A 72,089-nucleotide genomic window follows, 5' to 3' on the forward strand; every position below is an offset into this window, starting at 1 on the left:
TAAGCTACATTACAAAGCCACAGTTCTCAAAACTGCCTGGTACTGGCACAAGAACAGACATATAGACCAATGGAACAGAACAGAGAACCCAGAAATAGACCCAAGCCATTATGCTCAATTAATATTTGTCAAAGGAGGCAAGAGCATACAATGGAGTCCAGACAGTCTCTTCAATAAATGGTGTTGGGAAAATTGGATAGATACATGCAAAAAGATGAAACTAGGCCACCAACTTACACCATACACAAAAATAAGTTCAAAATGGATAAAGGACTTAAATGTAAGATGGGAAACCATAAAAATATTAGAGGACTCCAAAGGCAGCAAAATATCAGACATATGTCATAGCAATATCTCTACTGATACAGCTCTTAGGGCAATGGAAACTAATGAAAAAATAAACAAATGGGACTAAATCAAAATAAAAAGCCTCTGCACAGCAAAAGAAACCATCAACAAAACAACAAGAAAGCCCACTGCACGGGAAAACATATTTGCCAATGCTATTTCAGATAAGGTTGTAATCTCCAAAATTTATAGGGAACTCATAGCTTAACAAATGGAAGATAAACAATCCAATCAAAAAAATTGGCAAAGGACCTAAATAGACTTTTTGAAGTGGACATACAGAAGGCCAAGAGACATATGAAAACATGCCCAAAGTCGCTAATCATCTGAGAGATGCAAATCAAAATAACAATGAGGTACCATCTCACACCTGTCAGAAAGGCTATCATCAACAAATCAACAAATGACAAGTGCTAGCGAAGATGTGGAGAAAAAGGAACCCTTCTTCACTGCTGGTGGGAATGCAGACTGGTGCAGCCATTGTGGAAAACAGTATGGCATTTCCTCAAAAAGTTAAAAATGGAACTCCCATTTGACCCAGTAATCCTACTTCTAGGAATATATCCCAAGAAACCAGAAACACCATTGGAGGGATCACAATACCAGATATCAAGCTATGTTACATCCCTATGTTCATAGCAGCATAATTTACAACATCTAAGATTTTGAAGCATCCTAAGTGCCCATCAGTGGATGAGTGGATTAAAAAACAGCGGTACATCTACACAATGGAATATTACACTACTGTAAAAAGGAAGGAATTCTTACCATTTGCAATAACATGGATGGACCTGGAGAACATTTTGCTAAGAGAAATCAGCCAGGTGGAGAAAGATAAATATCATATGATTTCATTCATTTGTGAACTATAATGAACAATATAAACTGATGAACAAAAATAGATCCAGAAACATGGAAGCATGGAACAGACCATTAAACCTCAGAGGGAGAAGAAGGAGAAGGGCAGAAGAGATCAACCAAAGAATTTATATGCATGCATATACTAGTAATCATAACCAGTGGACACAGACAGTAGGGGGGTGAGGACATGTACTGGGGGGTGAGATCGCCTGGAGAGAGGTCAATGGGGAAAAAGGAGACATATGTAATAATTTCAACAATAAAAAATTTAAATTTGAAAAAAAAAGAGTGGCAAATGGTAGTGGTGACTCTGCCCTGCCAGCCTCACAGCTCAGTGGTGGGATCAGTGAGGCTGTGAAAGAGGAAGGACTCTGTGAACCCTACCCAGGGCTTTGTAATCATGCAGCCAGGCAGCACTTAATGAAGCCCAGTAATGTGCTGGGTCATATTGAGGGTCCCAAGCAGATCATTTCACCACAACTGCAGGGAGACCTGGAAGGTGCTGTTTTCTACATATTCCTGTGTAAAATGCTAAATAGGTCTTGTTTGGATTTCCCCCCTCCAATCTATTGCTATGAAAATTTTCAATCATATTTAAAACATAAAAGAAATTTACAGTGAGTACACATATATCCACCACCTAGATTCTACAATTAACACCTTACTATATTTGCTTTATCACACATCTCTTCATTTTTTTTTCAGAACTGGGTTGGTCTTGCATGCCACTTATTAAGATAATTTATCTAGCAATCAACATGTACAAAACAGAAAGCCAAAGTAGGCTTTTTTGTCATCCCACTTTGACCTATAATGTCTAAAGAACCTCAACTGCCAACCCCCCTCACCCCTTTTTTAAAAAACCATACAGAAGAGATATATATTTAGTAAATCCAGTAATATCTTAGCGGTCCATGTTGCACAATATTTAGATTTTTATATTTGGAACGAACACAAGGGAAGGAAACATGAGAAGTTTGTTTGTTTTTGTTTTAAACATCATTGACAAGAACAAAGAGGGAAGAAGATGTATTTTTATAATCAAATGAAAAGAAAAGACTTGGCTATTATTATAAGTCTTGAAATAACCCCCCCCCCCCAAAAAAAAAAAAAAACTACAAAAAGATTCCAACAACCCCTGATATTGGAATAAAAATATCCCTGTGTGCGCTGCAGCTGAGATACTGAATGAGGAAAAAGATTCAACCTTACAACCAAGTAAAGGTTTGTCTCCCTGAGGGGCCAATGGTTTTTGTATCAGAGAAAGAGAGGGTTATGAACACCATAATCCTAAACAGAAACTTTTGGGGAGATGTCAATAAACACCTCGCAGAAATATTGAGCTGTGTCCCAAACTTAGTTTTCCACTATCCTTTCACTGTGCTTGCCACAGCTGTTTACCTCTGTACTCTTATTTACTAAAAAAAAAATCTGTTTTAAACTGACTTGATTTTTACCTAAATATATATTTTTAGAAGAAACCTTATATCATTCCCATAAGTGGAAAACCAATATTATTTTTCATAAATGAAAAGTAACTTGAAAAATAAGTGACATGAAAACCAAATAATGTTATTAACTTCCAGCTCAATCCTGATGTTTAACAATAACTCTGCGTTATTAGAGTGTTATTACAACTTTCAGGTAAAAACTTTCTTCCTATTTAGTCAGAGGGATTGAAGGATAATTCAAAAGAGAACAAATTTCTCACCATGTGATTCAGTGTTCTTGTACCATTTTGTGTACCACTGTGGTACACATCCCCTTCTGGGATAGAGTTTAATAGTACAATACACTGTCTTGGCAATATCTTCTGTGACCCTCCAGATCCTATTTTTCTTTGGAGTGGAGTGAGGGCCATCAGACTCCTGGTCTCCCCAATGATCAGAGTGCCTTTTCTTACAACTGTCCATTATACAATAAGCCTAACAATTCAGGGCAGAGTTATCTTATAGTTTCACCCTCATTCTTTACTCCCTGAACATCCTTTATGCTTCCCCCCATTGTTTCTCCCATCTCCTCAATCTCCACTTTTCTTTGACCCATTCTCTGTCCTGGGGATTACCACCTGAAGACTGACATGGATTCAGCTAAAAAGAAGCAAAAGAAGAAAATGCAAGCACAGGAGAGTGGACTGAATGTTTCTCACCTCACTTCCTTCTTGCTTGGTGAAGTGATTCCGGCTATATCCTTGCTTCCCCATAACTGTGGCACCTGCCCAGGGCCCTATCCCCATGTTTCTAGCTTTTACTAGCTTCTAGCAACACTATTCCCTTATTTTGCTCCTTCAGGCCTAGAGGTGATAATAATGTTCTCTGGATAATAAATTAACAACAATTTAATATTTTTTTTATTGATTCCCTAGTCCTATTGACACTCCCATAATAACTTCTTATTAAAATATCTTCACTTAAACCACCTAAGTTGAGGAAATTTTTGTTTTCTGCCATATTCTAAGTCAGTGGTTCTCAACCTTCTGGCCCTTTAAATACAGTTCCTCATGTGACCCAACCATAAAATTATTTTTGTTGCTACTTCATAACTGTAATGTTGCTACTGTTATGAATTGTAATGTAAATATCTGATATGCATGATGGTCTTAGGCGACCCCTGTGAAAGGGTCATTCGACTGCCAAAAGGGTCGCGATCCACAGGTTGAGAACCGCTGTTCTAAGTGAAACAGATGGAAACTTACTTTTCACTGTGTATACTTGTACATGTGTGTCCATGTGCTTGTGCTACCTATTTAAAAATATAAAAATAAACGTATTAATTAAAGAAATAACTATGACACATCAAAAAATGTGGAATTCAGCCAAAGCAGTGCCTGAAGGGGAATTTTTAACTTTAAAAGAAGAAAGTTTGAAAATTAACCATCTAAGCTTCCATCCCAAAAAGCTAGAAAAAAGAAAAGCAAATGAAAGGGGGAAAAAAAAGAAATACAGACAAGAGCAAAATTGTTGCAATAGATGTAGCAATAAAACAGAAATAATATCAGAAATTGATTTGTTGAAAATATCAATAAAATCTTTCTCCAAGCATAGGATTAAGAAGAGAAAAATACAAATTACCAATGTCAGGAAGAAAAAAAAAAGAGAGACATAACTGCAGATATTAAATATTTAAAATTTTTTAAAGAGGGTAATATAACAACTTTATGCTAGAAAAATTTACAAAATAGTTAAAATGAGCAAATTCATTGAGAAACACATTATTTAAACTGGCACAAAGGAAATAGAAAAAATTAAATAGTCTTATATTGATTATTGATTGAAGAAGTAGAATCTGTAATTAATAACCTCCTTCTCCCCAATTTCCCCTCACCATAAGTAAAATCCTTCAGGCCCAGATGGCTTTGTTGGTAAATTTTCTCTGAACATTCAAGGAAGAATGAATATACTTCTAGAGAGGAAAGGTGAAACCATTCTAAACTAGTTTTATAAGGCCAGCACAACCCTGATACCAAAAACTGCCAAGAGTATTATAAGAAAGAAATGGTACAGGCCATTATATCTGAGAGTATAGATATTAAAATCACAAACAAAAAAATATTTAGCAAACTAGATCCAGTGACAAATGATAAATAATATATATTATGATCAAATGAAGTTTTATAAAGTTATAAAAGTGGTTTAATTCCCAATAATCAATGTAATTCATCAATTTATAAAGTACAAGAATCATCAGATCAACTTAGTACCTGCAAAAAAAAGCATTTGACAAAATTCCACAATCATTCCTGAAAAAATCTGTTAGCACACTACGGTTAGAAAGGAGCTTTCTTATTCTTGTAAAATACCTACAGCTAACCTTAAATAAATGGTAAAATACTGAACTCCTTACCCCTTAGGCCAGAAATAGGACAAGGATGTTCACTATCACCACTTCTATTAAACATTATGTTGGAGGAGCTAGCAAGTACATTAGGCAAGAAAATAATTAAAAGAGATAAAAACTGGAAATGAAGATGTGACATTTGTTATTCACAGATTATATTATTCTACATAGAATTATTTAGCAATCTTGCTCTTAGATTAGGCCATTAAAATATTGTTAAATCATCAGTTCTCCCCAAATTGATCTACAGATTCAGTGCAATCCAATCAAAATTCCAGTTAAGTTTTTGTGTAGAAGTTTATAATATTTTTATGGAAATACAGATGGCCTAGTTCAGCCAAGACAATCTTGAAGAAAAAGCACAAAAGTTGAAGGGCTTGCACTAGCAAATTTCAAGATTTACTGTAAAGCTGTAGGGATTCAGAAAGTATAATATTGGCTTGAGGATAGACTAATAAGTCAACAAAATAAACTATATAATCCAGAAATATACCCACATATAGACAGTTATTTGATGTACAATAAAACACAATGGCAAAAGGACAATCTTTTAAAAAATGGTGTTATAGAAATTGTATATCCATATGGAAAAAAATGAAGATTGCCTTTTACTTCACATCAAACATAAATTATTAATTTGATAGTAGATCTATATGTGAAGGTGAAATAATAAAGCTTCTAGCAGAAACATTGGAGAATATTTTCATGAGCTTGGATTAAGGAAAGATTTACTAAACAAGACAAAAATTATAAACCATATGTAATTAGTAAATTGGGCATAGATAACATTAAGAATTTCTGTTCATCAAAAGCAAGCCATAACCTAGGAGAAAATATCTGCTATGCACATACCCAACAAAAGACTTGTCTCCAAATATATAAAGAACTCTTATACATCAATATGAAAAATACAAACACCTAAATAAAAATGGGCAAAATAATTGAACAAACACCTCACAAAGAAGTCTATCCTAATAGCTAATAATGAATCATATGAAAAGGTGATCAACAGTATTATTCCTCGGGCAAATGCAAATTAGACCACAATGAGATAACCAGTTAGAATGGGTGGCTAAATTCAATTTCTGATGATAAAAATTATTACTGATTAGGATGTGAAGTAACTGGAATTCTCATATATTGCTGGTGAGAGTACAAATTTCTATAACTCCTAGAAAGCTATTTCACACTTTATACTAAAGTTAAAAATATAATGATTGAATATTAGGAATATGCCCACTCTAGGTATATATCCAAGAAGAATGAAGCCTGAGTCTGCAAGAAGACATGCACAAGAATGTTCATAGGAGCTTTTTTTTTTTTTCCATAATAACCCCAAATTGGGAACAACACAAATATTCATTAACAAAATAATAGGAAAATAAATTCTGGCCTATTCATACAATAGAATACTAAATAGTAATTTTAAAGACACAGAGCAACATAACTGAATCTCACAAATATTAGCTGAGCAAAAGAATACAGACACACAAAATGTATACACTGTATATGATTCCATTTATGTGAAATTCAAGAAGAGGAAATGGTGTACTTCATTTTATAGCCATTAATCTCAAATGGACACAAAAGTTGCACTTGTATGGTACATAAAGATAAAAATAATCCTATATAATAAAGATGTAATATGCAAATGGTCGTTACGCTGTGAAGCATAAGGACGGACTGCATAACAACTGATCATGGATCAGCAGGAGGGTGGGGCAGGGGAGAGCTACAGGAGAGGGCAGGGCAGCAAGCTGCGGGGCGGGGGGAGGGCAGGGTGGGGCAGCAGGCGGAGAGCTACTGGAGGGAAGCAGCAAGCTACTGGTGCACAGATTTGTGGGCAGGGCTACTAGTCTTTAAATCAGTGGTTCTCAACCTTCCTAATGCCGCAATCCTTTAATACAGTTCCTCATGTTGTGGTGACCCCCCAGCAATAAAACCATTTTTGTTGCTACTTCATAACTGTAATGTTGCTACTGTTATGAATCGTAATGTAAATATCTGATATGCAGGATGTATTTAGGTGACCCCTGTGAAAGGGTCGCAAAGCACAAGTTGAGAACCGCCACTTAAATAAATGGACATGATCAAAGGAATCAGTTATACCAACCACCTGAACTATAAAGCCTTATAATCTAATCACTATCTAACGGGGGAGGCTGAGTAGGCGCGTGATGTTCTTAGAAATTCATAAAAAGCCCTCAGCACTCAGCAAACATTACATATCAGATCTCTGTGGTGTAATAATATTGTAAGGTAGTAACCACTGGGTCCCGAGCCGGCCCCAGGATTTTCCCATGGTCCTTCCTCCCACTCAAGCTCAGTGTACTTTGCCTCCGGCAGGAGTTACACAGCCAGAGCGAAAGGAGCCTTTATAGTTCTGAAAGCCTCACCCACAAGGAGACCAGAAAGAGCACAGGGCACAGGACAAAGGATTCCAAAGAATACGTACTGACTCCGAGCCAGTTTTTCCCACCCTCAAAACCAGCTTTACACAATTCCTGGGAGTAACAGGAGCAGAGGACTGGGGGGCGGAAAGTGGGTGGTATAAAGCTGGGCCTGAAGAGGCATCCTGCACCTGCCTTACTGGGCTGCATCCTGGGAGTAGAGGTCGGGAGTTGATAGAGACTACCGATAGGTTTGAGGGGTCCAAGGGCAAAGGTGTCTATTCTTACTTTCCAGGTGGAAAGTAATGAGCTTCCCCGATGTATCCTGCACTGAGCGGGAAGCAGAGCAATGACTGAAAATGGTTAAGTGGGCTGTCTGGGCTGATGGGCCACAGCAGCCCCATAGAATTCCCATACACTTCCAAGCAGAGAAGGGAAATGCACCAAAAAGAGACCCAAGAGTGGCCAGAGGGAAGCAAAAGAGTGCACTTGGGAAGGCCCCACACTCAGCGTGGGACCAAGAACCAGCACACCTGAGCCCCACGGAGGAGAAAAAGTGCCGTGGGTCTAAGCAGCCTACTGCATTGCTACCAAGAACCAGCTGTCCCTTCCCAAAGCCTCCTGGAACTGAGACTCAACCTCGGAGAGAAGGGCGACCCTGAATTAACTGAAGTTTCTGCCACCAAACAGGATGGACACTAACATATGAATACAGTTAAAGAAATACAAAGAAAGTTGCGTTTCTTGCATAAGTGGGTATGTCCTGAAGTCTGTATACCTCATGCTTCGCTAGAGGCAAGCTTTTGATTTTGGTGTATTCTAACTCTCTGCCTATCTGACTCTCATAAGCAGCACAACAAAATTAGCTGGAAACTCTGGGTTTCTCTGTGCAAAATCCTACTCTAAGACACTGTAAAGCAGAGAAGAATGGATGAGGGGGTCTTGCTCATGTTTAGGATATGTGGAGACAAAAATGCACCAACAAAAGAATTCCCAGATTTCCTCGCCTAAGCTCATTAAAGGGGATCTGCTTTCCCTGGTCAGCATTAATCATGGAGTGCCCATCTTGAGAGATCTGCCTTTGCCAGAGAGGGTCTTCAGAGGCTTTCTGCAGCAGAATTGACAGGCAAAGGTAAGGGAGAGGAAGACAGGATCTCATTGGAGTCCTGGGGAAGGACTTTGGTGTGTAGGGGAGCAGGTGGGGGCATTAGCAGGTTTGCAAGATATGAAGCAAGTGGATGGAGAGAAAAAGGCAGCTTTACAAATTATTGTTACAGTCTAGTTATAGCCTTTACTATGTTTAAATAGTAAAAACTGCAGATATTTTTAAAACTTTGAGATTGGGATTGTACCACTGTTGGATCACAATGATATAGCAGCCAGAGTTCTTAATAGTAAGCAATAGCAAGCCATCACTCTGGTGACTTAAGCTGAAATGACATTCATTAAAAGGGTTTTGGGGAGACAGAGGAAGATGGCTGCCAACGGGAAGGCAGACTGCAAGATAGTGTGTGAGTGAGAGAACGAAAGGAGAGTGTGTGGACGTACGGAGAGTGTATATTTGTGAGTGAGGGACAGCTATACTCCAAGGGACTGTTGGGGACTGCCGGACCGGGATCCCCTGACCGGGCAGCCTCCATTGCTGCTGAAATCTCTCCCGGAGCAGCTGGCTCTGCTGTGAAGACTGCGCCATCTTGAAGGGGAGAGTGGCTGTTATCAGAAACCTATACAGCCCGGGTCTTTACAACCACAACACCCAGGGACCAGCTGCAAACCCAGAAACACCGGATCTCAAGCAGTGGGAATATGCAGACTCTGATGAGCTCTGCACCTTCTCAGGGAAAGGTCAGATTTCGCCGAGGGAAAGGTGAGGTCTGCGATCCAGGCAAGAGAGAGAAATGTGTGAACAGGGATCTAGAGGTTTGGGAGAAGTCTGCGCCCCACAAAATCCACAGCCGTTGGGGCTAGCGTGATCCGCGAATGTGGAAGGGGATCTGCAGGGCTGCTGGCAGAAGGGAACTCTAAAAATCAGCCCATAGCTGGACTGGGCGCAAAAAGGCACCCTGAAATTTTACCAATGGGCAGGCTGCTTAGTGCCAGGGGGAAAAAAGACTGAACAGAGACGTTCACAGAGTTGCGCGCAGTGCCAGAGGATAAAAGTCACGAGTTCATGCACTTACTCTGGTTTTTGTTTTCTCTTTAAATCCTTGCTTTTGGTTACTAAACCTAATACATAGGATCACCCAGTTGGGGACACTCATAGAGACTGCAGGGGAAAGTTGTTTTTATGGAACCTGGGGATCAGAGCAGGAAGTAACGATCAGGGAACCAGCTCTGGGGCAATTGATTCTCCCAAACCAGTATTAAGTGCAACAGGGAAAAAAAACCTAAATACTGGCTAGAGTGGACTCATAGCCCCGGAGGTCAATCCAGAAACACTGCCACCCAGGGACTGAATCACAAATTGACTCGTCTGTAAACACAAATAAAGGAGTGTAAGAAAAAAAGAAATACTGCCTGCTTGAAAATCAGGACTGTGGCTTACAACACAGAGGAGCAGTGGAACGAAGGGAACTTCAATACTGTCCTGAGCACCTACAGGAAACAGGTGTGCCAAACAGAACAGTAGAGGAAATGAATGACCTTCACTACTGCACATTTTTATTTTTACATCTTTTACTTGAGAAACTAATTTTTTTCTCTTTCCTCACTTGATTTTAACTTTTTAATCAGTATTATTACTACTACTATTTTACCTTTGTTTTAAAGTGTCATTTTATTCTCTTTCTTGTATTTTGGGATTAGTGTTCTACATTCTATTTTCATTTTTCCTTTAGCATCATTTTACTCTATCTCAACTTTACCTTTATACCAACACTCTCTTCCTCACTTTTCCCATTTTGTTGACCTGTTTCTCTTACCCTATTCCTGCTTTAGATTTTCCCTATTCCTTCTTTTTACCCCCTGTTAAAAATTTATCCTACTTATATATCTAATTTCTGATCCCCTGCTCTAAGTCCATACACACCTCTCTCTTCACTATCCAAATTTATTTTCTCTCTTCCCTTTTTTTTTGTTGTTGTTGTTTTGTTTTCTTGTTTTGTTTTGTTTTTTTGTTCTAAGTTTTTTTAAAAATATATATTTTTATTGATTTCAGAGAGGAAGTGAGAGGGAGAGAGTCATTGATTGGCTGCCTCCTGCACACCCCCCACTGGGGGATCAAGCCCACAACCTGGGCATGTGCCCTGACTGGGAATCGAACTCATGACCTCTTGGTTCATAGATTGATGCTCAACCACTGAGGCATGCCAGCCAGGCTGTTCTAGGTTTTTTTCTTTTATTTTGTTTTGTTTTGCCTAGAGAGGATGTGGAGAAAAAGGAACCCTCCTTCACTGCTGGTGGGAATGCAGATTGGTGCAGCCATTGTGGAAAACAGTATGGCATTTCCTCAAAAAGTTAAAAACGGAACTCCCATTTGACCCAGTAATACCACTTCTAGGAATATATCCCAAGGAAACAGAAACACCAGTCAGAAAAGATATAAACACTCCTATGTTCATAGCAGCACAATTTACAATAGCTAACATTTGGAAACAGCCTAAATGCCCATTAGCAGATGAGTGGATTAGAAAACTGTGGTATATCTACACAATGGAATACTATGCTGCTATAAAAAAGAAGGGATTCTTACCACTTGCAGCAGCATGGATGGAACTGGAGAGCACTATGCTAAGTGTTTTAAGCCAGGAAGTGAAAGAAAAACACCACTTGATCTCACTCATTTATGGATAATAAAGAACATTATAACCTGATGAACAAAAAAATAGATACAGAGGCACAGATGCATCGAACAGACTGTCAAATTACAGTTGGAAGGCTGGGGAGTATTGGGGGGTGGGTAATAGATCAACCGAAGGACTTGTATGCATGCATATAAGCAAAACCAATGGACACAAGACACTTGGGGGATTGGGTTAGGGCATGTGCCGGGGAAAAGGGAAGGCTGGGGGAAAGTCAATGGGGGGAAAAAAAGGAGACATATGTACTACTATTTGTAATACTTTAAGCAATAAAATTAAATTTAAAAATAAATAAATAAATAAATAAATAAATAAATAAATAAATAAAAGGGTTTTGGGGAGCTCACAGAAATTTCAAGAAGCAGGAGAGCTGCACTTGGGGTTATATATTTAAAACTATACTAAAACCTCACCACATGTCTCACAAACTTTATCATGTGGTTCTTCTCAATCCACCTTCTTCACAAACTTTGGTTTCTAGTCTAGAGTAGGTGTATCTGAGAGGTTGAGTCCAGGTCATACACGGAGATCTAGGAAAATAGTGATTGTCATTTGAAGCCTCTATGGTAGGTGATGGGCTCTCTCTGACACATTGACCCAAAAGGAAGAGGAATTTCTCCAGGGATTAGATGGAGCCATAGGCTGGGGGTCCAGAAAGATGGCACTTACCTACCACTGAGAGCAACCACCTGCTGCTCATAAGCCCCAACTGTGGTGCTGCCTTTATTCATTGGTGCTTGTTAGAAATGAGGTTGTATTTCACTTCTTCTGAGCCACTAAATCAGAATCTATGAGAATGAGGTCCTGGAAGTGGACTTTTAAAACCAGCATTCCAAGTGATGTTTTTGTTCCTCAAGCTTTACTATATACCCCAATCAGTTCAGAGGTATAGCTCTAAAAATCAGCATGTGTTGGAAGCATTTTTGCATTTTCACCCAGGTAGCCAAAGAAAAAGGTTTAACTCCCTATAAGGAGATTGTCCAGCCTGTGAATTTAGAGTATAAGAAGCATTGGTTTGAACCCCAGTTATGCCTTGTATAGGTTTGTGATTTAAAAAGTTACTTCATAAAAAAAACGGACATCATCCAAAACCACAGGAAGGCTGGCTGAGTGGAAATTCTACAACTGGAAGGAAAGAGAAAAGCACACTGAGACTCAGAGGAGGTGCAGAAGTAAAGAGCAGAGGCACAGAGGCGCACGTGGAAAGGGCTGGCAACTGAGGACACCGTTGTCTTTTTCAATTGGGAGGGAGTTTCAAGCTCCCGACTGCTCTGAACTCCAGTTCCGGGCAAGTCTCTGGGGACCCAGACTCATACGGGGAGAAACTGGACTGTCTGACAGCAGGTGGAACTCGAGGGTGGCTTTCTCTCAGAGGTGCTTGGAGTGATTACCAGGACACTGAGACACGGGGCCTCTTAGGGTAGGACTGAGGAGCAGCCATAGCTGCTTGCTCCACCCTGTTGATCCCCTGAGACCCCGCCCCACCCAAGCTGTGTGCAGAGACTTTTTCATATGAAAGGCCTGGCCCTTTGCAATCTGAAAATTGCCTAACACACTGCAGCTGGGTCAGAGAGACCCAGAACTTCCAAAAGAAGGCCCAAGGCCCCACAGCAGCTTGCATTGCTTCACAGCTGGGCCTCATCTGGGCACCTCCAAACCCCAAACAAAGAAGAGGAATCTGCACATCTCTCCATAGCTCTTGCTGGGTAGCCTCAGGAAGAGGATAAATTAGCACCTCCTTAGAGATCCAAGAGCAAGTGTACCCAGTGGTCAGAGTGGGACCATCCAGATAACAACTCCTCAGATCCATAAGGGACACACTCAGGGGGCAGAAACAGTGGGCACCAAAGCACCAATGAAGCAAGTCTTTCCCCAGAAGGGTGTCTCTAGCACAGAAGTTCTCCCACTGCAGACACAGCTGATTCTCACAGCCAACTTGCCTGGAGGTCAATTCCTCCCAGTGATACCTACAACAATCAAGGCTGAACTACAACAAGACTGTGCACAAAGCCCACAAAGGGGTGCACCAAGAGTGTCCACCTCAGGTAATTGGGGAGGCTGAGCCACTGGGCCCTATAGGACACCTAGCACAGAAAGCATAAAAAAGCATATCAGCACAGGGAAGCATAAAAAATGCGGAGACAAAGAAACAGGTCACAAATGACAGAAATGGAGGAAAGCAAACTGCTGGATATAGAGTTCAAAACCACACTTATAAAGTTTTTCAAGAATTTTCTAGAAACCGCTGATAAATTTAGTGAGACCCTCAAGAAATTTGGTGAGACCCTTGAGGTTATGAAAAAGGACCAACTAGAAATTAAGCATACACTGATTGAAATAAAGAATATTATACAGAGTTCCAGTAACAGACTAGAGGATCACAAGAATCAAGTCAAGGTTTGAAATATGAAGAAGCAAAAAACACCCAACCAGAAAAACAAAAAGAAAAAAGAATCCAAAAATATGAAGATGGTGTAAGGAGTCTCTGGGACAACTTCAATCATACCAACATCCGAATTATGGGGGTACCAGAAGAAGAGAGAGAGCAAGATATTGAAAACCTATTTGAAGAAATAATAACAGAAAACTTCCCCTACCTGGTCAAAGAAATAGACTTACAACTCCAGGAAGCGCAGAGAACCCCAAACAAAAGGAATCCAAAGAGGACCACACCAAGACACATCATAATTAAAATGCCAAGAGCAAAAGACAAAGAGAGAATCTTAAAAGCAGCAAGAGAAAAATAGTCAGTTACTTACAAGGGAGTACCCATACGAATGTCAGCTGATTTCTCAACAGAAACTATGCAGGCCAGAAGGGAGTGGCAAGAAATATTCAAAGTGATGAATACCAAGAACCTACAACCAAGATTACTTTACCCAGGAAAGCTATCATTCAGAATTGAAGGTCAGATAAAGAGCTTCACAAATAAGGAAAAGCTAAAGGAGTTCATCATCACCAAACCAGGATTATATGAAATGCTGAAAGGTATTTCTTTAAGAAGAGGAAGAAGAAGAAAGAGGTAAAGATACAAATTATGAACAACAAATACACATTTATCAACAAGTGAATCTAAAAATCCAGTGAATAAATAATCTGAGGAACAGAATAAACTGGTGAATATAATAGAATCAGGGGCATAGAAAGGGAGTGGACTGTCTATTCTTAGGGGGGAAAGGGTTGTGGGGGGTGTAGGAAGAGACTGGACAAAAATCGTACACCTATGGATGAGGACGGAGGGTGGGGTAAGGGCAGAGGGTGGGGTGGGAACTGGGTGGAAGGGAGCTATGGGGGGGAAAAAGAGGAACAACTGTAATAATCTGAACAATAAAGATTTAATTTTTTTAAAAAGTTACTTCATCTCTGTGAGCCTTACTTGCTTCATCTGTAAAATGGGATATCAGTAGTATGAGCCTGAATTAGTTGAGATAGGACAGGCTATGCTGTTGTAACAGCCCAAAGTCTTTATGACTCAATATAATAAAAGTTTATTTTTTTATAAACAAGCTTCATTCACTTTATTTTTCTTGCTGGATATTGGGTCCTCTGCACAGAAACTCTGGGATGTGTCTTTACAAGATGGCCAGTGAGTCCCTGATAGGGAGACTTGGTGAACACAGTCTCTTTCCAGAGGTTGGGTGTGAGAGAGCTGTAGGTTTGGGAGATGGCATCAAATGTGGCCTTGGTGAAGTTGCCCAGGGTGGCAGTGCAGCCTCTGGCCGAGGTATAGCAGTTGTGGATACTGGCCGTCATCAGCAGCTTCTTGGCACAGGAGCTGAGACTATGTCAGGATCCCTGGGGCTGGGATGAGGCCACCAGCACAGAGCCACAGCGGCAGTCACCTCGCAAGAGACAGTGTGGGGTTTGTGGATCTTGTTCCCTCAGTTGGAAGCCTCCCTGCAAAGGGACGATAGAGAGCTGAGCCAGGCCCACAAATGGCAGTGGCTACTTCCTTTGAGCACTTAATACCCATACCAACATGTCCATTGTAGTCCCCAGTGACGACAAGTGCCTTGAACTGGGTCCTCTGGCCAGTGCAGGTCAGCTTTTGCTTCCGCATATCTTCAAAACCTCATCCTTAAGGATGCCCCCAGGACAAAGTCAATGACCTCAGAGTTCTTGATGGGCAGGGAGAAGAGACAGATCTCCTTCAGGGACTTGATCTTCATGTCCTTGACCAGGAGGCCCAGCTTGGTGACAGGGATCCACTCCTTGTCCTCGGCTTTGAGCTCCTCACCAGTCCTCAGTGCTGACCCTGGCCCCGGATGCATGCTGCTGCCCATCCTCCATGGAAGCCCCTGCAGCATCCCACCTTCCCCCTCACCCCCTTGCAGCACCCATGTCACCCGCCATTTGGTGTTTTCTGGGAGCAGAAGTAAAAGTATTTCTTGTTCCATTGTTGGATGGAGATGGATGGCTTTCCTGAGCAGCTCTCTCTGAATATCTAGGCTCCTTTCATTGGGCACAACTTGTGTAGGTAAAGAGAGAGCAAAAAAAGGACTGTGGGAGGTTGGCAAGGGGCACATAACTCCTTCCCATATTCCATCTTCGAGAAAATGATCAACTAGACTTCAAGGGAGGTTGGGAAATGTCGTGAAACACACATATTCAGTGGTAGAACACTGTTGGTTTCAACCACAACCATCTTTTAGAATTTCTGTAAGAACTAAATGAGTAACCTACAAATGTTATTTTAATTCCTTTTTATCTAGATTTTCTCAGCTTTTGTTTCTGCTTTTGAGGAGGACAATGCCAGACGGCAGTATTCATGGTTTTAGTTACTACAGGTGAAAAGTACACATGAGCTGTCTATTCATTTTCCTCCCTGTATAGACTAGCGGTGGGATTAGTGACCCTGGTGGCCAGTGGGGCTACATTTCCACAACAACTTTGTGGCTCTGGGAGGAGGCTGGTGAGCAATCTCAGCACAGTGGTGCACATCAGTAGCACTTCCAGCTCCATGAGGTTGTGGAGCAGGAACTTCCAGAGCCACTGGGCAGCATGAGCTTGGTCTTCTTGTTGCTTTTATAACCCATGATGGGCATCACCATCTGGTCCCTGAATGTCTTCTACACTTTGTTGTCAATGCCTCTGGCTTCTGCCAGTTACACTGAAGGTTGACAATCGGTCTGACTGACCTTCCTGGTCCATTTTTGATGACCTTGCACTTCAGGAGGGGTCCGAAGGCAGCCATGGTGCCAAATAGGAGATGGCTACCACCTCTACAGGCCACACCCAGGAAGAGGGAAAGGATGGTGATTTTCTTGTTTGTTTGTTTGTTTTTAAATAACCATGGACACAGAATTAATAGACAAATTATATAGTACATATAACCAAAAGAGCAAACTAAAAATCACTTATAATCTTACCATCTAGAGGTAATAGCTATTAAAATGAGCCTTTTATTTCTTTTACAAAACTAAGATTTTATTGTCCACATCATTTTGAAGGTTTTTTTAATAAACATAATGATAGTCAACCCACTTGGGTTGTCATTACATATTCTTCCACATCATCATTTTCAATAATTATGTAGTACTGAATGTTAAGATGTGCTATAATATTTTTAAAACACTTTACCAATTATTGGGCATTCTTACTACCACAATCAACACTGTGATGAACATTTTATGCTAAATCTTGGTGCACATCCATGGCTACTTCATTTTAACCTGTGTTTTTCCACTTCCTTTACCTGTCTGTGTTGGAACTGGACACACAACAGAGAACACCGGGCTGGTCATGCTGGTCATTTGATCAGCCATGCAGATCAGAACTGGTGGAACGGGTTGGGTTTACTGCCTTAAAAACAAACCAACCCTAGCTTTGACTCTTAAAATTATTTCTGTTCCCTAGAGATTATGCCTCCAGCAGAGACATTCTCTGGCATACCTAAGGAGGGAACTGCCTCATGCATTATCTCATACTCTTAAGAGAATACATTGTCATCTTTGCCTGAGTCAGGAGGACCCCTGGCAGCATGGGCCGTGTTACTATGTATAGAACATGTTTCATACATGCTAGAGAGAGCCAAATGTATTGAGTCAATGAGACCAGCTTTCAAGATGCATATGGATCAGGATATTAAATGATTTGGAGTGTACTTTTTTTGGACAATGAATTTTCTTTTATTGCATAAAATATACAGATCAGCTTCCACACATAATTTTAAAAATATGGCAAAAAAGTTTTATAAGAACTATTCCTCTCCTGTTGGATATTTCCTTATGCTTACCGCTGGTTAAATAGGGCTGAGGTAAAGGTTAGTAAAGCTCTGAAATTATTTGCGACACCCATTTTTAAAATGCCCCAGCTCCTTGGTTGCTTACACAGAATGAAGTACCAACCCTTAGTACATAGGATTTTCTTGTCCTGCTAAGTCTGGCCCCAAACCTTTCTCTGCTGCTTTACATCCTGCCTGTAACTCCTTTCTTAGTGATCCATTATGGGTATAACACTTCATAGTTGGTTTAAATAGCTATCTCCCCCACCCTATAACTTATCTTTTTACCACAAGGTTCTGTCCCTTTCCTCTGCCTACATCTAGAACCTAGTAGCTGGCATGCAGTAGGCAATCAATAAATGTTTGTCATTAATAATAGCTAACATTATAAGAGGGGCTAGCATTTATTATGTTCTAAGAACTTTACATGTGTTATCTCAATCCTACAACAATCCATGAGCTTGGTATTATTATTATTCACATTTCATGGGTAAGGAAACTAGGGCTCAGAGGTTTGGTAACTTGCCCAAGATTACAACAATCAGTAGATGGTAGAACTGGGATTTGAACTGAGGCAGTAAGGCTCCAAAATACTGGTTCTTAACCTATCTATATGTACAAAACTCTAATATGCAAATAGACCAAATGGCGGGACAACAGAACAACCAAACAACCGGTCATTATGATGTGCGCTGACCACCAGGGAGTGCACATGGAACATGGCGGGTGTCAGCAGCAGGTGACAGAGCTCAGAACATCGGCCATGGCGAGATGATGGAGCAGGTGAGCCGGGGACCCAAACCACAGCAGGGCACTGGCCGCTGTCATTGGAGCAAGCCTCTGGTGGTTACTGAAAATTCTTTGCTCCCATGTGCCATGGGCTCACCCAGCACTCGCACCTGCTGCCAGCCCCGATCTCTCTGCATCATCAGCGGGTGTGAGCGGTGCCTGCTGGCCCCGATTGCCCCTCAGGACTTCTCCATCTTCCCCTGCTCCTTGAGGGGTGATTGGGGCTGGAAGCCACAGCTCACACCCACTGACAGCGCTAGCCCCGCTTGCACCTGCTGCTGGCACTGGCCCCAATCACTCTGTGTCATCAGCGGGTGCGATCAGGGCCAGCACTGTTAGCACATGGGAGCAGTGGTGCCAGCAGAAAGGGGACCATGGCCGGAGGGGCTGGGCAGGGGCATGGAGGATGGGCCCAGACCTGCCCCTGTGTCCATTACAGCCTCGCGGCCCACAGTTCCTTTCAAGGTGCATGAATTCATGCACTGGGCCCCTAGTAATAAATAAAATTCATCATAGAATAAATGGTGTTAACGTGGGGAAGTACTTCCATTTTCTGGATAGGTGCACAGGCTCCATAGTCTGACAACTTCTATTTAAACTCTGTTTTCACCACTTGGTAGCTTTGTGAGTTTGGAAAAGTTATTTAAATTTTCTAAGCCTCTATTTTTCCATTCATAAAATGTGGATAAAAGTGTCTCTGTCTTGATAAGATAATAGTGAACATTAAATTGTAGAATCCTTATTGTCTGGCATACCTTAAGAGCTCAATAAATACTATATACACAAAGCTATTATTGCCAAATCATCAGACTCATGCTTACTGCTATTTTCTGTCCCCGAGTGAATATTGTAAATGCCTTGGAAAACAGGACATCCATTCTCTAGTCACCTGTTTTGCATGTGAGTCTGTACGTGTGTGTGTGTGTGTGTGTGTGTGTGCGCGCGCGCGCGCGTGTTCTCATGCACAAATATAAATGACAAAGTCTCTAATCCACCTACAAAGCCTCCCATTGGGTGTTCCACACAGACACCTGTGTTATAGCTTTCCAGGGCAGCACCAAAAGGGCTTCAGTGTCACCGCTGCACAGCAGCTCTCAGAGACCCTCTAGTTTCAATATTCCATGAGTGAAAGATTAAGGCCTCTTCCAGCCCTCAGATAGTCATGACAACTTGGGAGTAGCACAAGGATTGGGGGCAGTGCCATTCAGCACCCAGGAAAGAGCTCAGCCTTTACCCATCAGCTAGTAAGACACCAGCAGGCAGCATCTACCTTCCTGTTTGGGCTCAAGCTTCCAGAGACTAAATTCTCATTGGGTTCTTCTTAGGCCAGGAGGAAGATTTGCCCATGACCTCATATCTCTTCTTGTTTTATTTCTAGTGGGTCTAGGCAGCTGTGCCCTGAAAATATAGCTTTGACTAGAAGAAATATGATCTCCTTTCTCTCATCACCAAAGTTCCAAGTTAAAGCCCAAAGTAACCTGAACTGAAAAGGAAAGGGGGGATCAGCCAGCACAATCCAGAAGGGTGCTGGGAGAAAGAGCAAGGCCGGGGGAATAGCACAAAGGCTTCTCAAAAATAATGCATTGATGAAACCAGTACACTCAGAGCCCCATCCTGCACAAGCAGGGAGCAAGCTCCTCTACCCCAAGTCCAGACTAACTCAGTCTTGAGTATTAGTCAGACTTTACGGTGAAGGACATTGGGGGACATTGTAACCTGCCTGGGATCACATGAGCCAGTAGCCGGTATGAGGACCCGCAGTTTCCTGTCTTGTCAGAGGAAGTGGTCACTGGGAGAGGCATAGGCTATGGAATGTTGGTGTGGGAAGGAATCTACCCAGCTGTGTCCCTTCATTTTACCTGGGGAAGAACTAAGGGTCAGAGTGAATCCCTTTACCCGAGGTCACAAAGTTCATTTGTGGCAGAGGAAGACTGCTAGTCCATTGTTTTATTCTGTTGCCCTTATGATGATACTTCCTGCCTCCTGCAGCTGACTCCCCCATAGGCCTTCCATCCTACCCACTGTTCATGCCTGACAGGCTGCCGGTTGCATGTCAGAGGAGTCAGGGCACCCCAGGTGTGATACAGAGTAGGAAAGACGATATATGACAAAGTTTTATAGGAAATATCATGGTGTCCATTTTTCTGCCCTCTTGTGGAAATCAATTTCATTTCAGACCCCAAATATGATGTTAATCTTCCACCCAAGGGAGATACCACAGAGCTCCCAGATCAGGGCTACACTACCCAGGGAGAAACTTTAGGTAATCAAACAGATGGAGGGGCCAATAAAGTCTCCAAGCATTTGATATAGCCATTCTTTTGCCACATGTGGCTAATGATTACCAATATTCTCTTAACAAGGAAAAAAAAAGAGAATTGTTATCAGGATGCTTCATAACTTTTCTTTAAAATACATTTTTAAGAAGGCTTCATAACTTTTATTGAGTACTTACTGTATGCAGGCAGTATTAGTTAATCCTCAATAACAACACAAGATAGTTACTGCTATTCCCATTATAAAGAAGAGAAAATTGAGGCACAGAGAGTTTACATAACTTGCCCAAAGCCTTGCAAATAGTAAATAATCTGACTCCAGAACCTGGCTCCTTATCATACTTTTGTTAACTCTCTTGTAAAACTGTGTATATTTCCTCCTTCAAAGCATGGGTTCAGTCATTCTCAACTTCTGTTCTATTTATGAAGTAGTAAATTAACGTACCCCTTTAAATATTATTATTCAGTAACACCTGAATCAAATCTGTTTGTAACTGTTGAGAGGCTGATGTTCAATTGATGTACAGTGTTTACAAAATGCTGCTTTGACACAACTTCTTTTTTTATGTGTGAATATGCTACATGGTACATAACAAATGTTAGCATATTGGTATATTTCCTTTCCTCCATTTTTAAAATATTTAACATGTGTAGAGGAGGAAAGACTTTCTCTTCTATATTCCTAGATTCAGTGCTGGAAGCTCAGCAATTTAGACTAACAAAGGACAGATTAATAAGAGAATACAAGAGTTTCCTTATGTGTGCAACATACAGACACACTGGAGAACTCAGTAATGAGTGCCTTAAAGGGTGGTTAGAATTTGGGGCGAATATACCATCTTAACAAAGGATCAGATAAACTTTTAGAGAAGTGCAAACTAAAGGAAAAGAGGTTCGGGTCCCTGGGGGTGGTAAATTGTGGGAAGATAAATATATGGGGAAACAAATGGGATAGAATAGTTATTTCAGTAAGATTTGTTTGCGCAGACTTATCTCACTGCCACTTTCTGTCTCCAATGATAAGGGCTGTTCTGCTGCTAGTCCAGGAGAGGGGAGGGGGAACTCCTTTGAGAAGGAAAATTTATATCTTGTTTATAGACAGATAGAGGGAGGGCAGAGAGCTCTTTCTATGTTTGCTGTTTCTTAATTGTCTTCAGCTCAAAACAATTATTATGCCAAATGGCATATTTTGGGTGGCATATTTGGGTCCGCTTCACATGATAGGAGTACATTCAATTTCTTAACTGCCTCCTCCCCCTTATTGTGTAACATATTGTTTATGTGGCTATGTAGTCATTATAACTATTATTTTTCAATGAATGACATTCCATTGAGTAGGTCTCTATCATAAATTTCTCATGATGATAAATAGGATATATTAAGTATTATTATGAGATAATTGGATTATTCTCTAATTTCTCATGTTATCAATAAGTATAGTACACTGCATCTTTACTTACCAGATATATTTTATTCTAGTTTAGCAAAGTTTGAATTCTCTTCAGGAGGCTCAAAGCATGGCTACAATCTTTGTGAGTTTAGGTAGGAAGAGTTTAAGGAAATGTAGATGGGCCATGAGGCCACCCAGAAGTCTCAGTAAATTCGGGGAATAACATGAAAGGCCTGCAAGGATCAGTAGTAACAAGAGGAGTGAGTTTCCACATCAACCAAAAGAATATGTACAAGTGATATAGGAAACTGGAAACATCACCAGGTCTCAACATGCCACCTGCAAAGACAGCTCTCTTGTCACAGGGAACATTGATGAGACATCCACACAGGGGCAGTTTTTCTGAAGAGGACAAGTTGATCAGGATTCTCAGATCACTTGAAGCATCTTAGGTTCTTCCAATAACCAGAATGCACAGCACACATGCACATACACACATCCAGAATGACCATTTTCCTGCTCATGCATGCAGTAGAGTGAGAGGCCTTGGGATTAGGAGTCAGGAAGACCTCAATTAGGATCTCAGCCTCACCCCTTCTCACCTATAAGACTGCTACTTAATGTGACTATTTCTCAGTCTTCTAACATGAAATGGGAATCTTAACAAAGGATCAGATAAATTTGTAGAGAAGTGCAAAAAATGATTAAATAGATTTAAAAATAATACTTTAAAAGCTACAAAACAGCCCAGCCAGTGTGGCTCAGTGGTTGAGCGTCGACCCATGCACCAAGAGATCACAGGTTCCATTCCATGTCAGTGCACATGCCTGAGTTTCAGGCTCGATCCCCAGTAGGAGGCGTGCAGGAGGCAGCTGTTCAATGATGTTTCTCTCTAATCGATGCTTCTATCTTCTCTCCCTCTCCCTTCCTCTCTCTCTAAAATCAATAAAAATATATATTTTTAAAAAGCCACAAAACATTACATAATGTTAGTTCTTTATTGTCAGGGCATTTAGAAATTCTGGTTTTATTATTTGATCATTATCCATCTTGGGGGCTGAAGGAGACCTGATTACGTACAGAGTAATTTGAGAGTTTTAAAATGTGGGTTATTGATAAATATTTTATCTCCTGCCATAGTAGGTTCAGAAGGAGTGCTGTTCTCCTTCAGCCCGTCCATGGGTGTTCAGAGTCTGAGCTGCATGTTTCCAGGGGTCTGAGCAGCTTTCCTGACATGAGGCATCTAGAAGGGTACCTTCCTTGTTGAGGAGGTGGGAGTCCATTTTGCCCAATTACTTTTCTGCTGGACCCCTTGAATCCCTGTAGATATTTGATCTTATGAACCCCAATTCTGGGAAGTCATGATTAAATCATGGCAGTCTCTTTCACTTCCTTACCCATCCACACAGCAAATTTAGTTGCCAAATATTTTGGTTCTAGTCTTTCAAACAAGTGTCCCCTCTGTAGTCCTTCTGCTGCTGACCTAAACTTTCTCCACATTACTTCTTGCTTTGTCTATTATAATCACTTATTGGGCCTCCCTGCTTCTAGTTTGTCTTCATTCCAACCCATCACTGACAAAGATTTATTGTGTTCCTAAATAATGTCACATTTGCCTCAAAATAATTGCTGTCTCCAAATTACTTGATATATTAAGTCCAAACTATTCTAACAACATTTTTAAGGTCCTAAGCAGAATGTCCATGTAGCAGAGACTGCTAGTTTGTCCCCTCTTTCCTCTTTAAAAATGAAACCATTGTAATTAGCTAGTTATTAAAAATAGGAAAGGAGCAAATGAAAGGCCAGACATTATAGGCATGCCATTTGGGCAGCTTCACCAGGAAGCTGCAAATTTGCACTCCCCGGGAACCACCATACTTTCTCTGCAAAAACTGGGGGAAGAGCCCTAACTGGTTTGACTCAGTGGATAGAGCGTCAGCCTGCAGACTGAAGAGTCCCAGGTTCGATTCTGGTCAAGGATACGTATCTTGGTTGCACGCACATCCCCAGTAGGGGGTGTGCAGGAGGCAGCTGATCAATGTTTCTCTCTCATTGATGTTTCCAACTCTCTATCCCTCTTCCTTCCTCTCTGTAAAAAATCAATAAAATATATTTTTTTAAAAAACTGGAGGAAGGGACTGGACAAAGGGAAGATAGACACATGCCCACTAAAGTTGGGGTGACATAGGGAAGTTGTGTCTTTTGTTATCACTAGTTAAGCCAAGTGATTTAATATTCCAATTGTACAGATGAGAAGTGAAAGCTCAGGAAAGTTATATAATTTCCTCTAAAAGTAAAGTGTTTTAACTGGGAATTATACCCTAGTGTTCAGACTCCAAAATCCATATTCTTTAATAGAACCACAAACAGGTTTTACTATGTTACATTGAAGGTTTTAAAAAATAAAGAAAAGAAAAAAGCCCTTGAAGATTCTCTAGTATAATTGGGTTATAGGAATAATAGTTAAGAGCAAAATTATAGAGAAGGAGCTATAATGGGTCAACAGTAGAGCAGTAATTAGCAAAGTATAAATCAACTGAGATACCAGAAATAAACTATGGCTTCCTGGATGCAAAAAGCAATGCAGAAGACTTAGTCTTGGTGGCTATCAGGTCCCTAATGTCGACAACCTAGAAGCAAATTCTGTGCCGTCCAAAATATACTCTTAAAAAGTGAAATGTGTTTTCCAAGTACACAAAGATCCCCTCCCCCCACGCCTCCAAGCCTGACTGGGAAGTTATAAAGCTTTTCAAGTGGAAACTTACTGGTGGGGCTTAATGAACCTTGTCACTTTCATTAATAACATTAAATATGCCACATTTCCAAATGTCCCTTTAAATTGAAAATTTGTCTAAATGGGCAGGTTTTATTGTTGTTTTGTTGTTGTTGTTGCTATTGTTTGGCTAAATAAACGCCACAATTCCTTCTGGACTAGAAAAGCACACTCTATGACAATCTGGAGAAATAATCACGAAGGCAAATAAGGGAATGTATCACAGATATCATTGGTAAAGCGTATACAATTAACTATCTCTTGAGAACTGAATGTCCAAATAGATTAAGTAAAAATCTCCTGCTGCTTGAAAACGGAAAAAACCAATTGTCCCGTGTGCTTTTCTCAAGTGGGACCCAACACTAGCTCAGAGGCTCTCAGCCCTCACTGTGCACGGTAATCACCAGATGTTCAAGCCTCCGCCCCACCACACCAGGTGGGTTTTTAATTTCCCCAGGTGATCCCAAGGTGGGGCTAGAATTTAGAAACCATGCTCTAAACCAGTGGTGGTCAAAATGTGGTCCCAGACCAGCAGCATCCCCAGCAGCTGGAAACTTTTTAGAAAAGCAAATTCTCTAACTGCACCCCAGCCCTAAGAATTAGAAATTCTGGGGGTAGGGCCTGGTGGCCTGTGTTTTTACAAGCTCTCCAGGTGGTTCTGGTATATGCTAAAGCACTGCTCTACATAAAAGAGCAATATCCTTCCACCTGCAGCATAAAGAAACACATGCCCGACCTGCCCCAAACACTGCTTGAGAAAGGTGGCTTTTGCCTAAAGACCAAAGTCACTATTGACACAACAGTAGAGCAGTAATTAAACCCAGGCTTCTGGCTTTAAGGTGAACTTCGAAGTACCATGGAAATGTAAACTGTGAGGTTTAAGGTAGAAGAGGAAAACAGAAGCCCTGGCCCCAACTGCAGGGCTGAGGCAGGCTGGTCTCATACAGAACCTCTACTGGGAGCACTGTCAACAACCCATGGCCAGTATTTGTGACTTGTCTCTCAGCACATATTACACCTCCTGACTGCCAAGACTTTTGTTCAGGGATCCATCCCTCCCCCTTTCAGTCCCTGGGTGAAGCCAGCCATCTTCCCCACTCCATCTTCTTATCTTCCTGGCAACACAAGCATCACCCTGGAGGAACATCCAGTTCCTTGTCCATGAGCTTCCTGATTTTCTGCATTTCCAATGGCCTTTCCCTTATACTCAACCTTACCCATGCCTGCTCACAAATGTTTTGTATTTACCAATTCATTTATCCCTTATCTGGCCCTCAGCCTTCTCTTCTTCCACTGTCTTTGCTTGAATGCTCTGTTTTGGTTTCACCTATCCTTCCCATCTATTGACTCCTCACTTTCTTCCTGAGAAAATAAATGTTCCTCAGTCAATGGCAGGGAATAAAATTATACACATTTCACATCCAAAACACATTTTCTGTCACTGCCATTTAAATCTCCTCCTCCTCCTCCTCCTCCTCCTCATATCCCTGCTACCCTAATATGATGGAGGAAGTCCCTTCTGCTCTCAATGGCAGTTCTCACCAAATGAGACCTGGTTTCCGCCTCCACCCTCTACTAAGAAACATCATGCTACCCAGTATCAGCTCTTATTCACTTATTTTTTTCCAGTTTTATTTTAGCAACTGGATCTTTCCTATCATGTGTCAACTGTGTTCCAATCATTCTTAACTTAATTTTTCCATGTATGAAGATACATATAGTCATTATTCTATTCCCACCCTTCTTGCTCATTCTTCCCATAAGGGTTGTCTACATTTACTTTCTCAATTGGTTCATCACTTGCTCCTTTGCCCTTTCTGATCTGGTTTGTGTCTCCACTATACCACTGTCCCCATTGAGCTCCATGTAGTTAAATCCAGTCCCTCATTATCATTAACTTCTCAGAAGCATTTGACACTTGACCACTCCTTTCTCTGCCTCCTGCCTTATTATTTCCACTACAAGATAAATGTTGTGAAAACAAAAGCCTTATCTGTCTTATATGGCTGTATCTGCATCTTAGAACAGTCTGGCACATAGTTGGTGCTCATTAAATATTCAATGAACATATGAATCACTCAATTACATAAATACTCATCTCAGTATAGTACAGGAAGGAAAGAAGAACATGGAAAAGAGCATAAGAAGGATACAAAGGTGAAATTAATTTAAATTTAATAAAGAGGGGGCTCTCCCCTCATATTAGGGAGTGGCACATGGGCAGAAATGCTCATGGTTTCCATGAGGCCACACTCTCGCTCTCTCCAGTTCTTCTTTCCACCTTTCCAAGATCTCCTTTCCAGCCTTTTTGCCAGAAACTTTCATCTTTTCTCACCCTGATTTGTCACTTCTCATAAATTGTTTTCAGGCCCCATTCTCTTCTCACATTGCGTTCCCTCCCCAGGTAACTCCAGCAGTGTCATTTACCATCTAATATCCACACCACCTGCCAGTTACATGCCCTCAGCCTAGTCCTCTCTTCTGAGCTCCACAATTAAAAAACCAATATATCCCTGTCTACCCAACATCTCCACCTGCATGACTCAATGTGCAAAACTAGAGCAAACTAGTGCTTTCCCATCCCACATATTTACTTATTTCCCATTGTTCTCTTTCTCAGCAAGGGACACTACCTTCTGCCTAGTTACTCATGTTAGTTATCATCTTGGCAAGAGAAACAATGAAACTAAAAGCTGTCTTAGGGTGGTGGTGCTATTATTTTAAAATGTTAGGTTTACATTTTTATGATGTTTTGGTTACATACATCAGTCAAATAGTGGGGAAGAAGGGGGGCGGTGCACACCTGATCTCAAGAAAGGATCCAGGATCAGTCATTTGCACGTTAGTGTAGTTGAATATAAGAAATGATGCTAATTTGAGGCTATTAACAAACTAAAGTTGCAGTCTGTCAGTGCCAGAGAAACCCAATAGCAATCATGTCTGTGTCTAATGTCTGAGGAGCATTGAAATAAATTTATGTGGGCAGAAATTTTGGAATCTGGCCTTTCTTGGGAGTTGACAAGATCTTAGAGAGAGACAGCTGACGGTGACTGGGCACTGGCATGATGGACTTCACATCCTTCACTAATTTCTGTGCGCCTTTGGCCCACCGTGTTTTATGTCTGATAGGAACCCACCTCCACTGGCATGTAAAATCAGGTAAGCTAACTCTTAGACAATGATTTATTTGTGTCAGTCCAGTGCAGTGGGGTTCAGACAGGCCTTCATTTGCACATTGCTGAGGTGATGGGAGGTGGAAGAAATGGGAAGAAGTTGAGGAAGAAAATATAATGTTTGAACTGAAAGTATCTTTGTGAGACTGTCCCTTTGACCAACGCTTCTTGCCTGGCTGCTTTAGTGCAAAGCTTCTGGGAAGCCACTGTCCATTTTAAAAAAAATCATTGAATTTTGAAAGTTGTTCCTAATTGTGGCAACAACAAAAAGCTTGGTGTCTCATGAAAAAAGACTTTAGAATTAGACCAAAAGAAGATTTTTGAAGGGATGTGGGAAAGGAAGCTGGAGACTTTTTCACACTTGAAATGAAACCTCTAACACAGTGCTGTTATAAATACACATACATAACTTTATAAATTTTCTACCAGTCTTGTTAAAAAGGATAAAAAGAAACAAGTGAAACTAATGTTAATAATATACTTTATTTAACTCACTTTATTCAAAATACAATACTCTGGTTTCTCTTCAGATCGCATAAATCTTTCGCCTTTTACAAAATACGATCATTTCCACATGTAATCAATATAAAAACTGCTGTGATACGTGACATTCTGTGTGTGTTCTAAGTCTTTGGAGCACCGTGTGTACCGTATTTTTCTGGCACATGTCAGCTGGCACTCACTACACTTCAAGTGTTTAATGTGGTCAGTGGCAACTGTACTAAATAGTATAGCTTTCTAATCCTTCACTACCAAATGGAAGCAAAGGGTTGTAATGGTAATCTGTAAGCTTCAGGTAAAAAAAAAAAAAGGTTTATCTGAACCATTCAGATACAAAGCAGATAGGTTTGTCAACAATAATTGTTTTCTTTAGCTGAGAAATTCTGGACCTGCTGGACATAGTAGGCCTTGGGGCTTCTGAATGGAAACAGGCTTTCTGCCAGGAAGACCAGCTCCCATTAATTCTGAGTCCTGGGTATTTTCCTTTCCCGGGGTATTGTTTTTCATCACTGCACAAATTAAGATTTTATTTTTCCTGTGTAGTAATGAAGATATATTTATGAGCCTCGGAATTTCTGAAATTCAGATGGAATTCCATTGGTGGTGTGATGAGCAAAGCAGAGTGGACTTCATCTGGGGTGGATGAGCCTGAACTCGGTTAAATATAATTTTGGCATTAATTGAACACACATGCATTTAAGTCATGTCTTGGTAAGGCCCTAGCCAGATAACTAGAGCATGCCCCAATTCGACAAGGTTGTAGGTTTGATCCCCGATCAGGGCACATACAGGAATCAACGAATGAAAAACAGAATTTTTAAAAGAGAATCAACCAATGAATAGATAAATAAGTGGAACAACAAATCAATGTTTGTTTTCTCCCTTTCTTTCTCTCTAAGATAAATAAATAAAAATTAAAAAGTAAACAAACAAATAATGTCTTCCTTTGCTTCTTGGGATACCAGTTGCATGATCAAGATGATGTAATTCATTCTTGTTCTGAAGACTGGCTGTTTTGGCTGGTAGATGTCCAATTTTAGCCGAGTCTGTTTCATTCCATGAGCTAGAACTCATTGCTCCTCTGAGAGACACGGCTGGAGGCAGGCAGATGAAGATGGCTCCCACTCTAGACCAGCTGGCTCTTCTAAAACTGTATTTGCATCCTGTGTTGAGCCATCTTCCCTGCTACTCACATATAGGACTGAGAAGCATTTACAGAGACTGGAATGCACACGGAAACCCCATGTTTGACTTTCATAGGGTCAGCAATGTTATCTTTTTTTCTTTTTTTTTTCACCTTGAACTTTTCCAGTCCAGGACAACTCTGCAGACGAATGACCTGCTTGCTGTGGAGTTGCCAGCTCAGGCCAGTCCAGGCTGCCTGACTCCAAGCAGTCCTCTCCAACTCGTTGCTCATATTTCTAAAAAGGTGATGTTTTAGCAGTCTGTTTATAAAACTGCCAAAGGAACACTTGTCATGAGGTGCAAACAAAAGAGGCACTGGAGAGGAACGTGTTCACCAGGCTGCCTACACTTGTCATCCTGCACAGCCCATAAGTCTGCAAGTCTGGGGAGAGCACGTTTCAGGGAGCAGGGGTCCTGGAAGGAGACACATGCTGAGTGAAAACTCGGGTGTTGTCTGGGATGGTTGGTCAGAATCTACCACAATGTCCAGGGGATTATTAAATGAATATGCTGAGGGGAAATTTTAGTGATTGTAGCAGAAGACAACAGTCCAAGAGGTCCAGGAACTGCTGAGTTAGAATGCCCTTGGCCAACTGTAGTTGCCCCTAGCATTGTATTAAATTTTGACAGGTCACCCATGAGAGAAAGACAAACAGAGACTTCCTTCAACAGATGGTGATAATTCAGTTGTTCCCTAGGGGCAGCAGCCTCCAAAGCAAAAATTGAGGAGTAGTATGCCGTTTTCTCCAGGGATTTATCCAGCTTGTGTCTGTCAACTTGTTTTTAACCTCTCTGGGGAAGTCCCAGAATCAGAAGTTAGTATCCTGAATAGAAGCTATCATTAGACATTACTCATTAACTAAGAAAGCCTGAAAATAATCAGAAAGATCGGCTGCAGCTACTAATACAGACAAATCTGGAGCCCATGGTCTCATTCCTCAGACCAGGCTGTACATGCTGCACCTAGGAAACAGGGAAATAAACACTGATGGATCACCCAGTCCCGTGTTACAGTGTCAAGCTCAGAAAGATATAAACTTGCAAGGTGTCTGCGCATCACAGGGCCCCAACACTAACCTCAGTCAAATGCCTGTGGCCAAGGTCGGACCTACCCACCTACTGCACCTCTGCCTCTGCTGGGCTAAATGCCATTCAGTAACTCTATCCTCCCCTGCCCCTGTTTCTTCTCTCTCTCTCTCTCTCTCTCTCTCTCTCTCTCTCTCTCTCTCTCTCTCTCTCTCCCCAAATGGGAATGGAAATTTAAGGGGTAGGGCAGAGATGGGAGTCAGACAAGTTCCATGGTGTCCTCGGATAGGAGAGAGACAAACTCCTCACCACTAACAATGAAAAGCTACTCAGAGGAGCCACTTTCTGGCTGGGACAGGAGGTGGGTGAGGGACTCAAGGTAAGTCCCACACTGACACATTTGTTTACTTGACTGTTTCTTTCCTAGGCTATGGGCATCTTGTTTTTTGTTGTTGTTATTTTTGTTTTGTGTGTGTGTGTGTGTGTGTGTGTGTGTGTGTTTAATCTTTATTGTTGAGAATATTACAGATGTCCCCCTTTTTTTCTTCTCATTTCCCCCCTCCACCCAGTTCCTGCCCCACCCCAGGCCTTCACCACCCTATTGTCTGTGTCCATAGGTAATGCATATAAGCATATAAGACCTTTGGTTGATCTCTTCCAGCTGCCCCCCACCCCTTCCCTCTGAGATTCATTAGCCTGTTTCATGTTTCTATGCTCTGGTTCTATTTCATTCATCAGTTTATTTTGTTCATTAGATTCCTTATTTGTTTATTTTGATTTTTAGATTCAATTGATGATAGATATGTATTTATTGCCATTTTATTGGTCATATTTTTTATTTCTTCTTCTTCTCCTCCTCCTCCTCCTCCTCCTCCTCCTCCTCCTCCTCCTCCTCCTCCTCCTCCTCCTCCTCCTTCTTCTTCTTCTTCTTCTTCTTCTTCTTCTTCTTCTTCTTCTTCTTCTTCTTCTTCTTCTTCTTCCTCTCCCTCTACCTCATTTTAAAGAAGACTCTTCACCTGGCCAGCATAGCTCAGTGGTTGAGTGTTGACTTATGAACTAGGAAATCATGATTCTATTCTGGTCAGGGCATATACCTGGGTTGCAGGCTCAATCCCCAGTGGGGAAGGGGGACATGCAGGAGGCAGCCAATCAAGGAGTCTCTCTCATCATTGATGTTTCTATCTCTCTCTCTCCCTTCTTCTAAAACCAATAAAAAATATTATTTTTTTTTAAAGAGGACCCTTCAATATTTCATGTAATACTGGTTTAGGGGTAATGAACTTCTTTGGCTTTTTCTTGTTTGTGAAGCTCTTTATCTGACCTTCAAATCTAAATGATAACTTTGCTGGGTAGAGTAATTTGGTTGTAGGTCCTTGCTATTTATCACTTTGAATATTTTTGCCACTCTCTTATGGCCTGCAGTTTCTATTGAGAAATCAGCTGACAGTTGTATGGGTGCTCCCTTGTACATAACTAACTGCTTTTCTCTTGCTGCTTTTAAGATTCTCTCTTTGTCTTTAACCTTTGACATTTTAATTATGATGTGTCTTGGTGTGAACCTCTTTGGGTTCCTCTTGTTTGGGATTCTCTGTGCTTCTTGGACATATAAGTCTATTTCTTTCACCAGGGATGGAAAGTTTTCTGTCATTATTCTTCAAATAGATTTTTAATATATTGTTTTTTCCCTTCCCCTTCTGGTACTCCCATAATGTGAATGTTGGTTCACTTGAAGTTGTCCCAGACGCTCCTTACACTATCTTCATATTTTTGGATTCTTTTTTTTTCTTTTTATTCTTCTGATTGAGTGTTTTTTGCTTCCTCATATTCCAAATCATTGATTTGATTCTTGGAATACTCTACTCTACTCTACTGTTGAAGCCCTGTAAATTATTCTTCATTTCAGTTAGTGTATGCTTTATTTCATACTGGTCCTTTTTCATGTCTGATGTTCTCACTAAGGTTCTTGAAATTCTCACTAAGATCCTTGAAAGTCTCACTAAGTCCCTTGAAGCTCTCATTAAGATCCTTGAGTAACCTTATAACCATTTTTTTGAACTCTGTATCTAGTAGTTTGCTTGCTTCCATTTCCTTTAGTTCTTTTTTGGAGATCTCTTCTGTTCTTTCATTTGTGACATGCTTTTTTGTCTTGAAATTTTGGCTGCTTGCCTATGTTAGTTTCTATATATTAGGTAGAGCTGCTATATCTCCTAGAATTGGTAGAGTGGCCTTGTGTGGTAGGTGTCCTGTAGGGCTCAGTGGCTCAGCTTTCCAAGTCACCTGAGCTTGGCACTCTAGGTGCACCTCTGTGTGGGCTATGCACATAGTCTTGTTGTAGTTGAGCCTTAATTGCTGTTGGTGTCACTAGGAGGAATTGACCTCCAGGCCAATTGGCTGTGAGCACCAGTTGCAACTACAGTGGAAGAGCTTCTATGCAAGGGACAAAACCAATGGAGCAGGACTTGCTTCAGTGGGGCTTTGGTGCTCACTGAGTCTGCCCCTTGAATGTGTTGCTTGTGTATGTGCAGTTGTAATCTTGTATGGTCTGAAGCTGTTCACCAGGTGCACTGGCTCTGAGTCCTTCCGGGAGGTGCAAAGTCAGGCACTGCCTGAGGCCACCAGGCAGGAGCTACAGAGTGATCTTCAGATGGCTGCTACTTATATTGGGCTTGGAAGTGCCCAAGTGAGGCCCAGCTGTGAAGCAAGGCAGGCTGGTACTAGTGCCAGGTCAGCTCTGCTGTGGGGGAGATCCCAACACAGGAACAATAACCCCTGACAGCACCCCTGTCTGGAAGAAAGGAGCCCCTGAGTTCCTGGTCTGATGCCAGACAATCCAGTTCCTCTGTGAATGTCCCAAGTTCCTTTCAAGCTGCCTGCCCAGAGTTGGAGCCCAGAGGTATTGAGTCTGTGTAAGTCCAAGAACTGGTCCTTTAATAGGAACTCCATGATTCTCCAGCAGCTTCTGTGTCACTCAGCCACAATCTCTGCTGGTTTTTATAGCCCTAAGTTATGGGAACTTCCCTTCCCAGCACTGGAACCCTGTGCTGAGGGGTCTGGTGTGGGTCTGGGATCCCTTGTTCCTCACAGGAGGCCTCCACAGCCACAATATCTCTCCCAATTAAAAAATGCCATACATGGCTCTCAGACCAGCTCATTCTGGGTCTCTGCTCTCTACTACCAGTCTCAAAGTTCTTTCTTCTTTACACTAGTTGTAAGACTTCCATTCAGCCAAATTTCAGGTGCTTCTGAATGATGGCTGTCCTGTATTTTAGTGGTAATTTTGATGTGTTTGTGGGAGGTGGTGAGTACTGGCGTTTATCTACACTGCCATCTTGGTTCCCTCAGTTATGGGCATCTTGAAGGCAAGATCCATGTCTTCAGGCCTTTTATTTATTTTTTTAATATATTTTTATTGATTTCAGAGAGGAAGGGAGATGGAGAGAGATATATAAACATCAATGATGAGAGAAAATCATTGATCTACTACCTCCTGCACACTCCCCACCAGGGATCGAGTTGGCAACCCAGGCATGTGCCCTTGACCAGAATCAAACCCTTGACCTTTAAGTCCAAAGGCTGACACTCTATCCACTGAGTCAAACTGGTTAGGGCACTTAAGGTCTTTTAAAATAACATGCATATTTTCCCTCATTATGAAAAAAATACTTGCTCATTATAAAAAAACTAGGAGCCTAGTGCACAAATTTGAAAGGAACTGTGGGCTGTGAGGCTGTGGTAGGCATAAGGGTGGGTCTTGACCTATCCCCCATGACCCCGCCCAGCCCCTCCCACTGTGGCCCCCAGTCTCCTGTCTTCCGGCAGCCCCACTCTTGCCACCACCACTCCCATGTGCTGACGGCACTGGCCCCACTTACACCTACTGACAGTGTGGAGCAATTGGGGCCAGTGCTAGCAGTGGGTGCAAGTGGGGCTGGTACTATCAGTGGGTGTGAGCGGTGACTGCTGTCCTGATCACCCCTCAGGAGCAGGGGGAGGTGGAGAAGCCCTCAGGGGCAATTAGGGCCAGCAGCTGCCACTCGCACCCACTGATGGCAGCGAGTGATCGGGACTGGTGCCAGGCATTGGCAGCAGGTGCAAGCAGTGGCTCCAGCACCAGCAGCAGGTGCGAGTGGGGCTGGCGCTGGCAGCAGGTGAGAGTACCAGGCAGGACGGCAGCCTGAGGGAGCAAGCAATTTTCAGTAATCACAAGAGGCTTGCCCCGATAACAGCAACTGGCACCCCGCCTTGGTCTGGTGCCCCCGTTCACCTGCTCCACCATCCCACCATGACCAATGCCCGCCAGGTTCCGCACACGCCCCCTGGAGGTCAGCACACATCATAACGACAGATTGTTCAGTTGTTCGGTTGTTCTGGTTGTCCTGCCATTTGGTCTATTTGCATATTAGCCTTTTATTATATAGAATTGAAAAATATAAAAAGAATTTTTGTGTAGATTTTAGAATAGGATTTGGAACATAACAGGCACTCTATAAAATTGTGTAGAGAGGGAGCAAGAAGGAAAAAAGAAGTCAAGAATATTGATAACTGGAAAATCAATCTCCTCATTAAAATGTATGTGACTTAAGGAACAAACAAACAAACAAAAACAACAACAAAAATGTATGTGACTCAGCAGTGGCCAGGTGGGGCCATAAGGTGTGAGGTGCTAATGCCGCAGACCTGTTCAGTCTGGGCTCAGCTCACAGGCTCTGCTGCTCTGGCTGCTCCTCTGCCTCTGGTCCCAGGAGTTTATGGCGGCAAATAGTGAATTCACCAGATAGCAAGGAACTGAAACGCTGAGCCTGGAGAAACCCTGGAAAGAATTTAAAAATTAGTATGGCAATTTTATTTCTATTATAAAAAGTAGCATATGTGTATGAGAGGCAAATTGGAAAACAAGCGAGTCTTCTGGAATTCCAGCTCTGTGATACTATGGCACATCCCCCCAAGCACATTTTCTAGACCAACATTTTTGTTATTTGTTCTTTTCCATCATCGGGATGAAACCTCTGAGGTGGATCTATAGCTTTGAAAAAGACCAAAAGGAAGATCCTGTAAAATGCTGAAATGCATTGCACCCAGTGCAGGCAAACACTGTTCTTGCAACCTGGTGTCAGTAATAAAAATATGTGAGTGTCCTGGGTCAAGATGTAAAATGAACAGTTCTCAGTGGGTTGTGATTGAAAGGTTTCAAATTACTCTTTCTGTTTGTTTGACTGACCAATTCAATAGAAAAACGGTTATATACCATTGCATATTCATGGAAATGCCATTGTTATTAGTAGTTCAATATACCATCAAGTGGATGTACTATAATTTACCTAACTTTTCTCCTACTGCTGGGCATTTAGGTCACTTTATTAGTAAAAATAATATGAACATTTTAAAAATTTTGCATAGTATTTTTTTTTTTACTTTTAAGATTAGATTCCCAAAAGTGAAATGATTATGTATGAAAATTTACATGTGTATGATCTCACTCATTCATGGATAATAGAGACCATTATAAACTTTTGAACAATAATAGATTCAGAGGCAGAGCTGCCTCAAACAGATTGTCAAACTGCAGTGGGAAGGCCGGGGAGGGTTGGGGGGCAGGAGGTAGGGGGGTAAGAGATCAACTAAAGGACTTGTATGCATGCGTATAAGCATAACCAATGGACATAAGACACTGGGGGATAGGGGAGGCTGGGGGACTGTCTAGGGCGGGGGGATAAAATGGACACATATGTAATACCCTTTGTAATACTTTAAGCAATAAAAAAATTAAAAAAAAAAAAAAGAAAATTTACATGTGTAGTAGAGATAAAATTTTAATAAACTACATAGCTCAGAAGTACAATTTGTAAATTTCTTTCTATAATTGAACTTAACTAGTCTTACTTCTGTTTCTACTCATAGGTAGAAAACTTAATTACACCATTTCAAAGTAAGTTAGTCTCTATAGTTTAAAATGTAATTTGTTCTTAGTAACTCCACCAATTAGGGCTATTTGTTCCTCTCTGTGACTCTTCCTGAGTGGCATCTAGCCCAGGTGAAATCCCTGGTCCACAGTTATCTACTGGCCTTGCTGCCCTCGGCTGAGGTATAACAGTTGCCACCTGCTGTTGGGGCATCACTGTGTCCCTGTTGTATCCACCCCCCCATGACCTGGACAATTGGTCCACACACTCTGCCTCCCCTTAGCTCAGCCAGGAAGTCTCTCCCAGTTTTCCTCCTTATCTGTACTGTTGTTTCCCTCCCAGACGCTCAGAAACTTTCAGCTATTTTCCCTGAACCAGCCAGGATGTGCAGGGTGCTGTGAAGCTACCACAGGTTCATCTGCCTCAACAGCCATTCATGGGCCATGTTGTAGGCACAGCCGGTCCTGATCTGGGATCTTTCTAAATTTATCTGGAGGGACTTCCCAGCTTGTTCAGCCACAGAGTGTGCAGCTTGGCTCTCCTTTCAAGAAAAAAAACTTGCCATTCAGTTGTAAGAATGCAATTAGCTGACCAGCCTAGCTATTTGCTCTTTCAGACTTTGAGCTGAGGCCACACTCTTCCTAGTAGGGCCCAGCCAGTAACTGAGTACAGTGGGATTGCCATTTCTGCCCACACAGGACTCCTTGTGCAACCTTTCTCCAGAAATCCCCTTGGCTGGCAGAGACTTTGTCCACCCCCTCTTCTCCATCCCCCTTTACCCCCCACACCCCATCCTGTGCTCAATCCTCCCTCATTGTATTCTACAGGCACTCCCTCTCTCCCGTCCCATTCCTCCATGAACTTTTAACTTAATCCCAAGGGCCAAAATGGAACAAAGCCCCTTCTCCCCAGACAATTTGGCCTTAGCCTCTTCCCCTTCCCAGGAACTATCAGCATCTTAACCCTGTCACTTCCCTTCAATTCTCTCTTTCTTGTCACTGGTTACTTATATTTCCCTCGGGTGAGAAAACAGACTTGGCATCATCTTCTCTTTCTGTGTGCTGGGTACCTTCCTGTAATCTCACATGGAATCCTCAGGACCATTGATCCTGTTTCATAGATGCAAAGAGTTAGACTCAAAGTACTGGTCACTGCGACTCCAAGTGGGACCAGAAGCTCACTAAGGTACTATATATACCATTCCTGAATAGCACGTGCAAATGAAGAGCAGAGATCCCAACCAGAAAGAAGGGGCTATAATATTCTCTCTCTCTCTCTCTCTCTCTCTCTCTCTCTCTCTCTCTCTCTCTCTCTCATTTTGCCTGCATTCACTTACCCTTTAGTGACCATTGGTATGTAACTTACATGACTATTGACTGTAATATTAAGAAAAATTAATTTCTAAAACTTCGTAGAGGCAGAACTCTTGGTTGAATATTCTTCAGGATAGTTCAGAATTCACTGATTATGAAAGGGCAGGGAATTGATGATACCATTATAACTTTTATAAAAATTCTGGAAAATGTGGTTTAGAAATGACATAAAGAAGGATTTTGAGTTAATGAATGAATGAATGAACTATAGGATATAAGAAATTTAATAGCAAACAAAAAAAACTAAAGGTGTTCATTCATCTGGCTCAATATCTATGCCTTCTACAAATATAAGGTGAGAGTTCTAGTTGATGGACTGAGATATGCTAGTATTAAATGAAACCCCAAGAAATTGACAGAAACTGGTGCTTTTGTAGAAATGACCTATTAGTTGTGGAGGAAACACGAAGAAAACAAAGCAGACAGTCAGGACTGGAGTTGGAACTGGTATTCTACCAGTGGAAGCAGATGTCTAAGAATTCAAGCTCAGCTCAACTCAGCTGTTGGTGGTTTAAGTAGCTCTAAGCCCATGATGTGCATCTAGGACAGTGCATCTCAAAATTTAATGTGCACACGAATCAAATAGCATCTGGTTAAAATGCAAATTCTGATTCAGGAGTTTTGAGTGGGACCTGAGACTGCATTTTTAACAAGCTTCCATGGATGCTTCTGGTCCCACTTGGAGTCCCAGTGACCTCCGAATTGCTCGGAACTTCATGCGTAAGGAGAGGCACAGACATTATTTTGAGAACTTAGTCTCCCCATTCCCAGCCCACACTTTCAAAGATTTCTGGGGAAATCCAAGGGCAGCTGGCAAAGTGCACTTTGGATTTCCTTATTGAGAAAAGGTTTTGAGAAGTGAATGCAAGCTAAGCATAGCCTACTGCAGCTTTGCTTCTGTTGAGCCATCATCTATCCCAACCACAGAAAAATATTTCCCAGTGAGGGTTTTGTGCCACTAAGATGATTGCATTTGATAGATACACATAGCATTAAATGACCTTGAATCAATAAGGATATCACCACTGATTATATCAAGGAGGACATCTCTGTTGGGTGCTAGTATGTCTTTCAACACTGATTTCTTTCCCTATATTAGGTTGTGATTGATTGCTAACAATAGAAAGCCCAACTCAAAATGTTCTCCGTTACTAATGGAAACAGCCTAGAGGACAGGAGGGAGGAGCTCTACGTGGTCTACTCAGCTGGCTCTGAGACCTCTAGGGTGCTGGCCTCACTCTTGGGCTGGGAGTGGGTCTTCTGATGGTGAGACATCTCCAGGTCTTGCATTTGCAGCCAACATCGGTCCCAGTCAACATCCAGAGGAAGAGATGCATTATCTTTCAGGGGCTCCCAAAAGACAGAAAATCTTTCTTTTTTTTTTCCCCAAAAAAGCATCCAGGAAATTTCTCTTATTTTTGTCAGCACAAATTGGCTCACAGAGCCTTTTCTGAAAATTCCAATAGCCAAGAATAACCCTAAGCATTAGATCTGGTCCCTGGCCCATGTGCTGTGTGATTAAAACAAGATCTTCATTCCCTTGTTATCAAAAAGATAGTAGGTCTCTGACTAGATGCCTTTGGGCAAATAACACTATCTGACTTGATTTGAATATGCCTTTTCTTCAGTTGCCCTCTCTTGATAGCATATGTTATTATTTTTCTATTCACCATTGTGATAAGAAATTTTGTTTTTAATTACTTATATTTTAGTTTAAGGTATAATTTAGAGAAAAAATTAAAGAATAGAATACATGATACCTGAATGTGGCAAAATTTATGAAGGCGATGAGAAAATGAGAAGTTTGAGAAATATCACGAAGCTATTACTTCTTGGCTAAGAGATTTGGGCCTTCTAAATACAGAAGGTTAGGTCTAAGAGCCATCATCAGCTACTCACTCTTTGTAGTTGTAGCCTGATGAGTTCTCAAAACAAGATGGATATCTTAGTCTGTTTGGGTTGCTATAACACAACACTATAGACTGGGTGGCTTATAAACAATAAAAATTAATTTCTCACAGTTCTGGAGTCTGGAAGTTCAAGAGCAGTGTGCCAGCATGGTCGGGTGAGGGTCCTCTTCCAGGCTGCAAACTTTTTATTATGTCCTCGAATGGTGGAAGGGGCAAGGGAGCGCTGTTGGGCCTCACCGATAAGGGCATTAATCTCATTCATGAGGCTCTGCCATCATGACCTAATCACCTCCCAGAGACCCCACATCCTAACAATACTTTGAGCATTAGGATTTTATTATATGAATTTGTGGGAGACACAAACATTTAGACAGTCAGAATCACAGAGGAGTTTTGATAAAGCAAATGCCAGGGCCCCACCCCCCAAAGATTACAAATGGTCTTCCATGAAGTCTGGGTATCCATATTTTTAAAACACTTCACAGACTATTCTAATGTACAGCCAAAGTGAGAACAGCTGCTAACTTTGGAGAATCCTCTTGAAACTGGAAGTTTAGAGGTGAGATGTTTCGTTTGACCCCATTGCTAGACTGTCTCCATCCCAGGAATGTCTGATATTGTGTTTGCACCCACTATTAATCCCATAAAGAATATAAAGATGTACACTGCTAGCCAGAGGGCAAAGGGGCAAGAGCTTCATTAGAGGTGAATACAAAACAGTTTGAAAATACTGCTCCTCAAGCAGTGTTCTCATAATAAACTTGCAAGGATGCTTATAAAGGCAAGAAGATGTTAGATTGTGATGTCTCTAATGTGTGCTTTGGGCAAAAAGGTGTATATTAGGGGCTGGAGTATTTTAAAACTATTTTAAAAAATCAGTGTCCCTTTTGTTATTACATTCTTTGTAATAAAAAATTAAGTTAAGGGCATTCAACCTCAAGCTGCAACATCCATCTGCTCCAGATTATAGCTGGGTGTTTGAAGGTGATCACAGTCACTGAGGCCAGAGTCACTATAGTTTCAACATGTAATCATTGTCAAATTTACTTGAAAGGTCACATATGGGTGCTTTTTTGCTGCTTATGGCATTTGCAAAGTTAGATACCTCACTCTACACTAGTCAACAGTACGATGGATATAATTTAGGAGGCTGCTAATCTACTTCCACACTTCCTCCCCATGAAATTATACTTGTACCTTTAGTCTTCCTTCTGTGTCATGAAAGGGTTGACATTTTAAATCCTTGTAACATACATGAATGTTAACAAAGGTGCTTTGTGTTCTTACGTAAGAACTGTTAAAAATAAAGAAGACAATTTAGGTGATTGTCTTCTTTATTCAAGCAAACTTTATTTAACACTTCAGGAACTGCAAAATGGGGCAGAAGGTACGAAGCTTTACAGGATGTAGAATAAAGAACAGGAGAGAAAAATAGAAAATATCAGATTAGCGGAGCTACATCGTTGACCTTTTGATGAGAAGGCCCAGAGCTGGTTTGGTGTGTGGGGATTGGCAGACTGTGTTTCTGGTCAAGCTGAGCATTTACAGGGACATGAAAGTTATCTAGGCTTCAGTTTGCTAATGCGGCAGCCTGACAGGAGCGGCTCTGTCTGGGGCCTAGAAATTATTTCAATAAAAGTGAAATGTGAACACAGGCCCACAGTATGGACGAAACTCAGGCAAAGGATAGAACGAACCTTCTGCAACTCTGGCAGGTACCAGCTTTGCTCAGGAGGTTCCCATAATGGTCCAGGTGCTAGCGTAGATGTGAATGGTTTGTTGACAATGGGCCATCAGATGGAAGAGATGTGTCATCACCATTTGCTCCACTTTCCATCCGGCTCACACTTTTTATTCAACATTACTTTATTCACCAAATATTTACTAGTATTCAACACCTATATGTGCCAAGCTGGAGCACAGAGGTAACAAAGGAGAATATAGAGATCCCCTTGGAGGTCCCAGTTAGGCCAAAGACCTTTATCTCCAACTAGAGAGCTCTTAGAATGAAGCTGACATTCAGTTCTAAAAGGACAAGATTTCTGTCGGGGACCATAGCATGCAAGTAATATTGGAAGGACAAAAGCCCTCCAGAGGGTGTGAGAGTGATGTTTCCCCTGGAGTGCCCTCAGGTAACTGAACTGCCTCTGCTTCCTCTCCTAGCCCTCCTGACCACCAGCACTGCTCACGCCGCCCCCAGCCTTTGCCTGGCCCACTAAATCACTATCTGTCCCTGACTGTCTGCCCTACCTGGATTTCTCTTCCAGTAGCCCACATCCTTGGTGTGTCCTCAAAATTTGCATCTTCATTACAAGCCATTAGCATTGAAACTTTATTTAATATTCCAGAATCATATCTGAATGTTGCTTTTTCACTTTTATATTCCACATTGAAGTCAACAGTTTCATCTAAAATTCTTGCTTTAAGAATTTAAAAAAAATAGGAAGGTAATTCACAACCTAGATCAGTGGTGGCGAACCTATGACACGCGTGTCAGAGGTGACAAGCAAACTCATTTTTTTGGTTGATTTTTCTTTGTTAAATGGCATTTAAATATGTAAAATAAATATCAAAAATATAAATCTTTGTTTTACTATGGTTGCAAATATCAAAAAATTTCTATATGTGACACGGCACCAGAGTAAAGTTAGGGTTTTTCAAAATGCTGACACGCTGAGCTCAAAAAGTTCTCCATCACTGACCTAGATCAATTATATTCCTTGTCCAATTGTAATCGTAGTCCATATATGGTTTTATAGCATGATACCCACAAACACAAGAACAGTGAAACTAATAAATTGCATGGTGGTCACGCATCAACAATATTCCTATCACAGAGGTGTCAGAAGGATGTAATCCAGGTAATAATGTTATTTCAAGTTGTAGAGAAAGTCTCTGAGCCTGGCGTCATTTGACGTGTGATAGTACATAAACAGGATACTTAATTTCAGACCAAACCCATGCATTGGCACCTGCTTACTAGCCAAGTAGCGTTGTATGTGTGTGTTTTCAATAGACTATTACTTTTATTCCAGTTTTGCTTTTTGACCCGTGACCACTTAAATGGGAGCTTTAATTAGATGCTGTTTTATAAAATATTTATTTGCTACTTGCCCAGCAATGTTCTTTGAAACCCAGTGCAGAAAGTGACAGCTTTGAGGAGCTGAGGAATGAGGCCTGACACAGTCTTCCTATAATTTATTAATACTGATGACTTTTTGGTTGGGTTTATGTGCAGAGAAAATAAAAGGAGAAAATCATGCAAAACAAGCTATTACCTGTCAAATTATTTTTTCTTTTCTTTTAAATTTAACATTAGATATCATAGCTCCAACAAAATAGATTTATTTCCCTTCCTACTTAAAAGCACTCTGTCCTCATTGATGTTTAGTGCTTACACACACATAAGGGATGTGTTTTGTTTGCATCCATGGAAGCTGCCTTCATTTAAAGAGCCCTGGAGGGCAATTCATTACTTTGGTTGCCTTTGGTCAAAATGGTTCCTGGGCATTTTAGAGGAATATTGATCATTCATCCCACTAAACTGTTTGCAGAAAGGCAGATGAAACCACTGCATACCTTTCATAAAAATCCTTTCAATTATAGTTACAGAGTTTTATTTACACCTGTCAGTACTGCCTTTTATGGCTATGTTTTTCTTTCTGCAGAGTTGATCTTCACTCCATCATATCTTTAACTAGTGTAGGTCACAGTGAAGGTGGCCAAATGCATGAGGAAATATGGGACTCTGGTGGGATTCAGCTTCAGTTCAACCATTAGAGCTGTTCCCAAACACAGCAGGCCCTCAATGAACACCCTTTCAATACAACATCGGTGAGATGCTGAGAGAACTTAACTCTTGTTTTCATCAATTGGCCTGTGGTAAAACTGATTTTGTTATATGTCGTTTTGCTTATGGTTGCAGAACCTAGCACAACTTTAGTGAAGACTTAACTGTATTCCAGTTCGCACTTCTCCCAGACTCCAGGATTGTACTTTCCTGTGACCGGAGGCAGGGTGGTCACAAGACTTCCTGTAATGGGGAGATGGAAGTGGAAGTTGTCTGTGTCACTTCAGACACAGGTTTAAGAGCCAGTGGTGCATTACTGCATTCTCTTTTTCCGTTTGTTTTTCCCACTGCCATCATGACCAGCCACGGTCTAGAGAGTGGCTCTCCCTTCAGCCTGATGCCCAGAAAGAACCATAAAGAAGTGGAGCAAAGCTCCTGCTGATGATTGAGAGAAACATGGCATAATTGTCAACCTTAACTGTTTTAAATTACCAAGACTAGAGGACTATTTGTTATAGGAGTATAACCTATACCAGGGGTGGGCAACCTTTTTGTGAGTGCATGCCAAAACCAGCAAAATCTCTGACTCAAAATTCTTCTGCGTGCCAACCCTAATTTTTTGAGAACATGTTATGCCTACTTGATATCTCTTAAGGTGTACGTATGTGAAGAACCTTGAAGAAATAATAAAATTCATTCGAGTGACAAAAACACAGTATACGATGATGAAAAATACATTTATTTTTTAATGTATACATGTACACTGATAGTCCGACAGAAAACTTTATGACTCCGTTTGATATTATCAGTGGGACTTTTGCTGCTGCATCATTGATGACAGAGATTTTACATCAGGTTTATATTTCGTGACCTTCAGAGATATGCATGAACTACTACTTTCATCCGTCAGGCTACTCCTATTATGAAAACTTAACAAAATTCATCACTGAGAACAAAGATTCACAAGCGTATGTGGATGAAAACATGGAGAGTAATGCTGTTGCAAAGTTTTTTAAACAAAAAAAATTTTCTGGAATGGCATTCCAAGTCCTCAATAGTTTGTTTTCAACACTTCTCTCTGGTACTCCTGTCTCTAGTCGCTTTTTTTCAATGTTTTCCAAGTCAACTCTAAGGTCAATAAATTTCTGCTTCCAAATTGAGCTACTCTGAAATTCAATCAACTGCATTTCAAAGTCAGCCATGTCTATGGTCTTTAAGATAACTTGTTGTGTAAAATTATTTATTTATCTAAGATGCACCTACACTGAATTTATCTGAAAAATAAAAAAGTCGACATTAAGAAAAAAATTGTAAATGGAAGATTATAAGAGAGGGTTTCGCATGCCAGCAAAAGTTACTGGCGTGCCATGTTTGGCACGCGTGCCAGGGGTTGCCCACCCCTGACCTATATTATCTTATTACATCTTTTTTTTTAAGACTCAATAGAAACTATCTTATACGTGCCAATTAAAAGGGGTTTGAGTTTAGGAGTCACAATAACTGAATGAGAGCATCATCTCTTATCTAAATGGAGCAAATTAAAGTTTTTTATTTATATAATTACTAGTGGCCCAGTGCACGGGAGGGGGGGGGCGGGGGGGGGAGGAAGTGTCCCTCAGCCTGGCCTGCACCCTCTCCAATCTGGGACCCCTCGGGGGATGTCCGACTGCCAGTTTAGGCCCGATCCCACAGGGATCGGACATCCCTCTCACTATCCGGGACCACTGGCTCCTAACTGCTCACCTGTCTGCCTGCCTGATCGCCCCTAACCACTTTTCCTGCTGGCCTTCTCACCCCCAACTGCCCCCCCGCTGGCCTGATTGCCCCCAACTACCCCCCCTGCTGACCTGCTCACCCCCAACTGCCCTCCCCTCCTGGCCTGATCGCCCCTAACCACTTCTGCCTCAGTCCCGCCACCATGGCTTTGTCCAGAAAGAAGTCTGGAAAGTCGTCCGGAAGGTATCCCGGTCTAATTAGCATATTACCCTTTTATTAGTATAGATTGACCAAATTGTTTCTCTCTCTGAGTAATAACTTCATTATTAAACAGAAGGAGAAATCATGGGGGCTTCTGGGCCACAAACTGCCATTGTTACTTTCACTTTGAGATTTTGTTTGGACCCTTATGTTCATTGAAGCATTATTTACAACAATCAAGATTTGGAAGCAGCCCAAGATGGGCATCAGTAGATGAGTGGATAAAAAAGCTGTGGCACATTTACACACTGGAATACTACTCAGCTGTAAAAAAGGAAACCTTACCTTTTGGGACAACATGGATGGACCTGGAAAGCATTATGTTAAGCAAAATAAGCCATTCAGAGAATGACAAGTACCACACTTATGTGTGGAATTTAAAGGCCAATTTTATTCTCTTTTTTTTTTCATTCTTGGGATAAGATTTTTTTAAACTTATTTTTTATTGAATTTATTGGGGTGACATTGGTTAATAAAATTATAGGTTTCAGGTGTACATTTCTACAATACATCATTCGTATATTGTATTATGTGTTCACCACCCAAAGTCAAATCTCCTTCTACCACCATTTGTTGCCCCTTTACCCTCTTTGACTTCTCCCTACACGTTTTCCTTCTAGTAATCACCATACAGTTGTCTGTGTTCATCAGTTTTTCTTTCTTTTTCTTTATTTGTTTAATCCCTTCACCCTTCTCATCCAGCCCCCAATCCCCTCCTCTATAACACCTGCCAGTCTGTTCTCTGTATCCATTAGTCTGTCATGACTTTATTAGTGCTTTTTGACCCAGCAATTCTACTTCTGGGAATGTATCCAACAAAACCCAAAACACTAATTTAAAAGAATATATGGACCCCTATGTTCATTGCAGCATTATTTATAACAGTCAAGATTTGAAGCAGCCCAAGTGCCCATCAGTCAATGAGTGGATTTACACAATGGAATACTACACAGCTCTAAAAACGGAAATCTTACATAGGGGACAACATGCATGGACCTGGAGAGCATTATGCTAAGTGAAATAAGCCATTCAGAGAAAGACAAGTACCATATGGTTTCACTTTTGTGTGGAATTGAATGCCAATTTTATTACTATAGAACATGTTGCTCTGAGTAAGTCACTTCATTTCATAGGCCTCAGTTTCCTTACTATGGAGAAGGACAAAATTCAAGTAGTAAGAAATGAAAGCAATACATTATGTACTTAACGCATAGTTCACAGAAATCAGTAGTAAGTGGAACCTAGAACCAAGTCTTTTGGCTCTTCTAGTTTCTGAAAGTGTTGCTAAAGCTTAAGCAATTTTGCCATAAGTCTAGATCTTCTTGTGAGAGACAGGCCTAAAGTAACAAAAAGGATTTTTCAAAAAGATTAAAGCATTTGAAATGTGAGGGCTTTGTTATTTCTTTGTTTTTATTTTTGTTGTTTCTTTAGTGAGTGCTTGATTGAAGTATAATCTACGTATGGAAAGATACACAAGTCCTAAGAGAAGACCTCGGGGAATTTTCTTTCACAAAGTTAACACACTTGTAATCAGCACACAGAAACCTTCCCTGTCACCACCCCCTAGCAGGGGATTACCACTATCCTGACTTCTGTTAGGCTGACTTCTAACCACAGTGATTAATTTGGCTGCTTTTTAACTTCACTGAAGAGTGCCTGATATAGTCTTTTGGGTTGTCCCTCTTTCATTTAACAGTAGATTTATCCTGGTCTTGGCATGAAGTGGCAGTTTGCTCTGTAGTCACCACAACCCAGCCATTCCATTGTGAGGGACACTTGGGAAGTTTCTAAGTTTGAGCTATTTTTAACAGTGGACATTTTAATGCTTGTCTTTTGGTTGATATCATTTCCTTATATTTTCAGGTTTAAGTTTCAGGAGGTAGAGATCCTTACGCCTAAGTAGGAGGATCTAGCTCTGTGGCAAAATATTGCATCTTGGAGCATCACCCTAGTGATGAAAGAGAACAAGCAGTTCTGTAGTCCCAGGTAGGGAGAGAGAGAGTTACAGAGGGAGGGAGGGAGGAAGCTCCTTGGAGTTAGAGGAGTGAGTGCTGCTGAACGCTACTCTCCTAGCAGGAATTCCATTGTCTGTTTAGTTTAGTCCTTGAGCCTCAGGCAATGACACTGGATGGAATTCTCTGAGAAGCATTTTCTGGAGCAGCATTGCTGTGTCAGAGTAGTAAGTCAGTAAAAAATGGTAGAGGCTTAGAAGGAAAATATTTTTTCTAGACTTGCTATTCGAACTTGAAGGAATGTTGTAGACAAATAAAATATGTCAAATACTAAATTAAAATGCAATAAAATTCATAAAGGAGAAGAAGAGTGTGAGCAATTGACAATTTACCCAATTCCATTGCTAATAGATATTGAAGTTCACAGCCCTCCTCCCACCAAATCTAATGTTGAGTGTGTAATCATATTAAAGATTGTAACTGATCCTTAAGCATAACTTTTTCTTTATTCTTTTCTTCATAAAACCATGAAATTATAAAAGAATAAATAAGAGACAGCATGCCAATAAGTTCGTCAGTTCAAATGTTACACTTGTTCTCATTCCTGAAGTATAAGGCTCTTTTTGGCCTCCCAGAATGTAAGAGCTTCCTGCTGTTAATCCTTCCCACCTACCTGAATCTCCAGCTCCTCTCTTTCATCATGTTTTTCTTTATGCATGCTGTGATTCACTCATCCACTAGTTACTGGCCAAAAGAAAGCAGCTGTTTAGTTCAATTAAAGTAATTTATTGAAAATAATGATAATGATAATGTAACTTATTGAGTACTTTGTGTGCATTCTCTCTAATCTGTCCTGCAGTCTTGAATGTTATTATCCCTGTTTTGCATATGAGAAAACTAAGGCTCAGTGAGGTTAAGATCTGAGGCTTAAAAAATCCAAGATCACTATTCAGACAGAAGCGTTCTCTTGCTTTCCATCTTTCTACCTGGGGATGTCTGTGTTGAGATTTACACTCTCAACCCAAAGCTATAAAAGTTGAACAAATGGTGCACGGTATCCTGAGAGCTCTAGCTCACATTGGAAGGCTATTTTGTCCCTCAGGGAACATTTGACTATGTTTGGAGACAGCTGTAAGGAGGAAAATACTACTAAGATCTAGGAATGGAGGCCAGGGAGACTGCTAAAGATATTCCAATACACAGGACAACCCCACAACAAAGAATTATCTAGCCTAAAATGTCCATGATACTGAGGTTGAGAAACCTGCCTTACAGTGTGTTTGCACATCATAATGGTATTTATTAAGCCTAGAAGAGTGATTGATTGCATTTGAAGGAGTCAATGAGAGATGGTTGAAAATACCTTTCAAATTAAAATACTCTTCCTCTTAAAAAAAACCCATTTCTCAGTATCTAGTGCATAGAAATAAAATCACCCATACACAAGAGTGTATATACACAGGGATATTATAGTAGCACTAGTTGCCTGGAACATGAAATTCAGGCTGGCCATACCCCCTTCAAGGTGGGCTGGCCACATCCCCCAGTGGGGACTCTTACTCCATGGGGGTGTGGCCAGCCTGGGTAAGGGGCTAAGGGCTTTTTTCAGGTTGGCCACAGCCCCTTCAGGGTGGGGGTCCCCACTGGGGTGCCTGGTCAGCCTATATGAGGGGCTGATGGCTGTTTTCACGCTGGACAAGCCTCCCAGTGGGGACCCTCACCCCATGAGGGTGTGGCCAGCCTGGGTGAGGGGCTGAGGGCTGTTTTCAGGATGGCCATACCCCCTTCAGGGTGGGGATTCCACTGGGGTGCCTGGCCAGCCTGGGTGAGGGGCTGAGGGCCATTTTCAGGCTGGCCACACACCCCGGCGACCCAGGCTCCCAGCCCCTCCTTTTTTTTCCAGCCCCTCCTTGAGCAGAGGCCAGGGCCAGCCACCCAGGCCCCCATCCACTCCTTGAGTGGAGCACAGGCCCCCAGCCTTTCCTTGAGCAGAGCCCAGGGTGGGCTGGAAGCCTGGGTCTCCCCAGTGACCCAGGCCCCCAGCCATTCTTTAAAGGAGGCCAGGGCCAGCGGGAAACTTGGCTTCCTCCATTGCCAGGAGCAACCCAAGCCTCCTGCTCGCTCCAGCTCCGTGGCTGCCGCCATCTTCAGTCATCTTCAGTCTTCACTCCGCCCCTGTGTATGCAAATTAACCACCATCTTTGTTGGGTTAATTTGCATACTTATCCTGATTGGCTGGTGGGTGTAGCAGAGTGACACCAATTTGCATGTTTCTCTTTTATTAGTGTACATTATTCTTTGTGGCAAAAATTTAGTAACAAAGCGAATGTCTTTTAATTTGCAGTGAATGTGTGAGACAGAGTCACTGCATTTATGTCATTGAATGTGCAGTCAATAAAAAGAACTGAGTTAGAGCCAAATCAGTTGTGACTGGGACTCTCTGAAAGGCTGAGAGGGACATGCTGAGGCACCTCAAATAGCTCTCTTCCTATTTAACACAGATCTTGATTTGTACCATCTCCCAGGGAAAGAAGATGGTTTGCTCCTCCTTCTGATTCCACATGGAAATTCCTGCATATTTAGCTCTTAATTGCTGCTTCACTCAGGAATGAAGCCATCATTGATCACCAGAAAGGTACCAACAGTAAGTTTTCCCAGCTTTCTACAAAATTCTGACTTGTGGTCTGGGTCCTTCCTACATCACCTTGGAGCCAAGCAGGCTCTGTGATGCAACTCCATTCTGCAGGTCCTCACAACAAACACCTGAAACAAACCCCTCATATGAGCAGAAGCTCTTCTGCCTACACTTCCCTGACTCCCTGGTAACAGCTTGGTTGTAACAATTTGGTGGTCTGTCTTAGTCTGTTTGGGCTGCTATAACAAAATACCAAAGACTGGATGGCTTAAACCACAGACATTTATTTCTCACAGTTCCGGAGCCTGGAAGTTCAGGACCAAGGTACTGATTCAGGTTGTTTTAGTGAGCAGGATGCAAGAGTGATTTCCTTCCCAGGTTCTTGACCAGATGGATTTGAAGACTGAAGCCACAAACAAAAGGTGGTATGTGAAGAGTACAGGAACTTTATTGCAAGCAAATACTACCTCTAAAACCTTAATTCTAAATTCTAAGCCTAAGACTCTGTCCCCTATGGCACAGGGGGCTCAGTGGGGTCACCTAAGAAAGGTGTCCTCTAAGTTCTTAATCCTAAGACTCTGTCCCTCCTGGACAGACAGAGGGGCCCCTAAGAATGGTGACCACTGCTTTCTTTGTCTTGAAGCATTAAATATGCTGGAGACCCTCCTTTTCTACCATGGGACCTTAGCCCTGTAATCAGCTCCCATGACCCCCACATCTGCACTTTCCCTCCATTTGGTCATCTTATCTATTTAGGTTGGAGTCACTTTTGATTTTATCTTATAGCTTTCTCCCAATTGTGTATTCCCTAAAACTTCCTAATTAAGCTAGCTAGCTACCCTTATCAGTAACAGCAGATTCAGTTACTGATGACAGCCCTCTTCCTGGATTGCAGACAGCAGCCTTCTGGCCATGTCCTCCTCACATGGTAGAGGCCCTAGTGTTTTTTCCTCTTCTTATCTATAATAATAAAAGCATGCTAATTAGACTGGACAGATGAACGACCTTCCGGATGTCATTCTGGACATCCTTCGTGATGAAGCCTTGGCGGCAGAGGCTGAGGCAGAGCTGGTTAGGGACGATCAGGCAGGCAGGTGAGCAGTTAGGGGCAATCAGGCAGGCAGGCAGGCAGGCGAGCAGTTAGGAGCCAGTGGTCCTGGATTGTGAGAGGGTGCAGGCAGGGCTTAGGGACACCCCGCCCCCATGAATGAATTTCGTGCACCAGGCCCCTAGTAAGGGTAATAATTCCATCTGGGGGGCTCCATCCCCATGACCACATCTAAACCTAACTACCTCCCAAAGGTCTCACCTTCAAATCACATCACATTGGGAATTAGGGCTTCAACATATGAATTTGGGGGAGACACATTCAGTCCATAGCATGATCTCTGAGGCATTACAGTTCAGTCATCAGGAACACAGGCCCTGGTACAGACTAAATCCTGGTTCTTCTATTTACCAGCCATGACTTTGGGAAAGTTATTTAGCCTTTCTATGCCCCAGTCTCCTCATCTATAAAATGGGTTAGGAATAGTATCTATTTCATAAAGTGGTTATGAGAATAAATTAGTTAAGACATGTAATGGCTATAGAGCAGTGCCTTGGTCATACAAAGAGCTCAGTAAATGTGATTATCATTATTCCCTTCTGGATTCATATATGTCTTAAATTAATCTCTTCTCAAAATACCTAACCTGGTTTAAGTACCCCAACAGCTTTCTTTCTATCCTAACCTTTGGTTGAATCATCCAGTTTAAAAATAAAACAAAGAAGTATTTATTACACAAACAATATTATAGTAATGGGGATTCATGAAGGACATGGCTGAAGTTCCTGGGGGTGGGAGAGAGAGAGAGTTATTTCAGCAGTTCTCCACAGCCATCCCAGTTTGGGGACAGTAGGGAGGGTGCTGTACCCAGCACGTTCTGTACTTGCAAAGTTGCTCTTTTCCATTTTCAGAAGCTCTATTTAGCCATTGTAATTTATGGCTTTCTTCAAAGCTAAGTATAGACAAAGCATAATAATAAAGCAAACTAGCTCATGCTGAGCTGAAATGAGTAGTGTTCTCTCACCAAATTCTCTTGTGAGCTTTAATAACTTCTTTAATTCCTCTGTTATTTTCCAATATTGTATACCTGTTCCAGAAGTACTCATATTGTCTTTCCTAAACTGGCTTTCCTATGCTGGGGAAATGATCAAATTATTCTGCTCTCATCCTCCTGCCATTCCTCTATTTTTTGGTTTTTAGCTCCCATTCAATTTAGCAGTTGTTGATCATGGTGAGAGGCTATAATTGAGTGAGTACCAGTGATGCAGTGACTTGTCAGAAAATTTCATTCGAGAGATACCATTTCCAGGACATGGGGAGAGAGAATGAGTAGAACATACATCCTTATTGTACTTGCTTGGGAACTAATAGAGTGGATTTTCAAAGTGGAGTTAGCTTGGGTTATTTTCTTTGACTACACGACACACTATTCCTTTTCTCGTTTTTAGGTTTAATATAGCCTCTAACAGAAGGCAGGAAAATTCCCTGTCTGGGTTGAGACACAGACACTGTTTTAAACAGTAAGCTCTCAGGAAATGTAACACATAATGCTCACCATGTCATGGGAACTCAGCAAACATGAGTTAAAATCTTCAGGCACAAAGATCCATGCTCAGAAAAGACCATGGGTTGGCCAGAGGTTACCATAGGCTGCTTCTACAGATTATGTGTTTCTATGTTTGAATCTTCCTACCTAAAAAACAATGTCTGGTACCAACATTTCATAATACCAGTATAAGAAGGGTGAATAGCTGTAGCTGAAGTTTAGGAAGAAAGAAGCAGAAGAGACCTGCTTCTTTCCTGGGCTGTGAGAGGCTCTGGGGTACTTTCCAGGACCATCTGAGATGCTCTTCCACTCACATTCTCTCCAGACTGATTGCCCACAGTTTCTTGAGCAGTCTGTGCTCTTCAGCACCTCTGTGCCTTTGCTTCCTCTGCCTGAAACTCTTCCTACAGGTGCACTCACTGCCCCCACCAGACCCCATTCAAACAATGCCAAGTCCTGTGCCAGTTGGAATTAATCCCCACCTCCAGTGCATTCCCACGGCATTCACTTCATGACTCTCTTGTTATACTCCAGGGTACATGCTTCTAAAAATCAGACCTGGAGTAGGAAGTTGGGTGTAAGAAGTTATTTGGGAAGAGATCCCAGGAAGCACTTTGAGGGAGTAGAGTGAGGCCAAGAAAGAGGAAAAGCCAATACTGTAATGTTGTTTCAATGAGCAGTTTAGTGTGGTGAGCAACTGCGGCTCAGCCCGAACAGAGACCTCTTGAGAGTCTGGGTGGCACCCGCTCAAAAGTGTCCTCCTGAAGGGCAAACATCTGGCATCCTCACTGGATGTGAGTTGTTCTGCAGATACCAATTCTCTGACACTGCCCATCTGCCTCTAACTGCTGAGCTGCTCCAATGCTAAAGAACAGCTCCATGTGCAGTCACAGCCCCTAGGGGAACTGTCCAGAGTGGGAGGAGGTGGAGGTTGAAGGGATATGACTTGACAAGGACAGCTTGCTATAAGGATACTAAACAAATATCTATTGAAATACTGACTATGTGCCAGAGAGTAATCACACATGCCCTGTCCTTGACCTTGGGGAACTAACAGTCTCACAGAAATGACAGGCAATAAGCAAATAATTACAATAACAGTTGCAGACTCAATCCCCTGTAGGAGGCCTGCAAGAGGCAGCCAATTGATGTTTCTCTCTATCCTTTTCTCTCTCTCTAAAATCAATAAAAACATATTCTAAAAAACAATCTGATCTGATAAGAATCAAATGATAGGTTTTGTATCAGTGGGTGGTAATGTCAGTCAATGTTGTTTCAATGAGCAGTTTAGTGTGGTGAGCAACTGCAGCTCAACCCCATCGGAGACCTCCTGAGAGTCTGGGTGGCACCTGCTCAAAAGTATCCTACTGAAGGGCAAACATCTGGCATCCTCACTGGATTCCAGATGTTTGCTCACCACACTAAACTGCTCATTGAAACAACATTGACTGACATTTACCACCCCCTGATACAAAACCTATCATTTGATTCTTATCAGGTTAGATTGTTTCTTAGAATATGTTTTTATTGATTTTAGAGAGAGAGGAAAGGATAGAGAGAAAGATCAATTGTCAGCCTCTTGCAGGACTCCTACAGGGGATTGAGCCTGCAACCCCAACATATGCCCTGAATGGGAATCAAATGGGCAACCTCATGGTGCATGGGACAACACTCAACCAACTGAGCCACACTGGCCAAGGCTTAACAGATTAGATTTCTATTTTGTAAGAAGGGGGAGTTCATTTTTCCTATAGATTGTACGGACAGAGAATAATTTTGGTGAAAATTTTTTGGTGTCATTTTATATTCTAGGTTGATGGAGTTGGATTTGAAGTAAACATAAAAGGAAATGAGAAATAGAAATGTAGAAACACAACCTGCTGATTTCTTTCTTTTTTTTCTTGAAAAATGACCTATTAAAATAGCTAAGTAGATACTCGATTCAAAAAATCAGAGGCCAAACTATATTTTCTTGCCTTGCCTGATAAATAATATTCAGTGAATGTTAAAAAGAAGCTCAAAAATGGAAAGAAAAATGCCCTAAAAGTGGGCTTGTCTGTTATGACTTCAATTTGAGATGAAGAAGGGAGTGATAGAACCAACAGAACTATTGATCACAGTCTAAAAATATAGTGTCTTTAAGGCCTTTCAGTTTCTGGCCCACCATGTGAGGAACTTGATATTGTTAACGTAAAAAACCATTGAAACCTGTAAAGAATTTTTGTGAGTTTATTTGAGCCAAACTGTCGACATATGCTGGGAAGCAGAACCTCAATGAATTGAGATAGTGCTCCGGAGAATGGCAGGGTTACATCCGTATTTATACATGAAATTCATTGGTGACAGATTTAAGGAGGTGGGATTAAGCAAAGCAAGGGGGGGGGGGGGGGACTTCTGTGATAGGATGAAAAGTAAAATGATGGACACATACTTAGGTGGGTGCAGGATCAATCAACATGATAATGAAGGAATTTGTAGTATCTGCCCTGGCGCCCAGAACATTTGGTTATGCCCCAGGGGTTCCAGAAAAAGGGAAGTTACAAGTTACCCAGACACTTCAAAGGAATGTTATCTTAGAGGCAAAAAGGCAAATGGGCTCAGTAAGGATCAAAGTTGATCTTGTCAGTGAAGATACTGGCCTAGGACATAACTGCCCACCATAACTGCTTTTAGTCAAAGTTTAATTTCAGACCATCCTTTGTGGTTATTTTAGGTCTCTGAGTCTGCTAGGCTGCCACGCAGGCCTTCCCTGAGCTTGTCAGGTCAGCGTGTGGCCCCTTTCGTCCACAATATTTACTGAAATGAATTGAAAACTTGCATTCACACAAAACCTGCACAGATCTTTATAACTGCTTTATTCATAGTTGCCAAAATTTGGAAGCAACCAAGATGTCCTTCAGTAGGTGAGTGGATATAAAACTGTGGTGCATCCAGACAATGGAATATTCACTGCTGAAAAAAACATGAGCTATCAAGTCATGAAACAACATGGAGAAAACTTAAATGCATATTACTGTGTGAAACAAGCCAATCTGAAAAGACTATGTATGCAATGATTCTGACTATATGACATTCTGGAAAAGGCAAAACTATGAAGACAATAAAAAGAACAACGATTACCATTGGCTGTGCGGGAAGGAACAATGAACAGGCAGAACACAGAGAGGTTTTAGGGCAGTGACATTATTCTGTATGATGCTGTAAGAGTGGATAGATGTACATATTTGCCAAAACCCATAGAATGTCCATCAAGAGTGAACCATAATGTAAACTAGAGATGTTGGGTGATAATTATGTGCAATGCATGTTCACTGATCGTATTGAATGTACCACCATGGTGAGGGATATTGATAGTTGGGGAGGCTGTGCATGTGTGGGTACAGGGGCATATGGGAATTCTTTGTACTTTCTGCTCAATTTTGCTATGAACCTAAAACTGCTCTAAAAATAAATTTTATTAATTAAGTAATGATTGGATTGTTAGAAACACAAACCTGTGTTTTGCCAAATTAAAAATAATATTTTTTAATCGTGGCAAAACTAATTAACTTTAGGGTGACATAATTTGACATGATAATTCATGGTGTCTTTTTACATTTATATTTAAATTAAATGTAATTCAATAAAGTACTTATTATGGATTCTACTGCCACTCACTTTGACAAGTACTACTGAGAAATATTAATCTTAAAATACATAGTTCAAAGATGCCAGATCATCTTTATTCATAAAATTATGTTCCCAGAAACAGTCTAGGATTCTTTTACACAATTGTGCATCCCTGAATTTCATTCCCATATTTGTATTCTCTGCTTCACTCCCTAAGCAAACTAAGGGCTCCACATAATTGTACATGATTTGCAATATGCAACTTTGCTTTAGATTTTAAGTTCAGAGTATATATTGGTGTGTAATTGTTAAACTATTTATATATTGTCCTAAATACAGATAATACCTGTTTTAGCAGTCTTATCTATCAACAAAAGACATTTTGTCCTCAGGGAGATTAGGCAACTGAGTGATCATCTTGTGCCAACTCTGTAAGAGTAAGAGAATGTAACAAATTTGGGGGCCAGCATCACCTAACTTCTCCTTAGAGTCAAGAAACATTTCATTGATACTATTGATGTCTTCTTCTGCAACTTACCCTGAATAACACACACTTTTAAGTGGGATCACCAAGACTTTAGTTTTTGTTAATCTTTCTTTCTACCTACTTTGTTTTTACTAAGCATACCTTATGGATGTAGTGAAAACCTTTGGGGCAAGATGTTTGTTTGTTTGTTTGAAAAGCTTCTGTAGGAGGGATTTCATTCAGGAATTCTTAACCACTTTTGCTCTATGGTCCCCACCAGCAGTCTGGGGAAACCTATGGATACCTTCCCAGAAACAGATCTGTAAAAAGAAGTGCCTCTACTATTTGAATAGAATGGAAGCCTGGGTAACACCTTGAACTTAAGATAATGAATGAATGAATGAGCAAACAAACAAGGAAAGGAAACTGGTAAAGGATTTTCATGAAACTTGTGAAAAGCTTCTGCTGGAATGCTGGTGGCTTTGTTATAACAAATACCCTCTAGTCCCAAGCTTATCTGTTTTGTCATATGAGCATTCCAATCAGGATATTTCAAATGTTAAACGTCCCCCTTTTTCATAAGGCTGGTTTAATTTGCAGACTTTTATTGAATGGAGGTTAGACCCTGACAGATGACATTGCTCCCAGTGGGTCCTTCTCCCTTGGGGGCTCTGCAGTACTCCAAGCTAAGCATCATCAAAGGCCCTGTCAGGAGCTTAAGTATATCAGAATGACCTGGACCTGGCATTTGGTGGGGCCCAGGGCATCTGGGGGCAAGACAGGAATTCACAATGAGAAAGTTGCTTGTGCCCTGTGTTGGAGATCCTTTCAATTAAAACTTTTAACTGTTTTTCACAAGCAACCCCCAGGGACCAGCTCTGATGGATGGCAGGCTAACATAGCAAATGACTCACTCATCTCACTGCAAACATTCTCAAACCTCAGATATTCTTCCTTCTACAGAAAGCTCCCTGCACTCCTGACATGGACTTAGAACAAGAAGCTTTAGGAAATGTTGATTTTACTTAAATAAATTAAATAAATGCACAAATGCAAACTCCAGCAGAAATTATTCCTGTTGCTTGTTCTTGTCTTTGAATCACTAAAGTTGAAGAGAACAACATCACAGACTGGGTGGCAACCTGGTATTGGGAGTGGAACAGCCCTAATTAAAATCCCAGCTCAGCTACTTACTGTGTGACTCTAGGCCAGGGGTGGGCAACCCCTGGCACGCGTGCCAAACATGGCACGCCAGTAACTTTTGCTGGCATGCGAAACCCTCTCTTATAATCTTCCATTTACAATTTTTTTCTTAATGTCGACTTTTTTATTTTTCAGATAAATTCAGTGTAGGTGCATCTTAGATAAATAAATAATTTTACATAACAAGTTATCTTAAAGACCATAGACATGGCTGACTTTGAAATGCAGTTGATTGAATTTCAGAGTAGCTCAATTTGGAAGCAGAAATTTATTGACCTTAGAGTTGACTTGGAAAACATTGAAAAAAAGCGACTAGAGACAGGAGTACCAGAGAGAAGTGTTGAAAACAAACTATTGAGGACTTGGAATGCCATTCCAGAAAATTTTTTCTGTTTAAAAAACTTTGCAACAGCATTACTCTCCATGTTTTCATCTACATACACTTGTGAATCTTTGTTCTCAGTGATGAATTTTGTTAAGTCTCGTAATAGGAGTAGCCTGATGGATGAAAGTAGTAGCTCGTGCATATCTCTGAAGGTCGCGAAATATAAACTGATGTAAAATCTCTGTCATCAGCAATGCAGCAGCAAAAGTCCCACTGATAATATCAAACGGAGTCATAAAGTTTTCTGTCGGACTATCAGTGTACATGTATACATTAAAAAATAAATTTATTTTTCATCATCGTATACTGTGTTTTTGTCGCCCAAATGAATTTTATTATTTCTTCAAGGTTCTTCACATACGTACACCTTAAGAGATATCAAGTAGGCATAACATGTTCTCAAAAATTTAGGGTTGGCATGCAGAAGAATTTTGAGTCAGAGATTTTGCTGGTTTTGGCATGCACTCACAAAAAGGTTGTCCACCCCTGCTCTAGGCAAATCATTTAACTTCTCTGAGCCCCCTTTCCCTCATCTCTGCAATGGGTGTAAAAATACCCATCAGTTTCATTTCTAGCCAAAACAGGGACCTAGTCAGTACCTAAGCTGTAATTGCTATTATTTATGGGCCCAACTATAAAGAGCCATGCATATAAATGATGATATGTATGTACATATGTACATACATTAGATATCTATCCATCTATTTACACATATACTATACATATATATGAATCAATGTTTGAAACTGAAAAATTGAAATTTAAAAATGGAACTCTCATTTGACCCTGTGATCCCACTTCTAGGACTATATCCCAGGAACCAGAAACACCAATCAGAAAGGATATATGCACCCCTATGTTCATAGCAGCACAATTCACCATAGCTAAGATTTGGAAACAGCCTAAGTGCCCATCAGCAGATGAGTGGATTTAAAAACTGTGGTATATCTACACAATGGAATACTAAGCCGCTATAAAAAAGAAGGAACTTTCACCATATGCAACAGCATGGATGGAACTGGAGAGCATTATGCTAAGTGAAATAAGCCAGTCAATGAAGGAAAAATACCACATGATCTCGCTCATTCATGGATAATAGAGACCATTATAAACTTTTGAACAATAATAGATACAGAGGCAGAGCTGCCTCAAACAGATTGTCAAACTGCAGCAGGAAGGCGAGGGAGGGTTGGGGGGCAGGAGGTAGGGGGGTAAGAGATCAAGTAAAGGACTTGTATGCATGCATATAAGCATAACCAATGGACATAAGACACTGGGGGGTAGGGGAGGCCAGGGGATTGTCAAGGGCGGGGGGAAAAAAAGGACACGTATGTAATACCCTTTGTAATACTTTAAGCAATAAAAATAAATAAATAAATAAATAAATACGAAAAAAAATGCATACAAAAAATTCAGATTTGCTGTATTTTTTGTCTCTTTTTTATGTTTTTTATTTTTTATTTTTATTGATTTCAGAGAGGAAGGGAGAGAGGGAGAGAGAGAGGTAGAAACAACAATGATGAGAATCACTGATCAAGTGCCTCCTGCACGCTCTCTACTTGGGATGGAGCCCGGGCATGTGCCCTTGATCAGAATCGAATCCAGGACCCTTCAACCCGCAAGCCAATGCTTTATCCACTGACCCAAACTGGCCAGGGCACGATGTGCTGTTTCTTTTGAAAGCAAAATCCAATCTGGCAACACTGGGCTGTGTCTGAGTGGCAACTGCCCCTGCAGTGACAAGTGGGCACAATCTCACCACTTCTGGACCACTTCACTTATTCTGGGACCAGCCTCTTGGCATTTGACTGTGCCATTTTCTGTCTGCATCCCCACCCCACCCCATCCCACCCCACCCTGGTCTTGAGGCAAGAACCCTTCAGAAAGGCAGAGGGAAACTCCAGTGGGTATTTACTTTCAATAAGGGACCTCCTTTGTCTATCAACTTATTGGATAGTTAAACTTGAAAGGGAGAGATTCAGAGATGAGCCAATTCTCTAAATTAAAAATTATTTCTGGTCTAACCCTGTTCATTGAGGCCTTCTCCTCTGCCTTTTGCAATGGTTGCCTGGTTGAGCAGATGGTGCTGCTGAAGGAGGGGAGGAAGTGATGGGTCCCAGGGCACATGTCAGCTGTGATAGTGTTTTTCTGGCCAGGCAACTCCATCCTTAGGGAGTGTGTCGATAACCTGAGACTTTCTGTTCTGGCTCTCACATGATTGGACGGTACCACATTCAGTGGGGCCAGGGTGGTAGATCCCCTGCAATGTGTAGGAAAATCCCCCCCCAATAAAGGATTTGCCATCTCCCTCCCAGCTTTTGAATGGCCTGGTAGATATTCATATGGTTGAAAAATTTACAATTATCTGAGCCTAGAACCCAACTCCATTATACATACAAATACAAAGTGTTCTCAGATAGTTTTAATAAAATTTAATAGGGGCTGAGGTGCTGTGTAAATGGATAGAAAAGTGTACTTTATTTGGAAATTTACCAAGAGTTGGTCTCCACTTCAGAAACTACCTGAAAGCAGCACTGTTCACTATATTTGAGGTGACAATTCAACCAACTGAGTCAGTCTGCTGGTGTAGATGCCTCATTTAGTGTAGTTTTTACCTGTAGTGGCAAATGTCTGATTATTTCATTAAGGATAACATATGGGAAAATTTGTACTTCTGTGAAAAACTGGGCTCTGTCTACAGTACTCCCCTCTGGGTTTATCTGAGTCTGATTCTATGGGAGCTAGTCTACAACTCTGCAAAATGTAGTTAACTTGTAACAATGCAAAAAATAATTTCTGTCTGCTGACTTCCAAATTCTGTCTTGTCTGGTGGAGGTTAAATTGACTTCTCTTTCCCACTGTCAAAGAAACTAGTTTTGACTATATTTGTACATCATTTCAATATTCCTCTCTCTTGAACAGGTTATAACATTTGCCTAGTTCCTCAATTATAAGTTAATTAAAATATATACATGTGTTCATTTTTATATCTGATGAGACTCATGATTTTACCTGTCTGTGTTTTTAAATAATCTTTTAGCAGTGGTCTTCTCTGGATATTTATAAATTGAGATACATATCTTATTGAAATTCCTTTCTGTTTTCGCTTTATGACAGGATGTTATATTTATTTTTAATATGCGATATATAAATTTCATTTAGGATAGTAAAAAGGCTATTCAAATATTTGTTATAAAAGGGAGCATGGGGTCTGAATGGGTTATAATCACAGGTTCCATCACAAGCCCACATATGTAACTGATCATTAGGTCATTATTTTTCCCAGTCAGACAGAAAGTTCTAGAGCTCCAAGCTCTTTAGAGCAACCACTAAGCTGTGAATTGTTTTGGGAACCAAAACAATTTGGTTAGGACAGTAATAAAATAGTCCTTTATGAGTACCACTAACCCAAATTTCTTTTTTTCACTATCCACGCCCCCACCCCCAAATCATCAAAAGCCAAGAGTTTTCCAGACATATCTTAGGTAATGTCAAAAAAGACCACATGAAGTCACCTTCCCTTGTTCCCCCTTCCTTGAGACATATTTTCACCCTAAGGTGAAACCCCCACAGAGTACACATTCCCCACATCACTTCCCGGTAATCCTGAGTAAGCCTTAGACCCAACTATTATGACAAATTCACCTGATGTCACATTTCAGAATCCAGAAAGGCTGGTGTTTCAGGCTGAAATTTCTTTCACCTCAGGAAAAAACAGTGAAGTGGCATATCCATCTTGGTGCCATAAATTTCACCCTTAGCTGCTGGCTGGGAATGTCTTCAGCTGACAATGATGAATGAAAGAGAAAAAAGATCCACTCCTGGTTTACTCCTGCTTCAAGATATCACTTTTATTTTTATTAAATAAACATTTATCCCCCAAAAAAGTACAGGAGATCTTGAAAAACAAAAATAAACTTTAGAAAAATTATGATCCTGGCTTATATATTGCTTTTATTAGAGGATAATTTGCACATATTTTTTCCTTCCACCTACCAAAAGGAATATGCATAATAAATGGAACTAAGCTTGGCAGGAAATCTATCAATAAGGTTAATTTAAAGTGTAGGCAGGATAGCAAATCTCCGTATGGATATCAAGGGGTTTGTTCTTGTTTCAAAACCAATTAACTTCCAGATGTCTGAACATGCCTCTCTGAAGATCCAGATAGAAGCAAATCCCAGCAATTTGAACATCCACTGCTCCACTCTAATAAGGCCTCTAGCAATTCACTTTTAGGATCACATAATATGGGAGCCAGGCTGAGGCTAGATGTGGTGCTGTGCTGGTGAGCAGGAGCTCAAAACTTGACAGCCAGGGTTCAAACTCTGGTACCATCACCCACAAACTCAGAGTTTATGAGATACAAAATTCCCTAAGCCTCAGTTTGCACATCTGTGAAATAATGACAGTATATAGTACTGTGTAATGTTACAGATAATATACATGGTTGAGATGAGTATACTATAGATAACCCATAAAAATTCTTAGCATTGTGCCTGACATTATTATAATTACGAAATATTTAAGACGATTATTTTTATTGCTATAAATTAGTGAGGGTTATGTATGTAGAAATATGGGAGAATATCATTTTAGAGATTAATGATTTTAAAAGAGCAGCTTCTCCAAAAAGGAGATAAGAAAGTTAAGATAAGTCCTCAAAAAATGACAGAATTTTTTTTATTATGTTTTTATTGATTTTGGAGAGAGGGAAGGAGAGGAAGAGAGGAATAGAAACACCAATGATGAGAGAGAGTCATTGAGTGGCTGCCTCCTGTACACCTCCGGGATGGAGCCCGAAACCTGGGCATATATGCTGATCACCTGATTCATGTGTCAATGCTCAGCCACTGAGAAACCCTGGCCAAGCAATAGAAGTTTTTTATTTTCAACATGGCAAACTTGGTTCTCCCTGGGGCATTGCTATTTTCTTGGCCTTAGTCCCTCATCAAAGATTGTATTGGGGAGAGCTCTAAGCCACTTTGAGGAAAAGATAGCTTTTCTGTTGATTCTATTGAGATTAAGTGTGTGCATAAAACACAATAAACAAGAATCTTGGGAAATGAAGGCCTCAAATGTCTTCAGTAGTAAGACATTTCTTAATTCCTCAATTTCCTAAGCCATAAAATGAAGAGTGTTAAAGCCAGTGCAATAAGGTGAGAAAAGGAAATAAAAGGAATCTAGATTAAGAAGGAAGGAATAATTATCTCTTCATAGATGACATAATCATAAAGATTCCACACACAAAAAATGTTGGAACTAATAAAGAAATTCGTCAGAGTTGCAGGATACAATGTCAGCACATGAAAATCAATTGTGCCTCTCTCTGTACACTAACAATGAACAACCTAAAAAGGAAATAAGAAAATGATTCCATTTATAATAACATCAAAAGAATGAAATACTTAGGAATAAACCTAACCAAGGAGGTGAAAGACTTGTACCCTGAAAACTACAAAATATTTATGAAAAATTAAAGAAGACCCAAACAAATGGAAAGAAATAACACATTCATGGATTAGAAGATTTAATATTGTAAAGATGTCCATACTACCAAAGCTATCTACAGATTCAATACAATGTCTATCAAAACCTCAATGGCATATTTTTCAGAAATAGATAAATTCATCCTAAAATTCATATGAAAGCTCAAGGAAGCCCAATTAGCTAAAACAATTTTGAAAAAGAAAAGTGAATTTGAGGGACTCACAATTTGTGATTTCAAAACATATTATAAGGCTGATTAGTCAAAACAGTATGGTACTGGCATAATGACAACAAGTATACTAATGAAATAGAATAGAGCGCTCAGAAATAAACACTTACACACATGGTCAAATGGCTTTCAACAGGGTGCCAAAAGGTGTCCTTTTTTCAATGGGGCAAGTACAGTCTCTTCAACAAATGGTACTGGGAAAACTTGATATACACATGCAAAGGAATGAAGTTGGATCATTATTTCATACCACTTACAAAAATTAACTGTAAGTGGATTATAGACCAGAATGTAGGGCCCAAAACTATAAAACTCTGAGAAGAAAACATAAGGGGAAATCTTCATGACATTGGGTTGGCAATGATTTTTTTGATATGACAAAAAAAAAAGCACATGTAACAAAAGCAAAAATCAACAAATAGGACTATGGCAAATTTTAAAACTTTTGCATATCAAAGAACACAATCAATAGCAAAAAGGCAACCCATAGACTGGAAGAAAAAATTTGCAAGTCATATATCTGATAAGGGGTTAATATCCAGAATATATAAAGAACTCCTTTAGCTCAACAGCAAAACATTAAGTAACCTGATTTAAAATGTGCAAAGAGCCCGGCTGGTTTGGCTCAGTTGATAGAGGGTTGGCCTACAGACTTAAAGGTTCCAGTTTCAATTCTAGTCAAGGGCACATGTCTGGGTTGCAGGCTCAATCCCTAGGAGGGGATGTGCAGGAGGTAGCCAATCAATGATTCTCTCTCATCATTGATGTTTCTATCTCTCTCTCCCTCTCCCTTCCTCTTTGAAATCATTACAAATATATTATTAAAAAATGTGCAAAGAACTTGAATAAACGTTTCACTAAAGATGATATGTAAGTTAGTTAAAATGGCAGCCAAATAGGCAGATCTGTTGTGCACCTCCTCCCAGGGCCAGACCAGAAATACAACTAAATTGGAGAACATTCACCAAGAATTACCAAGTGAGGATCTAGCTGAAGAGGAGACTTATATCAAGGAAGGAGAGAAAACACCTGGAGACCACACCTCCACAACAGCCACATAGTCATCCAGCCTGAATGGAGATTCCAACCATAACATAAAAATAGCATTCAGGATCTGACTATAACAGGGGAACACAAATAACTCAAGCAATAGATTTTCCTAGAGCACCCAGCTCAGGAGATCTAAGAGACTACACCACTGGGTCCCACAAAACACTTACTACATAAGACCACTTCAGAAAGACTGGAAGGCATAGGAGTTTGATCTCATACATAGAAACAAATACAAAGGAACAAAAAAAATGGGTAGACAAAGAAACAACACCCAATTGAAAGAAAAAGAGGAATTGCCAGAAAAGAAACTAAATAAAATAAAGGCAAGCAATTTGTAAGATGAAGAATTCAGAGTAAAGGTAATAAAGGTACTCAAACAATTCAGTGAGAATACAAGCAACGTAATGAGAATTATAAAGAACTTAATGAGGATTATAAGGTACTTAATGAGAGATACACCAACATGAAAGGGGAGGATGGAACAATGAATAAGAATCAATTGGAAATGAGGAACAATGTAGCTGAAATAAAGAACATCCCAGAAGAATTCAATAGTAAACTAGAAGCTGAGGACCAAAACAGCAAGTTAGAAGACAAAGTAGGAAAAAAATACTCATTCAGAGAAGCAAATGGAAAAAAAAAATTAAAAAGCAGGAGGAAAGTTTAAGAAAGCTTTGGGACAACATGAAACATAACAAAATTCACATCAAAAGGGTACCAGAAGGAGAGGAATCCAAGCAAGGAATAGAGAACCTGTTTGAAAGAATAATGGCAGAAAATGTTCCTCATTTGGTGAAGGAAAAAGTCACTGAAGTCCAGGAAACACAGATAGTCCCGGACAAGATGAACCCCAAAAGACCTACACTTAGGCACATAATAATTAAAATGGCAAACATTAAAGACAAAGAATCTATATATTGCTTTGGGTAGTATAGACATTTTAATGATATTGAGTCTACCAATCCATGAACATGGTATATTCTTCCACTTGTTTATATATTCCTCTATCTCTTTTTTCAATGTCCTGTAGTTTTCTGAGTACGGATCTTTTACCTCCTTAGTTAAGTTTATTCTTAGGTATCTTAATTTTTTTTTTGTTGCAATGGTAAATGGGATTGTTTTTTTAGTTTCTCTTTCTGTGTGTTCATTATTGGTGTATAAAATTGCTATAGATTTTTGGGTGTTAATTTTGTATCCTTCTACATTGCCAAATTCATTTATTAAATATAGTAGTTTATTGATGGAGTCTTTGGGGTTTTCTATGTACAATATCATGTCATCTGAAAATAAGGACAGTTTTACTTCTTTTTTTCCAACTTGGATGCCTTTTATTTCTTCTTCTTGTCTGATTACTATGGCTAGCACTTCCAGTACTATGTTGAACAGGAGTGGTGAAAGTGGACATCCCTGTTTTGTTCCTGTTCTTAGGGGAAATTGTTTTAGATTTTGTCCATTGAGTATGATGTTGGCTATAGGTTTGTCATATAAGGCTTTTATTATGTTGAGGTATGATCCCTCTATTCCCACTTTGCTGAGAGTTTTTATCAAGAAAGGGTGTTGGATTTTGTCAAATGCTTTTCCTGAATCGATTGATATGATTATGTGATTTTTGTCTCTCAATTTGTTTATGTGATGTATCACATTTATTGATTTGCAGATATTGTACCATCCTTGTATCCCTGGAATAAATCCCACTTGGCCATGGTATATGATCTTTCTAATGTAATGCTGGATCCGATTTGCTAGAATTTTTTGAGGATTTTAGAATCAATGTTTATCAAGGATATTGGCCTGTAGTTCTCTTTCTTTGTGGTGTCTTTATCTGGTTTTACAATTAGGGTAATGCAAAGAAAGAGCTTGGAAGTGTGTCTTCCTCTTGAATTTTTTAGAATAGTCTGAGGAGGATACGTCTTAGTTCTTTGAATGTTTGGTAGAACTCCCCTGTATAGCCATCTAGACCAGGGCTTTTGTTTGCTGAAAGGTTTTTGATTATTCACCGGCTTGGCCCGATGACTGGCTGTCCCTCTCAAGCCCAGATCCCCATTCCAACCATTCTCCAGGCATCCTCTGCCCTTCATTGTTGTAAATTGTCTCCTCAGCTATGTCTAATTTGCTAATTCTGGGTGGATGTTTTTTGATTTAGTTGTTTTTCCAGGCTTGCCCCAGGATGAGCCGCACAACATGTCTGCCTCTTGGGCCACCATTTTCTCTTCCCCCAAGCCTCACACCTTTTCTCTACAGTGTTATGGGTGCAGCATTTCCATGTGTAGAGAGCTCAGGAGAGGCTTGGAGGCATGCCCCATGTGCTTGCAGGGAAGTCCTAGGGAAGGTAAAATTCACTTCTCAGGTTCTTCCTGAGCCCTGGGATTTGTAGTGAGGAGGGAAGGGAGGTATGCTGTGAGGTGGAGAGTGTTCACAAATGATTCTCAAGTTTCTACTCAGGGCTTTTAGAAATCACATGGGAGGGTGACTGAAGGGATCTGAAGATGAGAGGAAGTAAACCACCAGGTCCTAGCCTTAGGAAAGCAAAGAGTGATGAGGACTGACCTGAGTCCACAGGAACCAAGGAGGTTTGCTTCTAGAGCAAAGCCCCAACATTATCCCCAAAGCCAAAATGAGGCACTGCTCAGAGCTCTGAAGCAAAGCACTCCAAGTGTGCAATAGCATCAGTATTATTGAGCATTTTCTAAAATTACTAGTTACACTCAGTTGAATCAACACTCCTAAATGCAATTAAGAATGTATTATATCTTAACTTCATGGATAAGCTCAGAAAAATACTCATTATCTTGTCTCACTGGGAGATACTTAGAGGGTTTGTGTTCTTGTCACAGTTGTAGGGGACAAACAAGGAAGGGAAAACCAGAGTTCCCCTGCCCATATGGGGCTGCCTTTTCAGCTCCTCCACACCCACACTCAGAACTTGTCATCCTCCTTCCTTCAACTTGGAAGCCTTCACTGAGAAAGCTGTGTGTGGCAAGGTTGCGAAATGCACCATTCTACCTGGTTCTAAATGCAAACCCAAAGCAGATGTCCTTGAGGCACCTCCAGGGGGTGGCTCATTGAGAGAGTTTGGCCCCAGGATAAAGGCAGAGGCCTCAGAAAGGGCATGGTTGGGCCTCCCAGCCTCCCCAGTGGAGTCTCTCAAACCAATCCTTACCCTTTCCCTGGGAAACAATCAGCCCACAGGCCGGTTTCCTCTGTTCCCTCTTCTTCACAACTGTAATGTGTTCCCAGAGGGGACTATGGGTGCTGGGCTTCAGCTCACCTCTGCAGAGAAGTTTTCCATTGGTTTGACAACCAGTTGTGCCAGATACTGTCTACTTGGGAGTCCTCACCCTTTAGTGGTCCTTAAGAAGATATTCTATAGTCTCCTCACTTCAGTTGAGGTCTCTACATCAGCAATGTCAGCATCATCTGGGAACTTGCCAGCTATCAGAAGCCCTGTGGAAGCCTGGCTGAAATAGGGGACTCATCAGTTTGAACAGCACTGACCTAAAGTTACCTAATCTGAGATCAAAGCCCAGATCCACGATTTAGAACAAGTTATAAAGCATTATTAAAAGACTAGAGGCCCAGTGCATGAAATTTGTGCAGGAGGTGGGTATCCCTCAGTCCAGCCTGCACCCTCTCCAATCTGGGACCACTTGGGGGATGTGCCTGTGGGATCGGGCCTAAACCAGCAGTTGGACATCCCTCTCACAATCCGGGACTGCTGGCTCCTAACTGCTCACCTGCCTGCCTGCCTGCCTGATTTCCCCTAACCGCTTCTGCCTGCCAGCCTGCTCGCCCCCAACTGCCCTCCCCTGCTGACCCAATTGACCCCAAATGCCCTCTCCTGCTGGCCCAATTGCCCCCAACTGCCCTCCCCTGCCGCAACCCACCTTCTCCATGCCACGTGGAGCCACGGCACCCCAGGCCTCACCACATGGAGCAGCCACCGGGCTCCTCCTCTGCTGTGCACATGGCCATCTTGTGGCAGCTATCTTGTGGTGGCCATCTTGTGGTGGACATCTTGTGACAATGTCACACGCAAGGGCCCGAGGACGACCTAGGCTTTTATTTGTATAGATATTGAAAAAGACACAACAAAATGGAAAAATATTCTGTGTTCATGGATTGGAAGAATCAACATAGTTAAAATGGTAATATTACCCAAAGCAATATACAAATTTAATGCAATCCCCATCAAAATCCCAATGTCATTTTTTAAGTAAATAGAACAAAAAATCATCATATTTGTATGGAAGCACAAAATACCCCAAATAGCCAAAGCAATCTTGAGAGAAAAAAACAAAGCCAGAGGTATCACATCACCTGACTTCAAATTATACTACATGACAATAATCAAAACAGCATGGTATTGGCAGAAAAATAGACACAAAGACCAATGGAAGAGAATTGAGTGTCCAGAAATAAACCTAAATGTATATGGGCAAATAATTTTTGACAAAGGAGCCAGAAATACACAATGCAGTAAATACAGCCTCTTAAATAAATGGTACTGGGAAAATTGGAAAGCCACATGCAAAAGAACGAAACTAGATTACAGTTTGTACCCATGTACAAAAATTAAATCAAAATGGATCAAAGGCCTAAATATAAGATCTGAAATAATAAATTACATAGAAGACACATGGGTACTAAACTTATGAACCTTGATCATAGAGAACACTTTATGAACTTGACTCCAGAGGCAAGGGAAGTAAAGGGAAAAATAAATGAACTAGAGGTCTGGTGCATAAAATTCATGCATGAGAGGGGGGATCCCTCAGCCCTGCCTGCACCCTCTCCAATCTGGGACCCCTCGAAGGATGTCCGACTGCCGGTTTAGGCCCGATCTCTAAACTGGCAGTCAGACATCCCTCTCCCAATCCCGAACTGCTGGCTCCTAACCACTTGCCTGCCTGCCTGCCTGATCACCCCTAACCCCTCTGCTTGCCTGCCTGATCGCCCCTACCTTGCCCCCCTGCCAGTCTGGTCATCCCAAACTTGCTCCCCTGCTGGCCTGATCATCCCTAACCTCCTCTGCCTAGGCCCCCGGCCTAACCCACAGTCTGGCCTCTCTCTGCGGGAGGCAACCTGGTGGATCAGGGGAAGGCACTGTCCCCTTTACCCACTGCTGCTGCCACTGCCTGTCTGAACCTGGGCCCTCCACAGCCACTGTGGCTTTGTCCAGAAGGATGCCTGGAAGGTGGCCGGAAGACGTCCACTCTAATTAGCATATTACCCTTTTATTAGTATAGATGGGACTATATCAAACTGAAAATCTTCTGCACAACAAAAGAAGCTGACAACAAAACAAAGAAGCAGCCAACAAAATGGGAGATAATATTTATAAACAATAGCCCTGACAAAGGTTTAATATCCAAAATATAATAATTAATTTATAAAACTCAACACCAAACAAACAATCCAATTAAAAAAATGGGCAGAGGACCTGAAGAGACACTTCTCCAAAGAAAACATACAAACAGCCAACAGAAATACAAAAAGATGTTCAACCTCACTAGCCATTAGGGAAATGCAAATCAAAACTACAATGAAAAAAAAAAAAAACCTACAATGAGATACCACCTCACACCTGTTAGAATGACAATTATTAACAAGATAAGTAGTAACAAGTGTTGGAGAGGTTCTGGAGAAAAGGAAACCCTCATTCACTGCTGGTGGGAATGTAGACTGGTACAGCCACTATGAAAAACAGTCTGGTGATTCCTCAAAAAATTAAGAATAAAGCTTTCATACGACCCAACAGTCCCTCTCCTGTGTATCCACCCGAAAAACTGAAAAACATGTATTTGCAAAGATATATGCACCCTATGTTTCTTGAAGCATTATTCATGGTGGCCAATTCATGTAAACAATCAAGGTGTCCTTCAGTAGAAGACTGGATAAAGAAGATGTGGTATATATACACAATGGAATACTACTTAACCGTAAGAAAAGATGAAATACTGCCAAAGCGACAACCTGGATGGACCTTGAGAATATTATGCTAAGTAAAATAAGTCAGTCAGAAAAGGCTAAGAACCAGATGATTTCACTCATATGTGGGATATAAAACTAAAACCGGTGGACAGAAACAGAAGTGTAGTGGTTGCCAGAGAGAAGAAGGTGGGGGAATGTGGGGGTTGAAGGGGGCCTAATATATGGTAATGGAAGAGATTTGACTTTGGATGGTGGACACACTGTGCAATATACAGCTGTCGTATCATAGAAATGTACATTTGAAACCTATATGATCCTATTAACCAGTGTTGAAGCATAGGCACTCCATCTTGTTCCCATAACCTCTATGTTGTAAAAACTGTTGTTTGAAATTTTCCACTAAATATAGATGGTCCTTTGTTCTATGAATTAACTCTGCTATTCTTGGCTTCTGTAAACACACTTGCTTGAATAATGGGGAAAATAAGCTCAATTATCTGGCCTTGCAAGCCACTCTGCTGCCATCGCTGATTACTCCCATGCCAGGTGTCTTTTATTATCTAAATTGTACTGTGCTCAAGGCTACTGAATTGTGCTGTGCTCAAGGCTACAAGCTTCCTGAAAAATATCTCCCAGTACAAAGGGCTCTTTGTAAAGCCTGCAAAAGGTCCAGAAACCCCATATTTAGGAGACAAAGGAATTGGGAGGGTATAAAGGGAGAGCTTCCTCCATATTACTTCACTCAGACTTTGAGAGGCAACTCCTCTGAGACCGCTAGCATAATAAAGACTCCAAATTTGGCTTACTAAGGCATCTTCTGTTCAGCTCACTGATTTTCCATATAATAGTGTCACCCCAATAAACTTAATATAAATAAATAAATAAACAAACAAATAAATAAATAAAGATACTCTACTCCACTTCTCTGAGTCTGGGTTTCTGCATCTATAAAATGAAAATATAAATAGTTCCCGCCTCACAGGCTGTTGTAAGGAGGAAGTGTGTTCCTATGTAAACCAT

This window comes from Myotis nattereri (genome assembly GCF_964212035.1).
Source record: "Myotis nattereri genome assembly, chromosome: 3".
Lineage (NCBI taxonomy): Eukaryota > Metazoa > Chordata > Mammalia > Chiroptera > Vespertilionidae > Myotis > Myotis nattereri.